The sequence below is a fragment of the Xenopus laevis genome, chromosome 7S (genome assembly GCF_017654675.1).
Source record: "Xenopus laevis strain J_2021 chromosome 7S, Xenopus_laevis_v10.1, whole genome shotgun sequence".
Classification (NCBI taxonomy): Eukaryota; Metazoa; Chordata; class Amphibia; order Anura; family Pipidae; genus Xenopus; species Xenopus laevis.
In genome coordinates, this window is record NC_054384.1 from 109,265,251 (window position 1) to 109,330,097 (window position 64,847).

At 39.2% G+C, this 64,847-nt stretch overlaps 1 protein-coding gene across 1 annotated transcript; it reads left to right on the top strand.

Moving 5' to 3' along the window:
* The first annotated feature begins 25,351 nt into the window (after positions 1-25,351).
* On the top strand, positions 25,352-59,735 carry XB5897453.S (provisional ortholog of Fc fragment of IgG binding protein S homeolog). Its single transcript, XM_018228368.2, has 21 exons — positions 25,352-25,404; positions 26,181-26,515; positions 31,563-32,451; positions 35,958-36,298; positions 38,214-38,787; positions 40,692-41,290; positions 41,836-42,400; positions 43,192-43,790; positions 43,912-44,467; positions 44,578-44,777; positions 45,401-45,542; positions 47,145-47,473; positions 48,569-49,142; positions 50,089-50,687; positions 52,422-52,983; positions 53,607-54,202; positions 54,900-55,470; positions 56,002-56,201; positions 57,958-58,338; positions 58,913-59,199; positions 59,526-59,735. Exons 1-21 carry the CDS (start codon positions 25,353-25,355, stop codon positions 59,533-59,535), a joined length of 8,961 nt encoding a protein of 2,986 aa, XP_018083857.1. The 5' UTR covers position 25,352; the 3' UTR covers positions 59,536-59,735.
* The last annotated feature ends 5,112 nt before the right edge of the window (positions 59,736-64,847 follow it).

Below are 64,847 nucleotides of genomic sequence, written 5' to 3' on the forward strand. Positions count from 1 at the left end.
TCTAGGTTACCGTGCCTGTATATACAGCTGCTAAATATTTTTTGGGTATTTTTAAAATATTTTAAGCATTTTGTGGGTGTCATTTGTCTAATGGCTTCAGTCCTGGAGTTTTCCATGAAGGTCTGGTTACCACCCAAGACTAGATGATAGTGTTGACATCCGGGAACAACAGTTTAATCTCGGCCAAGTCTGCTTTAAGGTCTAATTAATGGCAATAAGTACAGGGATTGATGATAATCTAGGATATCCTTCTACTTGTAAAACATCATATAATATCATCCAGTGTTGGTCTTAAATCTTTCAGATTCACCTACAATCTCTTTTGTAAATAGGTCTCTGATAAACCACAGAAAGTTTATAGACTTGTAGAGATGCCCAGTTTAGCCAAGTAGAATGTCAGCACCTCTTAATGAACCATCAATTCTTTATGAAACAAAGCTATTATACCGTTTACAATTTTAATGTTGCACCACTTTATAACTGAAGTTATAACCTGATATGCCATACTGATTATGGTCAATCCCTTTAACTTTGAGATAGCTCCTTGGACCTCATATGGTGATAGAAACAGACAGTTAAGGAAAGCCATGGTGTTGGCTGGGGTGTATGACAGTGGGGCAGCAGGGGGTTGGTGGTGGGATCCCTAGAGATCATGTTCTCCAGTGGGCTCCAAGTACCCCACACCTTCTGTTCTAACTGATGCATACACTGAAAATGAAAACAATATGAACATTGCAAAAGTGCTCAGAAGAGCAATTTGTCAAATTTAAGTTGTATGGGTTGAAATTAGTGATGGGCAAATTTATTTGCGCGATTTGCCACCAGCGAATAAACTTGCGAAACACCCATGAAAATTCGCCCGAAAAATTCGCCATCAAAAACGAGACGCCAGTGCCGTTTCGCAAATTTTTCGCCGTTTCGCGAAATTCGCAAATTTTTCGGCAAAACATCGCAAATTCGCCCATCACTAGTTGAAATATGTTTCTTTTAATTTCGGGAGCCAAGGCACCAACAGCTACTTAGGCATAAAATGCACTGATGATTCATTCCAGTGCTCAAAAAATTTCGGCATGATCTTGAAGTTCAAATTAGGGATTAAAGATTCAGTGGGGGGTGCCACGCTGAGCTCTAACACCCCATGAACAGAATCCACACTGTTTGGGGAAATTACCTAGTAACAAGGGAGGACTTTTGCAATGACGATGAACAAAGATAAAAAGTACAGGACCTGAATAGAAAGAATAGTAAAACAAATCCAATATATCCATATGCCAGACAGTGAACTGGGTGCAAGGAAGGGGCTTGAGCTGCAAGGCATGTAACTTTAAGCAGTGAGGATTTTCCGTAACTGGAACTCCATATTACATTTTAATATTAAAAAGTGAGATAATTTGGACATGCCCCAGATTCAACTGGCCACCCCTTACTCTGACTTCAGACCTACAAATTAGGGAGCTAATACTACTGCCAGGTAGTAAGAACCAGCCTGCTTTTTCAAAAGTCACTAAGGGCCATGTTTTTGGTCACTTTGCCACTCTTGCTGGGGTCTCAGTAATTAGCCCTCTAAAGTTACACACACATACACCTACTGTATATATATACAGTATATCTATTTATATACCCATGAGTAGTGATGGACTAATAAATTCGTGACTCTACCGTGAAAAGTCGAAACATTTTGGACGCATGCCCAAAAAGGTGCTACCGTCAAAATCACAGCGCATCAACACTATTTGGACGCCCATTGACTTTAATGCATGCGTCTAAATTTCGGACGCATCTCACGGGTTTCGTGAATTTCGCAGGGAATTTGCAAATTTGTCAGCGAAGCGGGAGAAACAAACGGGAGAAATTCACCCATCACTACCCATGAGCCACATTCTGTAAAAAAGTTGGAGAAAAACACAAGCATGAAGAATAGTTCATAAGGGTGCCCAGTAAAGACTGTAATTGGTTATTTGATGGCCTCTTTATGGACTGGCATAGTACATGTGGGTCTGTTTGGCAGTTTACATGGTCTTTATGGCTCCAAAACTGGCCACCAAGAAATCCAAAAATAAGCACCTGCATTAAGGCCACTGGGAGCAACAGCAAAGGGGTTGTGAACAACATGTTACTCGTGAGCCACTGGTTGGGGATCACGCAGCTTCTCACTCCCCTTCGCCATATCTGTAAAGCTCGGTGTATACTGATGAGTGCACAGGGATGTCAAAAACGAAAGGAAATTCTATTTTTGTTTCTGATAAACCAATTATTCAGCATTTTTTCCATGTTTCCATGTTGCTAAGCTGTTATTAAAATGTTTTAGAGTCAGATTCTTGAGCTGAAGGGTTGATTTACCTGTTTTTCTGAAGAACCCAATTGGTAATTAGCAGCAAGATGAATAAGGAACACGCACGAAATAAGTGATAGTTGGGTCACTAGTTCTCTGTTCCACGTGTGCTTGACCAGAATTGCAAGTGAAAAAGTTGAGCATTTGGCATTGAATATTTTATTGTCTTGGCTCTCGTTTGGGCATTTGGCATTGAGGATTTTATTGGTTTGGCTCTTAGTTGGGCATTTGGCATTGATGATTTTATTTGCTTGGTTCACAGTTGGGCATTTGGCATTGATGATCTTAATGGCTTGGCTCTTAGTTGGGCATTTGGCACTGAAGATTTTATTGGCTTGGATCTTAGTTGGGCATTTGGCATTGATGATTTTATTTGCTTGACTCTCAGTTGGGCATTTGGCACTGAAGATTTTGTTGGCTTGGCTCTTAGTTGGGCATTTGGCACTGATGATTTTATTTGCTTGACTCTCAGTTGAGCATTTGGCACTGAAGATTTTGTTGGCTTGGCTCTTAGTTGGGCATTTGACATTGATGATATTATTGTCTTGGCTCTTAGTTGGGCATTTGGTATTGATGATTTTATTTGCTTGACTCTCAGTTGGGCATTTGGCACTGAAGATTTTGTTGGCTTGGCTCTTAGTTGGGCATTTGGCACTTATGATTTTATTTGCTTGACTCTCAGTTGAGCATTTGGCACTGAAGATTTTGTTGGCTTGGCTCTTAGTTGGGCATTTGGCATTGATGATATTATTGTCTTGGCTCTTAGTTGGGCATTTGGCATTGATGATTTTATTTGCTTGACTCTCAGTTGGGCATTTGGCACTGAAGATTTTGTTGTCTTGGCTCTTAGTTGGGCATTTGGCACTGATGATTTTATTTGCTTGACTCTCAGTTGGGCATTTGGCACTGAAGATTTTGTTGGCTTGGCTCTTAGTTGGGCATTTGGCATTGATGATATTATTGTCTTGGCTCTTGGTTCTTCATGGTATTTTTTGCAGCAATTATCATTTCTGGACATATGCAATAGAGATCCTGAAATATTCCCTTTGTATGCTGAATATTACAGCTCCCATTGGTTGATGGGATAACAAGCTCAACAACCCTGATACAAAAGTATCACCATGTGCCAATTTGCATTTAGGTGTTTTTGAATATTCAGCATAAATAAGCTCAAGGAAACTGGCAGCTATAGGGAAGCAAGATGGACTTGTGTGAGTTATAGTATTCCAATTTGTAGTGGTTTCAATGCAGGTGTCCCACTTGGGGGAATGGCAGGTCAAAAGGCTAATGCCAATATTCTCACAGCCCTCAAAGGAAAAAGTGGGTTCCATTAACCAAGAGCTATTTAAGTGAAGCTCTAATGACTCCCACTGAAAGTCATTGACCTTCTCAGTCACATATTGTTTTTTACTCATGAACAATGAGGGGCCTTAAAGTGTCCAGTAAACTTACATATTTTGGCCAAAGTGTAATACAAACACCTCATGTTTTGTAGTAATTATTATTGATGGGCGAATTTATTCGGCAGGTGAGAATTTGCGCTGAATTTCCGGCGTTTAGCCGCCGGCAAATAAATTTGCAAATTGCCAGTGACAATAACAGTGACAGTGACTTTAATGGGCATCAGAATTATCATCAGCGTCAGAATTGTCGCAAAACGCGAATTTTGGCGCCGGGGTCAAAATATTTTTTACAGCGAAGCGAATTTGCCCATTCACCGGAAAATTATCGAATTTCCCACGAAATTCACAAAATGCTGAAAAATTTGCAAAATGGCGCCGGCGTCTAGTTTTTTTTGCCAGTGAACAGCCGAATTTTCGCCAGTGAATTTTTGCTGCTGTTTTGCAAATTTATTCGCTGGCGGCGAATCGTGCAAATTCACCACAAATTTGCGACTGGTGAATAAATTTGCCCATCACTAGTGATAATATTTTTGAGTTTTGGCTTAATAAGCGAATCCTAGATAAAAGTTAAGATTTTTTTAGTATCTTATATCAATCTTGGTGTCAATCTTCTGTCAGTAGAATGCTCTAAGCTCAGTGGGGTTGCTGGAGATCTGTATAAAATTAAAATTGTATGTTTTGGTAGATGGGAACAGTTATAAGGCCGATTTATTATACATATAGTATTTTACTCCAAAAATCTGAAAAAGTTGTGGGAAACAAAACTTGTTTATTATGCTACAAATCCGATTCTCAAAATACTCCAGCTAAAACCTCTAGAAGTCAGTGGGAGATGTTTGGAAGATGTTTCTTGCCTTCATGATTCTCTAAGTTTTTGACATTTTGGGGCTGATATTTATGCAACAATTAGGGATGGGCGAATTTGACCCGTTTCGCTTCGCAAATATCGCCGACACCCATAAAAGTCTATGAGCGACAAAATTACGTCTTTTTTTTGACGCACGGACGCCATACAAGTCTATGGGCATCATTTCCGCTGCAAAAAAAATTCGCCCATCCCTAGCAGCAATCTCAAAAAGTGTGATTTTCGAGCGGCAATGCCAAAAAGTTACAGAATTCAATTTGATGAACACTTTTTGTGACTTTTTCGCACACCGACTTTTTCAAGCAGATTTATTTGTGTTACCCTCAGTGAGAAAAGAGAACAAAACTAGTATTCAAGTAGTTCAAACCAGGAACATCATAGAGGAATAACAATTAAAAGAAGTAAATCTTTACTGTAGAAACATTCATGAAATTCGGGTCCCCCAGTCGTTGTCTCTAGACAAGTTGCAAATTCCAAATCATGTGGTGAGATGGTGTTTTGTGATCCCAATTGGAGGAAGGGCATCCTATAGAATTAAGTTCATAGTGATCTCAATCTGTTCCTGGGGTGTAGTGGTTTTTGGAGTGCTGGGGGTACTTTTGAGTGTATGTTCTTGTCTCTGCTCTCCTTAGAAGTCAGAGTTCAAGTGAGGGTTTTTAAGATTTTTCAAAAAGGATCCCAGAAGATCAACTTCTTGGTCTTTTGTGATAAAATTGTTATTATACTATGAAGGTTGAATAACTTCTTGTTTTACATCTTTATTTGTGTAACTCCTTACACCGGATCGACTAATCTCCCCGAATCTGCCTATGTGCACTTACCCTAAGAGGCCACAGTGGATCAGAAGATTAGTGCAGGTCAGGGTCGCCATCAGAAATCGCAGGGCCCCATACGACAAAATTTCCTGGGCTGCGCCCACCGCAAGCCCCACCTACAGGTCCGCCTCACCCCACAGGTCCACCACACAGTAAAAAAAAAACATTGGTGGTTAGGGTTCCCACATGTTAATAAAAAATAAATAAAATATTGGTGGTCAGGGTCCCAATAAAAAAACATTTGTGATCAGGGCCCCCCATAAAAACATTTGTGGCCAGGGCCCCCCATTTAAAAATATTGGTTGCAAGGACCCCATATGGTAAAAATAAAATTGGTTTCCACTGCCCCCTCCCACATTATAAGAACATTGGTGGCCAGGGCCCCCATGTAAAAAAACTTGCCCCCCCCACAAAAGTTTAAAAAAAAATTGGTGCCCAAGGCCCCACCACACAACAGGGACCACAAAGGGTTACCTTTAGGGGGGCCCTGCCATGTTACACTTACTTCATTAGTGGGGCCCACCTGCTGTCAGTGAGCTGCCAACTACAGAAGGGAGGAGGGGAGCACAGGTGGCTGCATCTTCTTCCAGTGACAACATTTTCTTCCCTTATTGATCACAGAATTTCAAGTCCCGGTAAAGCTGCATTGTGATTGGATGAGCTAGAGGAGAAGTTCAAACCTCAGCTATCCAATACCCTGAGCAGCTCAAGCGGGACTTAAACTCTGTGACCAATAAGGGAAAGTAATGGATACCTCACCCTGTGCTCCTGTCCTGCCTTTCCGAAGTCGGCAGCTCTCAGAAAGAAGGGGGGCCCGGCTAATCAAGTAAGTGCGGCGTGGCCAGGCCCCCCTCACCCTCATGGCCCCCTACAACTCTCCCCCCTGTCCCCCCTTGATAGCGGCCCTGGTACAGGTACAGGTTAACAAGCAGATGAGGCTTTGATTCTGGTCTTTTTTTTTTGACATTCACTTTATGTGTCCGAGTTATCTCTCTCTATTCTAGTGTGGGGCGCCATCTTGGATTGTCAGCGATCCATCTATTTCCTAACAAATAGCAGAGTTAACTTAGCCTGGGCTAGTGGTTGGCTACCTGGAGTTCCAAAGTCACACAGCCATTTACCTCTCAGACAAGCCACACACACCCCCTCCATATTCATATCTATTAACTGGGTTTCGATTAATGAGATACTGCCCATTGTATAAATACTGAGAGATGAGTGAAAGTGAAGTTCAGCAATACTTTTTTCTTTTTCAGAAACTACACGTTATTGTTCAGTTCTCCGTTAAATTGCCCTTTTTGTGTGTACAGTTAAGAGTTCTTTTGTAGTCAACGATAAATACCGTCCATTATTTCGGTTCTTTCCTGCATTCCTTTCATTGTGCTTCTTTATAAAGACGATTTCGAACTAAATGCATAATTGTTTCCTGGTGGAACCAGATCATTGGCAAGATAGATTGTTTTCTTAGTGGGCCAGCCACAGGTACAAACCTTGAACAGGTCTTAGAAAAATTAAAAATATTCTCTGCTTTTTTATATTATTTATCCTATTTTTGTCAGATTTCAGTGGATCTGATAAGTAAATACTCAATAATTCTCTGTACTTTACATGAATCGTTTCAGTCTGTTGCTCCACTCAAAGAGTCTTGAGGGTTTTCATTGGTTCTTCAGGGTTAGCATGTTTGATAGATGATGAAATGCTCACTAGCTCACTGCTATGCTTTGGGTTAGTATAATGGGGGCAAATTTTGCACTTGTAACCCCCACCACCATGTCATAACCAAAACAAAGCACTATAACCTGTAGGGAAGCATTTACTTACAGCTTCCATTCTTTGGAGGCTCCTAGTGGTAAGCACCATCAAGACAAGGTTTTTTTTTTACTATACATACATGTGCTATAATTCTCTGTAAGGGTACCCGGTGGTCTAGTGGGGCTGAGGGGACGCCCACAGCTGTTGTCTTCTTCCTCTGTTTGACGCACGAGTCCTTTTTTTTAACTTGGTGCTGCACGTGACCTCATTGCGTGCAGAGCAATATTCAAATATTTAAATGTGGCCTAAACCAAGCACTCGTTGACCAACGTTGGTCTATTTCATAATAGTTCCTGGGTGTTTTTATTGTTATTTATCTCTGTTCCTTGACCTTAGCCTGTCCCTGACATCTGCTACTTCGCTACCTGTTCCGACCTCTGCCCGTTTACTGACCATTCTTTGGATCCTGATTTTTGTACTGTGCTACTATTGGTTCTAACCCCAACTAGGTCTCTTTTTCCTGATTTTGTACTGCACTACCTGAATGGTATCAACCTGGCGTGACCCTCAACTACATTCCTTGTTCCCTGTCCTTCTTGTACCTGTTCGGTTCCCTTGCTGTCCAGAACCCTCTCCTTGGTCCTCTCACTTTAAGACCTGGCTGCATCCAACTAGTGGAGGTCTCCTCCCGAAGCAAAAGGCATCTGTTATAAGTAGTGATGGGTGGATTTATTTGCAAGACGCAAATTCGCAGTGAATTTCTGTCTTTTGCCACCGTTGAATTATTTTTAAAAATTTCTTGACACCGGCGACAATTCCGACGCCGGTGACAATTCCGATGCCGGAATTGTGCGTTACTATTGTTGCCGGCGTCAACAAAAATTTTGATTTGTGCATTTTTCGGTGAAGCGGGAGGAATTTGCCCATCACTAGTTATAAGCTGAAGCATGAGCCGTGACCGGGACCTTGGAGTTTGGAATTTGAGATACCATAAATTACATTCCCATTGTAACAGTCTATCATTATTACTGGCCACCAACACAGTTACTTGTTGCAAAATATGTATTGCTGTTTTCTTTCCTCCAGGTCAATTTCAGAATTCCGTTGGAGTGTGCTTATAGATGGACGATAGGAAGAGACATGGTCAGAAAGACCTGCAGTCCCTTCTTAGTCAGTTGAATGTGAAATGCTATGGTGGGAGATAATGACATTATTAACCAGGATTAGGAAAGACAAATGGGACCATAAGAATGGCTTTAATGTTGGTTTTATTTTAGGTTATTTTCTCCAACTACTGAGCCAACTACTGACCCAACACCCACAAAGGCTTTTTCTGACTTTTACCCTGTCCAATAGATCCAAAGACTTGTCTCCTGGTCCATGGCATGTCTGATAACCTCAAACTCATTTGAGAAATTCAGGCAGATAGACCGGACCATATTGACCATGTAGGATACTGTTGGCTGGTGACCATGGCAGAGATATCAGAGAGATAAAACCAGCGTATACTCTCCTCTTCTTACTGCTGGAGACTTAAAGAGCTGGGGGCATTGTAACTAGTGTTGTGCGGGTTGACCCGAAACCCATGACATGCAGGTTGTCTATCAATTGAGTGGGTTCGGGTTGAGATATGGCCAACCATTGAGGGTTATGGTTGGGTGCAGGTCAGACTGGGGAAGTACACTCTTCCACTGCTCCCAAAAATTCCCTGTGTTGGAACAAAGGTGCACACAGAGGTATCATACAGAGAAAGAAGCCGGTTCTGGTCGGATTTAGTTTAAGGTCTTTCGGATTAGGGTCAGGTTGCAGGTTGATTTTTTACTGACCTGCATATCACCAGTTGTAACAACTCTCCTACAGGCTTGGCACATGCACCAGTCAACTAACTAGTAGTGAAAAGGTCTCATGCCAAGGGTGGTACCACATTCCTGCAAATATATCTGTATCCACACACAAAATACCAGAAGCAGTTCTACCAGCTGGATTTCATTGCAAAGGATTATCCTTAGACATCATTAAACATAACAGATGATGAATGCACTCTAGCCACAAATCTTCATTCTTCAAAGTTTACATATCTCAAAACTCAGCTACACCCAACCCAACACACAATAGTCATAAGTAACATATTACATATGAACCCTAACCCAAATTACATGTGATCACAGGTGCATTGCTGATTCATTTATTATCAGGCAGATCACTCAATCCAAACTACAGGTATTGGATATATCAGTGCTTGGCACCCTAGGCAACCTGGCCGACTACGCGGCCCCCGCTGCTTGCGCAAAAGTGTACAAGCAGCAAGGAAGCGCGAGTGTGCGCCGAAGTGTGACAAGTGGCGAGTGCGCAGAAAAACGCAAATTAGTAAGAATTGCTGCAGCTTCTGAACATAGTGGTCAGAACTAGGGGAAGGCGTCAGAAGAGGTACAAGCCTGGCGCCCCTCTGCCTTAACACCCTAGGCACGTGCCTCTTCTACCTACCCCTAGTTCTGGCCCTGGGATATATTATCCACAATGCTTAGAACAGATCTCCATACAATAAGGCTGCTAAAAGTAGCTTAGTTACCAACAAGTACAAAGTACAGGTATGGGACCTATTATCCTAAGTTTGCTCATAGTCTGTACAGAGAGATCCCATAAAACTATGGCAGCATAGGTATTCCCTGTACTAAGCACAATTCAGCAGGAACAGTCCCCTAAATTTGCTCATAGTCTGTACAGAGAGATCCCATAAAACTATGGCAGTATAGGTATTCCCTGTACTAAGCACAATTCAGCAGGAACAGTCCCTAAATTTGCTCATAGTCTGTACAGAGAGATCCCATAAAACTATGGCAGCATAGGTATTCCCTGTACTAAGCACAATTCAGCAGAAACAGTCCCTAAATTTGCTCATAGTCTGTACAGAGAGATCCCATAAAACTATGGCAGCATAGGTATTCCCTGTACTAAGCACAATTCAGCAGGAACAGCCCCCTAAGTTTGCTCATAGTCTGTACAGAGAGATCCCATAAAACTATGGCAGCATAGGTATTCCCTGTACTAAGCACAATTCAGCAGGAACAGTCCCCTAAGTTTGCTCATAGTCTGTACAGAGGGATCCCATAAAACTATGGCAGCATAGGTATTCCCTGTACTAAGCACAATTCAGCAGGAACAGTCCCTAAGTTTGCTCATAGTCTGTACAGAGAGATCCCATAAAACTATGGCAGCATAGGTATTCCCTGTACTAAACACAATTCAGCAGGAACAGTCCCCTAAGTTTGCTCATAGTCTGTACAGAGAGATCCCATAAAACTATGGCAGCATAGGTATTCCCTGTACTAAGCACAATTCAGCAGGAACAGCCCCCTAAGTTTGCTCATAGTCTGTACAGAGAGATCCCATAAAACTATGGCAGCATAGGTATTCCCTGTACTAAGCACAATTCAGCAGGAACAGACCCCTAAGTTTGCTCATAGTCTGTACAGAGAGATCCCATAAAACAATGGCAGCATAGGTTTCTCAACTTAAAACTTTTGGCCATAATAGTAAACACTTGAGGTGGCTGGTATTACAGGTTGTGAATTTCCCGAGGCGTAGGGGGAATAGGGACAGATTACTCTTACAACAAATAGTCCTGTGGATAGAGAAATTGAACACCCCAGCGCCTATGGGACTTAATGAGGAATTGAGTTACTCTTTTTTTTATTAATGCGTGTCAAACCTTACCTTGTAAATGTGGGTTTGTGATTTTGTGCTTATATATATATATATATATATATATGTAAATATTTCTTCACAGTTACATATCTGGATACAGTGGATATCATATATGGATTCTTGCACCAAGGAAGTGGACTATGGACTATTATGTTTCATGGACGAATAAGGCACTGAGGTACTTGGTACCCTTTTGGATTTAATTACTATGAGGATAAGGTTGTGACTAACTGTCAATTATGATTGTGATGTCATTGCTTAATCACAGGAGGTGGGGTTACACATTAACCCTCCCTTTAAATGTTTGTTTGCACACGTTTTGTAAGTAGCACTTGAAGAAGGGGCTTGCCCCGAAACTTTTGCTGGGATCTCACTTAAAATAAAAATGAAAAGGATTTGATTTTTGCAGATGCATTGTAGTGAGTGTGCCTCAGTTGTTTCTATTTTTCCAGCATAGGTATTCCCTGTACTAAGCACAATTCAGCAGGAACAGTCCCCTAAGTTTGCTCATAGTCTGTACAGAGAGATCCCATAAAACTATGGCAGTATAGGTATTCCCTGTACTAAGCACAATTCAGCAGGAACAGTCCCTAAATTTGCTCATAGTCTGTACAGAGAGATCCCATAAAACTATGGCAGCATAGGTATTCCCTGTACTAAGCACAATTCAGCAGGAACAGTCCCTAAATTTGCTCATAGTCTGTACAGAGAGATCCCATAAAACTATGGCAGCATAGGTATTCCCTGTACTAAGCACAATTCAGCAGGAACAGTCCCCTAAGTTTGCTCATAGTCTGTACAGAGAGATCCCATAAAACTATGGCAGCATAGGTATTCCCTGTACTAAGCACAATTCAGCAGGAACAGTCCCTAAGTTTGCTCATAGTCTGTACAGAGAGATCCCATAAAACTATGGCAGCATAGGTATTCCCTGTACTAAGCACAATTCAGCAGGAACAGTCCCCTAAGTTTGCTCATAGTCTGTACAGAGAGATCCCATAAAACTATGGCAGCATAGGTATTCCCTGTACTAAGCACAATTCAGCAGGAACAGTCCCTAAGTTTGCTCATAGTCTGTACAGAGAGATCCCATAAAACTATGGCAGCATAGGTATTCCCTGTACTAAGCACAATTCAGCAGGAACAGACCCCTAAGTTTGCTCATAGTCTGTACAGAGAGATCCCATAAAACAATGGCAGCATAGGTTTCTCAACTTAAAACTTTTGGCCATAATAGTAAACACTTGAGGTGGCTGGTATTACAGGTTGTGAATTTCCCGAGGCGTAGGGGGAATAGGGACAGATTACTCTTACAACAAATAGTCCTGTGGATAGAGAAATTGAACACCCCAGCGCCTATGGGACTTAATGAGGAATTGAGTTACTCTTTTTTTTATTAATGCGTGTCAAACCTTACCTTGTAAATGTGGGTTTGTGATTTTGTGCTTATATATATATATATATATATATGTAAATATTTCTTCACAGTTACATATCTGGATACAGTGGATATCATATATGGATTCTTGCACCAAGGAAGTGGACTATGGACTATTATGTTTCATGGACGAATAAGGCACTGAGGTACTTGGTACCCTTTTGGATTTAATTACTATGAGGATAAGGTTGTGACTAACTGTCAATTATGATTGTGATGTCATTGCTTAATCACAGGAGGTGGGGTTACACATTAACCCTCCCTTTAAATGTTTGTTTGCACACGTTTTGTAAGTAGCACTTGAAGAAGGGGCTTGCCCCGAAACTTTTGCTGGGATCTCACTTAAAATAAAAATGAAAAGGATTTGATTTTTGCAGATGCATTGTAGTGAGTGTGCCTCAGTTGTTTCTATTTTTCCAGCATAGGTATTCCCTGTACTAAGCACAATTCAGCAGGAACAGTCCCCTAAGTTTGCTCATAGTCTGTACAGAGAGATCCCATAAAACTATGGCAGCATAGGTATTCCCTGTACTAAGCACAATTCAGCAGGAACATCCCTAAGTTTGCTCATAGTCTGTACAGAGAGATCCCATAAAACTATGGCAGTATAGGTATCCCCTGTACTAAGCACAATTCAGCAGGAACAGTCCCTAAGTTTGCTCATAGTCTGTACAGAGAGATCCCATAAAACTATGGCAGCATAGATATTCCCTGTACTAAGCACAATTCAGCAGGAACAGTCCCCTAAATTTGCTCATAGTCTGTACAGAGAGATAACATAAAACTATGGCAGCATAGGTATTCCCTGTACTAAGCACAATTCAGCAGGAACAGTCCCCTAAATTTGCTCATAGTCTGTACAGAGAGATCCCATAAAACTATGGCAGCATAGGTATTCCCTGTACTAAGCACAATTCAGCAGGAACAGCCCCTAAGTTTGCTCATAGTCTGTACAGAGAGATCCCATAAAACTATGGCAGCATAGGTATTCCCTGTACTAAGCACAATTCAGCAGGAACAGTCCCTTAAGTTTGCTCATAGTCTGTACAGAGAGATCCCATAAAACTATGGTAGCATAGGCAGCGCCAATTCTGCCCCCTCCTCCCCCTCTCCATGCTTAAAAATTAGCGTTGGAGCGTGTCTAAGGGAGCAGTATCGCTAGTGCATTGAGTGCAATGGTTCTCTCTGCACTAGCGAAGCCTAATATCCGGGTTAAAACACGGAAGTTCGGCTCTTAAAGTTACAAGAGAAGGCGTTTTGCCGGCCCTTGTAACTGGCCGCTCCCTGCCGTCTGAGGCAAGGGTCTCACCTTGCCTCATAGCAGAAGTGGACCTGAGCATAGGTATTCCCCTGTACTAAGCACAATTCAGCAGGAACAGCCCCTAAGTTTGCTCATAGTCTGTACAGAGAGATCCCATAAAACTATGGCAGCATAGGTATTCCCCTGTACTAAGCACAATTCAGCAGGAACAGCCCCTAAGTTTGCTCATAGTCTGTACAGAGAGATCCCATAAAACTATGGCAGCATAGGTATTCCCCTGTACTAAGCACAATTCAGCAGGAACAGTCCCTAAGTTTGCTCATAGTCTGTACAGAGAGATCCCATAAAACAATGGCAGCATAGGTATTCCCCTGTACTAAGCACAATTCAGCAGGAACAGTCCCTAAGTTTGCTCATAGTCTGTACAGAGAGATCCCATAAAACTATGGCAGCATAGGTATTCCCTGTACTAAGCACAATTCAGCAGGAACAGTCCCTAAGTTTGCTCATAGTCTGTACAGAGAGATCCTCCAATATATACTGTATATGCGTGTGTGTAAGATAAATTCATCTTAAAGAAATAATAATGTAAATATCCCATAAGATTTATTGTTTTCTCCTTCTGTGCAAATCAATAGCCAGGAGACGTGGGTTTCAGAGAGACGCCTCTGAGAGCCGGTTGGGTGAGGATTAGAGTTTCTTCAGAACTACACAAGCAGAAGTGTGGAATGTGGCCTTTCAGGATTACAGAATTTCACGCTGAGATTGTTGTGTGTTTGGGTTGTGTACTAAGCCTCCCAGAATAATAGTAATGGTGAATGATACAGTGTTATTGGCCTCAGGTTTTGCTGCCCCTTCCCATGTTCATGTGCAATTATTCTCTGTACAGTGAGAAGCGACATTTCTCTTGATTTACATTATAAACGTAAACTCTCCATCAAGTGCAACCGTTAAAGTACTACTGACCCACTTACTGAATCTGTAAATTCTTATACACACTCTTTTTTTGCGGGCGTTTCACAAATTTATTTGCTGGCGGCGAATTGCACAAATTCGCCGCAAATTCCTGCCGGGCGAATAAATTCGCCCATCACTACTTATAGTCATTAACTGAATCAGCATCACAACATCACCCGGCAGTGCATTCCCCAACCTCACTGTCCTCACTGTGATGAACCCCCTACTCTGTTCCTTTAAATGAAAGTTCTTTTCTTCTAGTCTGAAGGGGAGGCCTCTGGTACGTGATTCTCTTTATGGGTAAAAAGGTCCCCTGCTATTTGTCTATAATGTCCTCTAATGTACTTGTAAAGTCTAATCATGTCCCCTCACAAGCGCCTTTTTTCCCCCAGAGAAAACAACCCCAACCTTGTCAGTCTCCCCTCATAATTTAACTCTTCCCTCCCTCTAACCAGTTTAGTTGCACTTAGTCTCTGCACTCTCTCCAGCTCATTTATAAAGGATCGGAGCCCAAATATGTAAGACAGTACTTCATTGCTTTTGTGACCACTGACTGACCCCCAATTAAAGAGATCTCCAATACACTTCAGTTTAGTGTATAACCAGCATTCAGTTTGTTTCCCCAAACACATAGACTTGAATTTATCAACACTGGACATTTGCCAATTGTTGCCCCGTGCATGTTCCATTTACCCCCTGTCCATCCTGCAACCAGTTATTAATTCAAGAACAAATTAAATGTCTGAGACCAATATTGACCGGAGTTCTGCTGCCCTAGCTGACGGTCTAGCTGGATCACAAGCACTAGCCCCAGACCATCAGCTTTTTGGGCATTATAGGAGTCCACAAAGGCCACCTCATAAAGTAATGGTAAAAATTGCATCTTTAAGCCTTGCGCGTTTCATGCGCAATTATGCATTGCAACGAGGCAGAAAATACACAACGGTACTAAAGTACTTGATTGCTTTCTTTTACACCATTCCCTACATCCATCATTAATACATTGGCAAAAAAAAAAATATTGAAGTGTTTTCCACTCTTGTGCTTAATACTCAGATGTCAGGCTAACAGGCCACTGATTGTCAGGCTGAGAGCGGGATCTGATTTTTGTACTAGGGCAGTGACAGACATCAAAACTAAGTGCTTTTTAATGTCCTGGGGTGAATTCAAGCAGATCATGGGTTCTTTGTTTGCTAAATAATTCGGGTGTCTATTGAATCTACAAAAATGATTGATTCAACTATGATCTAATTACATTTTCTTAGGAAATACCATGAATAGTCTACAAGGTAAACAAATGTATACGCTCAAAATAATGTGACACCTACAGATTTGCCTTCTCCTTGATTTCATATAAGAAAAATGGGGCTCTGTTAGTAGATTAGCAACAACATCGGTCTTCTGAGGGCGCAGATTCATTAGACCTGTATTGTCTGACCCATGTGAAAATGGCTGCTGATAAATAGGATACACAATGGCAATGCCATCGAGTCAATAGTTACAAAGGGACCACATGAAAATGAACCCTAATTATATTATTTTGCCCTTGTTATTACTATCATCATTAGAAATGTTGGTGTCCAACTGTATAATTTTTTTTGTTTTTCCTATGTGGTTTTTTTTTTTTTTCTGTTTTCTTATGTTTCCTATTTTGTCCTACTTATTATTTGTGTAAAATTCATAAAACTACTTAAATAAAGAGTTATAAAAAAAAAAAAAGAAATGTTGGTGTCAGTGCTAACGTTATCAGGATTCATGTCCCAAGTAAAGAGAGTTGCAGTTTAATATCACGCTGGGTTTTAGCCTTTTCTGTTCCTCAACGTAAATATAGAATTATATATTTATCCATCAAGTATGTATCCCCAAATACTATTAATCACCACTTATAATCTTACTACAGTGACTTCTGCTAATATCACCACTACTATTAATATAACTACTACAGCTATCATATTAGTACTATCTCTCACTCATATTTTGAACCAAGAGTCTCTTTAACATGGGCCTATATTACTATTTCTGTAATGACTATTGTTACCATTTCTACCACTTGTAGTGCTACTTACTATTACTTCTATTAACATCTATCACTACCTTTACTACGACTGCTTCTATTACCACTAGTACTTTCATTATTACTATTCACTATTCACATAATTACTATTCACTATTACCATTACTAGCATTTCCACAATTACTATTACCATTATTACTACATCTGCTACTACAGGTATGGGATTTGTTATCCATAATGCTTGGGACCTGGGTTTTTCCAGATAACTGATCTTTCCATGATTCATACCTTAAAGGAAAACTATACCCCCCAAACAATGTAGGTCTCTATTAAAAGATACTGAGTAAAACAGCTCATGTGTAAAACCCTGCTTCATGTAAATGAACCATTATCATAATAATATACTTTTTTAGTAGTATGTGCCATTGGGTAATCATAAATAGAAAATTGCCATTTTAAAAAATAAGGGCCGCCCCCTGAGATCGTAAGATTCACTGTGCACACATACAAACCACATGTAAGGTCACATGAGCCAATTAACATACAGAGTTCTGCCTTTTGCTTCAACACTTCTTCCTGTTACAGTTAGTGTTGTAGTGTTTCTGGTCAGGTGATCTCTGAGGCAGCACAGAGACCATCACGAAATGGTGGCTCAAGGCAAGAGATGTAAAAGGGCAATATATATGTAAATATATATTCGTTTGGTAAGATTCTTTAATATGTCATTCAATTTGATATAAACTATCTGTTGCTTAAGTATTCATTTTGGGGGTATAGTTTTCCTTTAAGTCTACTAGAGTCTACTTAAATCATGGACACATTAAATAAACCCAATAGAATGTTTTTTGGATAAAATGAAGTCTATAGGAGACGACCTTTCCCTTATTTAGAACTTTCTGGATAATGGGTTTCTGGATAACAGGTCCCATACCTGTACTACTACAGTTAGTTGTTCTTTTTACTATTTCCATAAATACTATTAATATTACTACAATAATTAAATGGGAAATAAAAAGAAAATCCATGGAGACCTTTGCTAACGACTTCTTCAGCTACCACTACTTGCACTATTACTTACTATTGCTTCCACTATGACTTTTACTCTTACTATTACTTCTGCTGCTGCTATTTTTATTATGATTTCTATTACTATTACTTCTGCTATTACCACTATTACTACATATGTAGCTGCTACTACTGCTAGTACTATTACTATTATTATATCCATCAGTACTATTACCATTACCAAAATAAATACATAATAATAATAATAATAATAATACTAAACGGAGGTAGACCTCTGCTAATGACATATGCAGCAATAATATATTATGATCTCCCAGAACTGATGTGTCCTTAGTAGTAGTTATATGACAGTAGTGAGGTGTAGACCCCCCTAAAACAATGTTTTTTTCAAGTAATAGTTGAATAAAATGTCTCTTTGCAGGATCCAGAGGTGCTTAGATTTTGTTCCAACACTACTTTTCTACCAAAACTGACCTTTTCCTTATCTTAGTCAAGGAATGTCCAATGTTAATACAGCTTGCAACCACGAACCAAGAGTTTCCCTTGCAAACTTACTCTGCTATAAAATTGCTTTTAACATTCCCCTGGATTTGCTGCTAAATAAAACTACAATTTATGAGCTGAACCCGATTCATTTGGTTTAGCATTAACTTTTAATAGTTTTGCATCGGAAATGCAAGATGTGCCTGATGTAACCACTTTATTGTTATTTACAAGAGGGAGATACCCCTACCCCTTATACAGGTATGGGATCTGTTATCCAGAAAGTCATTATTCAGAAAGCTCTGACTTACGGAATGGTTGTCTCCCACAAGAGCTGGGGGCCCACCAGTTTTTTTCCCGGTGTCCTGCTGGCCCAGTCCGACCCTGTCACTGGGTGACTGTCACTTCTATTTGTCGGACATAACTGTCATACGATTGCCAGAACATTGTCTGATTTGTTCTCTTACTACTTTATTTCATCTGAATGGTTGGTGGCAGGTCGGAAGATTGAGAGTGATCGTTCGTCGGATATAAGGGTAATATCTGCAAATCTATGGCTGGCTTTAGAGAAAAATAGAGATAGTTAGATACATAGATGATAGATATACGTATATATAAAGAGAGTAACAGTGATTGATCGAAACAGAGAGAACAAGATATAGATAAAAGATAGATACAGTAGATGGAAAGATAGATAGATAGATAGATAAATAGATAGATAGAAAACTAGATAGATAGAGATAAATAGATAAATGATGGTTGGATGGATGGATGAATAGAGAGACAGACGGATAGATAGATTACATAGATAGATAGATAGATAGATAGATAGATAGATAGATAGATAGATAGATAGATAGATAGATAGATACACAAATATATAGAAAACTAGATAGATATAGATAAAGATAAATAGATAAATGTTGGGTGGATGGATGAATAGAGAGACAGACGGATTAGATAGATAGATTGATAGATAGATAGATAGATAGATAGATAGATAGATAGATAGATAGATAGATAGATTAATAGATACATAGACAAATATATAGAAAACTAGATAGATATAGATAGAGATAAATAGATAAATGATGGTTGGATGGATGGATGAATAGAGAGACAGACGGATTAGATAGATAGATAGATAGATAGATAGATAGATAGATAGATAGATAGATAGATTAATAGATACATAGACAAATATATAGAAAACTAGATAGATATAGATAGAGATAAATAGATAAATGATGGTTGGATGGATGGATGAATAGAGAGACAGACGGATAGATAGATAGATAGATAGATGATAGATAGATAGATAGATAGATAGATAGATAGATAGATAGATAGATAATAGATAGATAGAGGATAGATAAATAGAAAGATGATAGATGATAGATAGATAGATGATAGATAGAAAGATAGAGGATGGATAGATAAATAGATAGATAGATAGATAATAGATATATAGATATATAGATAATAGATAGATAGATAGAGGATAGATAGACAGATATATAGTAATGGCAATATATACATCACTGGGCTCACAATGATTTCCATTCTTAAATTCATTAAACTAATACTGGGGCTTTGCACCTTTTTCTTGACTTCGGCTGAAATACAAAAAGGTGCCAATGTTGCGCCCCTAGAAACATTCATTATTAACCCCCGCTCCCCCTCCTGTAGCAGTGAGCGGAGGGCAGTCATTAGATACTTGCATAGCTGGATATTATATGGCCCATACATTCCCAGGAAGGCCCTTGTTTTGCTCATCTTACTTATTTTTCAGTGGAAAGACCAGTGGTGCAGGTTTCACGTGTTGTGCAACCAAGCTTAGTGCTTACAGAAACAAAATCTTATGGCACACAGGTGAGAGACGCAGAACAGGTGAAGTCACTGACAGGTAAGGAGTCTCCTACTGTTCTCCTGATACATTCACTGCTTGCACTTATGTCACCTGCATCAATTGTAATAACTGTGCGGTACAACTGCTTCTTTATTCCAGTTGGTCAGTGGATTTGGAGGATGATTCCTCTTATTCAGAGATTTTCCATGGGTTGTATATTGTTTTGCTTCTATATGAATTTTTCAGAAATATTCATAGGTTACAACAAAAGGTGACAGAGATTACCAGTAGTATAGGTTCCTGTTATCCAGAAACCCGTTATGCAGAAAGCTCCAAAATACAGAAACACCATCTCCCATAGACTCCATTTTATCCAAATAATCCACATTTTTAGGAAAGAATTCCTTTTTCCTTTAGCAAAGGTTTTTTTTTACAGTACAGATATGGGATCCAGAAATCCATTTTCCAGAAAGCTCCTAATTACGGAAAGGCCATCTCCCATAGACTCCATTTTATCCAAATAATCCAAATGTTTAAAAACGATTTCCTTTTTCTGTGTAATAATAAAACAGTCGCTTGTACTTGATCCCAACTAAGATATAATTAATCCTTATTGGAAGCAAAACCAGCCAATTGGGTTTATTTCATGTTTATATGATTTTCTAGGAGACTTAGGGGCAGATTTACTAAGGTTCGAGTGAATTTTCGAAGTTAAAAAAGTTCGAATTTCAAGTAATTTTTTGTATACTTCGACCATCGAATAGGCTACTACGACTTCGACCTTGACTTCAATTCGAAGTAAAATCGTTCGAATATTCGACCATTTGATAATCGAAGTAATGTCTCTTTAAAAAAACTTTGACTTCAATACTTCACCAAATTAATGTTAGCCTATGTTAGTGCTATGTTAGCCTATGGGGACCTTCTAGACCATTTTTCTAAGTCTTTACACATCGAAGTAAAATTGTTCGATTGTACGCTAAAATCGTTCGGTCGAACAAATTTACTTCGATCGTACGATGGCCAAATTCGGTGGAAAATACTTTGACTTCGATATTCGCAGTCACATAGTTACATAGTTAAATTGGGTTGAAAAAAGACAAAGTCCACTTTTTTCCAGAGAAAACAACCCCAACCTTGTCAGTCTCCCCTCATAATTTAACTCTTCCCTCCCTCTAACCAGTTTAGTTGCACTTAGTCTCTGCACTCTCTCCAGCTCATTTATATCCCTCTTAAGGACTGGAGTCCAAAACTGCCCAAAACAGTACTTTCAATGGCCACCTCCAGGTCATTAATAAACAAGTTGAAAAGCAAGGGACCTAGTACAGAGCCCTGCGGTACTCCACTAACAACACTGGTCCAATTAGAAAATGTTCCATTTACCACCACTCTTTGTAGTCTATCTTTTAGCCAGTTCTCTATCCAGGTACAAATACTATGTTCCAGGCCAACATTCCTTCATTTAACCAGTAACCTTCTGTGTGGCACTGTATCAAATGCTTTAGCAAAGTCTAAGTAAATCACATCCACTGCCATCCCAGAATCAAGGTCCCTGCTCACCTTCTCATAAAAAGAAATTAAGTTAGTCTGGCAAGATCTATTACGCATAAAACCATGCTGGCACACACTTATAGTATTATGATTTGCTATGAAGTCCAGTATCATCCTTTAATAACCCTTAGAAAAGCTTTCCTACCACTGATGTCAGACTAACTGGCCTATAGTTTTGAGGCTGAGAACGGGATCCTTTTTTTGAATAGAGGCACCACATTAGCAATTAGATCTCAATGAATCCTGAAAAATTAAGTAAAGAGGTTTGGCAATCACAGAGCTAAGCTCGCTAATTACCCTGGGATGAATACCATCTGGCCCCGGACCTTTGTTAATCTTAACATGTTCTAGTCTCTTTTGAATTTCATCATTTGTGAACCATGCATCATTAGTTGTATTACTAGAATTGGGACTATTAAGAAGGAAACCTTCACTTACTGGTTCCTCCTCAGATGAAAAATATGAGTTCAGTCGAAGTATTTCAATTCGAGGGTCGAATTTATTATTATGTATTTATCTCTTCGAAATTCGACCCTTGATAAATCTGCTCCTTAAGGTATGAAGATCCAAATTACAGAAATATCCATTGTCCAGAAAACCCCAGATCCTAAGCATTCTGGTTAACAGGTCCCATACCTGTACTTAGGTGTATTTGGTGTTATTGGTTTTATTATTATTAAAGCAAGTAAAACATTTTCATAACATAAAAAAAATATTTTTAGACCAATACAAATAGAGCAATAATATGTAGATTTAACAAAGGTTTTTTTACAGTACAGTATGGGATCCAGAAACCCGTTATCCAGAAAGCTCTGAATTACGGAAAAATCGTCTCCCATAGACTCCATTTTATCCAAATAATCTAAATGTTTAAAAATGATTTCCTTTTTCTGTGTAATAATAAAACAGTCGCTTGTACTTGATCCCAACTAAGATATAATTAATCCTTATTGGAGACAAAACCAGCCTATTGGGTTTATTTAATGTTTATATGATTTTCTAGTACACTTAAGGTATGAAGATCCAAATTATGGAAAGATCCGTTATCCGGAAAACCCAAGGTGCCCACCATTCTGGATAACAGTTTCCATAACTGTACCAACAAGTATTTTGGGTGAACATTTAATTGTATTTTTAAACTGATGAAAGTAACAAAGTACATTATATTCTCAGTTACTAATGAAAATCTTGAAACTGCCTATATCATAGTGATATCTAAAGTACGTAATATAATTATATATATGTCTTGCCTTTTTCTACTGACTCTTTACAGCTTTCTAATGGGAGTCACTAATCCCATCTAAAACCGCTCCTATTCATAATATTGTCTCTTATTCAAATCAATGTATGGTTGCTAGGGTATTTCAGACCCTAACAACCAGATGGCCGAAATTGCAAATTTCAAGGCTGCTGAATAAACTTAAAAAAACATAAAAAAAAAATGAAACGCATTTTCAAATTGTCTCAGAATATCCCTCTCTACGTCATACTAAAAATTCATTTAAAGGGGAACAACTCCCAACCATTTGCTAAATATAAAAATTAAACTGGTCATTGTTGCCCCAGAAAGAATTGCCCTCGAAGAATATTCCTTTATTTACTATAAATACTACTCCCAGTGTTAAACATTGTTAGAATGATTCATCAAAGGACAATTTGATTGTTAGCTTTTGGTGTCAGTGTTATTTTTTTTCATACAAAGTCAATTGTCCTTTGAAGGTGGAGTTTATTTGCTTTACTTGTGATCTATGAGACGTCAGTTTGATGGATCTCTATGGGTGTTATAGTAACAATCTGATTCCTTTACTTGTGTTTACGAGAGCCCTTGGTATGAATAGAGCTCCCACCTCTCCTTCCTTTGAAAGAAAGTTGCTGATAAGAAGGGCCGGTAATGGGGGGGGGGTGGTGTTAGGGCAGGGTTTTCTGGCTGAAATAATAAATATGATAAAAAAAAGGAATAAGGAATTTAGCCCAAATATGTGCCTTTGGGCCGTTCTCTGTGCCTCTGTATTTGTAATAGATACACACATCTGATAAAAAGACACAGTGTAGCAGCAACAATTAGATAGTTCAGACGATATAACTTAACGAATACAAGCAAGTATATTGCCTTTTCAATCCATGGCTAATGGTAGAGAGAAGATAATTTAATTATAGTATGTCAGTGATTATTTTTTTTACCACGACCAACTATTATATCCTTATAATAATATCCTTATAATTTACAGAAGTTTCAAAATACATGAGTGATACTCAGAGTTCCCTGTATAACTCAGCCTGCAGCCTTGTGCCTTTATATGGTCACAGAACAGCCCCTCAGTGACTTCTAATATCCTTATCATTTACAGTAGGGGGTACATTATCCCTTATAATACATGAGTGATACTCAGAGTTCCCTGTATAACTCAGCCTGCAGCCTTGTGCCTTTATATGGTCACAGAACAACCCCTCAGTGACTTCTAATATCCTTATCATTTACAGTAGGGGGTACATTATCCCTTATAATACATGAGTGATACTCAGAGTTCCCTGTATAACTCAGCCTGCAGCCTTGTGCCTTTATATGGTCACAGAACAACCCCTCAGTGACTTCTAATATCCTTATCATTTACAGTAGGGGGTACATTATCCCTTATAATACATGAGTGATACTCAGAGTTCCCTGTATAACTCAGCCTGCAGCCTTGTGCCTTTATATGGTCACAGAACAACCCCTCAGTGACTTCTAATATCCTTATCATTTACAGTAGGGGGTACATTATCCCTTATAATACATGAGTAATACTCAGAGTTCTCTGTATAACTCAGCCTGCAGCCTTGTGCCTTTATATTGTCACAGAACAACCCCTCAGTGAATTCTAATATCCTTATCATTTACAGTAGGGGGTATGTTATCCCTTATAATACATGAGTGATACTCAGAGTTCCCTGTATAACTCAGCCTGCAGCCTTGTGCCTTTATATGGTCACAGAACAACCCCTCAGTGACTTCTAATATCCTTATCATTTACAGTAGGGGGTATGTTATCCCTTATAATACATGAGTGATACTCAGAGTTCCCTGTATAACTCAGCCTGCAGCCTTTTGCCTTTATATGGTCACAGAACAACCCCTCAGTGACTTCTAATATCCTTATCATTTACAGTAGGGGGTACATTATCCCTTATGATACATGAGTGATACTCAGAGTTCCCTGTATAACTCAGCCTGCAGCCTTGTGCCTTTATATGGTCACAGAACAACCCCTCAGTGACTTCTAATATCCTTATCATTTACAGTAGGGGGTACATTATCCCTTATAATACATGAGTGATACTCAGAGTTCCCTGTATAACTCAGCCTGCAGCCTTGTGTCTTTATATGGTCACAGAACAACCCCTCAGTGACTTCTAATATCCTTATCATTTACAGTAGGGGGTACATTATCCCTTATAATACAAGAGTGATACTCAGAGTTCCCTGTATAACTCAGCCTGCAGCCTTGTGTCTTTATATGGTCAAAGAACAACCCCTCAGTGACTTCTAATATCCTTATCATTTACAGTAGGGGGTACATTATCCCTTATAATACATGAGTGATACTCAGAGTTCCCTGTATAACTCAGCCTGCAGCCTTGTGTCTTTATATGGTCACAGAACAACCCCTCAGTGACTTCTAATATCCTTATCATTTACAGTAGGGGTACATTATCCCTTATAATACATGAGTGATACTCAGAGTTCCCTGTATAACTCAGCCTGCAGCCTTGTGCCTTTATATGGTCACAGAACAACCCCTCAGTGACTTCTAATATCCTTATCATTTACAGTAGGGGGTACATTATCCCTTATAATACATGAGTGATACTCTTGGAACAAGAGCCCCTTTAACATATTTGTTGTTTTGTGTTTATTTCAGAAATGGGGGTGAAGTCCAGTCTGCGCTTCTTCTTCCTGCTGAGTCTGGGATTCAGTAAGTATCAGATATGGTCTGTATAAACCTACCTCGTTAGTAAAGTAAAATCTTACACAACAATAATGGTCGGAGCAGATTGCAGTATGGGAGGAGCTATGGGTCTTCATGAAGGAAGACAGAGTCTTTCTTCTCCATTGTTACATCACTAATTGCAAGACCATTTCAAACTCATACCTTACTTCATTTCAGAGCAAATAATACTTCCAAATTGTATTTTCTCTCTTCAACCGTAAAAAATGTTTTTTTTATAAATTGCTTTAATAATGGCAGGAACTACGGAGCATGTCAAGGATAGTGAAGGGTGAATTTATTCGTCAGGCACAAATTCACGGTGAATAAATTTCTGACGCCGGCGACAATTCTAGGCGCCCATTGACCTTAATGGGCATCAGAATTGTCGCTGGGGGAAAAAATTATTTTGATGCCTGCGTCAAAATTCACGCTTCACAAATTTTTTGCCATTTCGCGAATTTTGCGGGAAATTCGCAAATTTCTCGTCGAAGCGAAATGGGAGAAATTCGCTCATCACTAGTCAAGGACAACAAAAACTTCTCAACATGTCTCTGAATTGAAGCAAACCTTGCCTGTTAGATGTTAATGATCACTCATTTAATTAACAATCTGGTTTCATGATGGTGATTGATGTAATCAAGGCAACAGTTGATCTCACAAATACCAGTACCAGTGTATGGCTGATATTGGTGGCATCACATACATTGGTCGCAAGTCTTTGGACCTTATGTTTCTTGAATGGCTACTGTTCTCTATTACAGGCCTTTGCATGGCTGGTGTCCCAGGAAAAGAATTTGTCACCGTCTTTATCCAGAACACCAACTACCAGACTGGCTACCCAGACCTCCAGCTGATTATCACTGCCCATTCCCCCTCTACCACCGTTACTGTTAGAGTCAATAAATACAACTTTAAAAAAGTTGTTCCACTGGATAAAGGAGAAGAGACCACAGTTGCATTGCCAAATAAAATACAGGCACAACCAGGCATCTCTTTTCACTATTCGGTAATTGTGATATCGGACAATCCCGTGTCCGTCATCTCTCGGAACATCAAGAGAGGAACCTCCGACACGGCATCACTCTATCCAGTTGAGGTAACTATAGTCTTCTTCTGTCGTTCTCTGAAAATGTCCAGGTTCTTCACTTTTTTTCAATCTTTCCAAAAAGCCGTTGGTTCCTCTATATATATATATATATATATATATATATATATATATTCTGGATTATTTTGTTGGCAACCAGGTCAAGAACCAATCAATTGCAACATTTATTCCAAGGGCAAAAGACAGTAGGAAAGACATTTGGAACTCTGATCTTTCTTAGGCAGTTAGAACATGGGCTTCCAGATGAGCCAGCAAACATATATATATATAAAAAACAGAAAAAAGGTCCTGCATTAGGCACAGTGCTCCCCGAACACTATGTAATACAGGTATGGGACCTGTTATCCAGAATGCTCGGGACCTGGGGTTTTCCGGATAACGGATCTTTCCGTAATTTGGGTCTTCATGCCTTAAGTCTACTAGAAATTAATTTAAACATTAAATAAAGCCAATAGGCTGATTTTGATTCCAATAAGGATTAATTATATCTTAGTTGGGCTCGGGTACAAGCTACTGTTTTATTATTAAACAAAAAAAAATTTGGATTATTTGGATAAAATGGAGTCTATGGGAGACAGCCATTCCATAATTCGGAGCTTTCTGGATATCAGGTTTCCGGATAAGGGATCCTATGCCTGTATTGAAAATAACATGGGATATTTATCAGTCGATTAGCTAATGGACTCCTGAGTTGGGGCAGTAACCATTGAAATACATAGGTAATTGTGAAATGCTTTATAAAATTTTCACCAGGTCTAGTAACCCATAGCAACCAATCACCAAGCAATGTTTGCTGCCCACCCATCAAAAGCAAATGTCTAATGGATTGTTACAGATTCTTAGACCTAGTTTAAACATTACAACTCTTATTAAATCAGAGATGTGGAGTCAGAGTCTAAAGCAATTTTGGGTATCTGGAGTCGGAGTTGCCAAAAATGTTCCGACACCAAGGGGCAGATTTATCAACGGGCGAGGTGAATTTTAGAATTAAAAAAATTAGAATTTCGAACTGTTTATTGTGTACATTCGACTAGGGAATAGTCCAAATTCGATTTGAATTTGATAAAAATTCGAAAATTTGAATATCTAAATTTTTCACGTACTGTCTCTTTAAAAATTCAACTTCGACCAGTCGCCATCTAAAACCTGCCGAATTGCTGTTTTAGCCTATAGGGGACCTTCTAGAACCTATTTGGAGTCAATTGGTGGACTTTGAGAAATCGAAGGTTTTTTTTTAAGGAAAGACTTTGAATCAAATTCGATCGAATGCGATAAACCTTTGATTCGTACGATTTTAATTAGGCCAAATACAGACCTATTCGATCCAAAACGGACCTATTAAGCAAAAAAAAAAAACTTAGACTTCATTTCGGTTGATCTTTTTGAATTCGAATTTCAACGTTTCTTCAAATTCGAAATGCGACCCTTGATAAATATGCCCCCTAATAACTTTAAATACAAGCACTGAAAATAATGAAATCAGATTTAAGAGCTTCTATGCAGGAGGATATGGCAGAAGCAACGCTGTTTCTAAGAACAATACTTTAATTAATTATGGATGGTGTTTGACAGCTACTCTACAGCTATATGTCAGGTTCAATTAATATAGAAGGTGTTTTAGGTTTTCCAATTGTTTTTGGTTTGTGTCGTTTAACTTCTTTGAATTTGGTTTAGAATTACGAAAAGGATGTCGTTTATATTTTGAGCTTTGGCAGTGATAAATGTCTCGTATGTTGTGGACTTTACTTCTTTCAATCAACTTAAGGGCAGATTTATCAAAGGTCGAGGTGAATTTTTGAATGAAAAAAATTCGAATTTCGAGCCATTTTTTGTGTACTTCGACTAGGGAATAGTCCAAATTCAATTCGAATTTGACAAAAATTCGGCAATTCGAATAACGAAATCTATCATGTAGGGGCAGATTTATCCAAGGTCGAGGTGAATTTCCAAATGAGAAAAATTCGAATTTCAAGCTATTTTTTGTGTACTTCGACTAGGGAATAGTCCAAATTCTATTCGAATAATGAAATTTATCATGTACTGTCTCTTTAAAAATTCAACGTCGCCCATTCGCCATCTAAAACCTGCCGAATTGCTGTTTTAGCCTACAGGGGACCTCCTATGACCTATTTGGAGTCAATTGGTGACCTTTAAAAAGTTTTTTTTGGGAAATGCGCTATTCCTTCAATTTGTACGATTCGAATTAGTCCGAATTCGGGCCTACTTGATCAAAAATGGACCTATTTCACCAAAAAAAAATTATTTCGGTTGGCCTTTTTGAATTCGAATTTCGAAGTTTTTTTAATTTGAAATTTGACCCTTGATACATATGCCCCTTAGTATCTTTCAATCAAAACTAGTATATTTAAGGAACAGTTACACCAAAAAAATAAACATACTGTTAGTATAATAGCAGGGTACAGACTCACCCAAAAATCCCCTGCAAAAGTGCTCCGGAGAGTTTAATGAGGACCAAGTGAGCTCACAATCATGCAGAGCTCCTCGACTGCAACATAGAAAACTTGAAAACCTAGACTGGCGCAGAATACTATTTATTAAATTTATAAATTGCATGGGACGTCTAACGCATTTCGGGAACACCCTGTAATCATAGGCTAAACGAGATGGATGTGAGTTGCTCTTTTATACAGACAATAACAGCGCCACCTATAGGACAAATTACAAAATGCAATTAAAAGCCGGTGTCATAAAACCGAATCAGAAAAATGAGTGACAGAAATTAGCCCATAAAAGTCATTAATCGTTTTGTTTCAAACCCTGTTATATTTGGCCAAGACAAAGATAATCAAAAGAAGCAGTAATAAATATGAAATAGCGAATAGCAAATCTGTAGACATGGGTTAAAGGTCTAATATAAGGAACAAATAAATAAATATATATATATAAACAAATAGAAGGTGGATTAAGAGACCAGAATGTTTAAAAAATATATACAATTTATTGCATACATCTAATTCTATAAAAAACTGGCCGCCAGGAAACACAATGAATAAATTATTAATAAATGTGCATAAAAACAATTGCTGATAGAATCCAGATGGGTAACCGATCTTTCTATAATTAATATAGTAACTGTTCCTTGGTTGTGGTGTATGCTTGTAGACAAAAAGAGCTGTGAGTTACAGTTCAGCAAGATAGAAAAGTCATTTCAAATTAGGGATATAGATCAGAACTTTCCCATATGGTGAAGCAGTGAAATACACAGGGTGCTTTTCTTAGTGGATTAACAGGCAGATTCCAAGATTGCCAATTTCCAAAGAGAGGTATTGGGGCGTCCCCCACTCCCTCCTCTTTGCCAGCTGTAAGAGCCCCCCAAAAGTAATTGGATTGATCTCACCAGATTCTCTGTTCCGGTTTTTCCTCGAGGGCACAGCCGGGTTTGAACTCTCAATAATCTCAAGCCAGTTTTACGATTTCACCGCTCGGTAGGTGTCCGTTTCACGAAGATTCAGGATGGCGCTCAGTCCGTTTCAGTGCGTGTGTTCCATAGCGGAACGCAACCTCCGGATCTTTTTCACGATTTTACACTGCTTTTACTTCAAACAACGAAATCGTGAAAACCTGCACCTTGCCGGTACTTCATGATCCGCTAGATCGCGAAGATCGTGAAATCGATGAAACAGTGTAAAATCGTGAAAAAGATCCGGAGGTTGCGTTCCGGTGTGGTTTATATCGTTTATATAAACAATCTACTGTGTAGCCATGGGGGCAGCCATTCAAGCACAGGATACACAGTAGATAACAGATAAGTACTACTATAGTTTATATAAACAAGCTGTTGTGTAGCCATGGGGGCAGCCATTCAAGCACAGGATACACAGTAGATAACAGATAAGTACTACTATAGTTTATATAAACAAGCTGCTGTGTAGCCATGGGGGCAGCCATTCAAGCACAGGATACACAGTAGATAACAGATAAGTACTACTATAGTTTATATAAACAATCCACTGTGTAGCCATGGGGGCAGGCATTCAAGCACAGGATACACAGTAGATAACAGATAAGTACTACTATAGTTTATATAAACAAGCTGCTGTGTAGCCATGGGGGCAGCCATTCAAGCACAGGATACACAGTAGATAACAGATAAGTACTACTATAGTTTATATAAACAAGCTGCTGTGTAGCCATGGGGGCAGCCATTAAAGCACAGGATACACAGTAGATAACAGATAAGTACTACTATAGTTTATATAAACAAGCTGCTGTGTAGCCATGGGGGCAGCCATTCAAGCACAGGATACACAGTAGATAATAGATAAGTACTACTATAGTTTATATAAACAAGCTGCTGTGTAGCCATGGGGGCAGCCATTCAAGCACAGGATACACAGTAGATAACAGATAAGTACTACTATAGTTTATATAAACAAGCTGCTGTGTAGCCATGGGGGCAGGCATTCAAGCACAGGATACACAGTAGATAACAGATAAGTACTATTATAGTTTATATAAACAAGCTGCTGTGTAGCCATGGGGGCAGCCATTCAAGCACAGGATACAGAGTAGATAACAGATAAGTACTACTATAGTTTATATCAACAAGCTGCTCTGTAGCCATGGGGGCAGCCATTCAAGTCCGACTTGCACCTAACTCTATCCCACAATGGCTGCCCGAATTTCAACCTGAATCCACCCAACTGGTAATAAACATGCAATTCACCACAAGTTTTGGGTCAACCCACACATCACTAATCCCAAGCAGTTAGTGAATAGGTACAACAATTGGGATAGTAACCATAGAAACCTAGGAACCAGTGAGGGAAGAAAGACGGAGTATTAATAGCCTGAGCTTTCTCATGCCTTAATGTGAATTAAGGTGAGAAATTTAAATGTATAAGAAACAGGGAGCCCAATTAGGATATTGACTGTACATCGTAGAAACCTAAAATAGGTCCAGAGACCCCCATCACTGGAATGTTTAAAAAACAATGCAGAATAATGTACATGTCATTCCTAAACCTTTCTCTTCATTTTCTTATTTTACGGTATCTTTCTCTTTTTCTAATCCTAGGAACTAGGTACTGAGTATTATATATTCACACCACCAAGAGGTCCAACGGGTTCCTACAAAGAGTTTGCTGTAGTTACTAAAGAACCAACGGCAGTAACGATATCCCTTACTGGGTCGGTTACCTACCAAAATCGACAGTATAGGAAAGGGAGCAAACTTTCCCTGACCCTTGAATCTTTTGAATCGGTGTTACTTCAGAGTGAAGATGACCTATCTGGCACCAAAGTTGTCTCAGTTAAGCCAGTGGCCGTCCTGAGTGGCCATTCATGTGCGACTCTGCAGACCAAGTGCAGCCACGTCTACGAGCAACTCCAGCCTGTGCCGGTATGGGGAAGCACTTACCTAATTGCACCTATTGCTTATAAGACATCTTATGACCTGGTTTATGTGACGGCTTCACAAAAAACCCTTTTGACATATCAGATTGAGGACGAGAAGGAAACCCATAAACTGCTTGAAGGAGAGGTCCTTGAAATTGAGCTCAAGTCAGATGCACCAATTTATATAAGCTCAACAGAAGGCATCCAGGTCTTTTTATTCTCAGCAGGGGGTAGAAAAGACACAAGAGTATTTGACACCTTCCTACTGGGTGTACCCGATGTAACATCATTCTGTACTTCCTACCAAGCTGTAGGCAAAGACACACCCAACAATCTCGCCTACGCCGTAGCAAAGACATCATCAATGCAATTAATTACCACGGATAAACAACCTCTGAAGAGCCCCAATTGGCAAAAAATCGAGGGAACCGAGTACTCATGGGGAAGTCTCCAGCTGGATTCTAATGATGAAAATTATATGGTTGAAAGTAAAAATAACACTTTTGGGCTCATCGTGGTTGGAGTTTCTCCAACAAATGTCTATGGAGAGGTTGCTACATGTGTTGGGGGTAAGTGTAGGGCAATTTGCAATGAATAGTAACACAATTCCACCAGTAGATTTTGCATCACTTTGTGCCTTGGTTACCCAGGGTATTGGCTTCACAGTGATAGATGAAGTTGAGCCAAGGGCTTGTTTGGATTGTTGGATTTCTTATTTATGGCCAACATTTTTTTTTAAAAAAGGAGACATTGGCAATGCAGGAATAATGGGACCCCCCTTTTAAATTTTGGAATTTGAACATAAATGATAGATGAGCAACCTGCCAGTCTCTTGATGTTGTTGATTTCACTGACAGCCTCCTTATGACACATTATTATTTGCTATACTTATATCAATGTTTAACACTTTACAAACTGGATAGCAGAGCTGGGCCAAATAATATTGACACCCATTTCTTTTGATGCCCCCTGTACCTTCCAATCGATTAGTCCCTTCAGATCCCACCTCCCAACCTTCGTAATATAGGATCTAACAAATGTATGCATCTTTAATAGGGATGTAGCGAACGTCGGAAAAAAAGTTCGCGAACATATTCGCGAACTTGCGCAAAAATGCGAGCGGTTCGCGAACGGTTCGCGAACGGTTCGCGAACCCCATAGACTTCAATGGGAAGGCGAACTTTAACATCTAGAAAAGACATTTCTGGCCAGAAAAATGATTTTAAAGTTGTTTAAAGGGTGCAACGACCTGGACAGTGGCATGCCAGAGGGGGATCAAGGGCAAAAATGTATCTGAAAAATCTGCCTGTGTGTGCTTGGAAGAGATAGTGTAGGGGGAGAGCTGTTAGTGATTTCAGGGACAGTTGAAAGTTTGCTGGCTAGTAATCTGCTTGATACTGCTCTGTATTGGAGGGACAGAAGTCTGCAGGGATTTGAGGGACATTTTAGCTTAGGTAGCTTTGCTGGCTAGTAATCTACTGTTCTCTTTAAACAACTGCCATACGTTGACCTTGTAGGCATTGTTTGCCCAGTTTTTTTGGACGCAGCCACTGAAGCACAGTTGCCATAAAAAATATGCCATATAAATGCTGAAAATAGTAATTTTTCGCCATACGTTGACCTTGTAGACATTGTTTGCCCAGTTTTTTTGGTTGCAGCCACTGAAGCACAGTTGCCAGAAAAAATATGCCATATAAATGCTGAAAATAGTCATTTTTTGCCATACGTTGACCTTGTAGGCATTGTTTGCCCAGTTTTTTTGGTCGCAGCCACTGAAGCACAGTTGCCAGAAAAAATATGCCATATAAATGCTGAAAATAGTAATTTTTTGCCATATACGTTGAGTCAACGTATGGCAAAAAATGACTATTTTCAGCATTTATATGGCATATTTTTTCTGGCCTCTGTGCTTCAGTGGCTGCGGCCAAAAAAACTGGGCAAACAATGCCTACAAGGTCAACGTCGTTGACCTTGTAGGCATTGTTTGCCCAGTTTTTTTGGCCGCACTGAAAAGTCACTCCGGTGTTTTTTCTGGAGACGGTAATATTATGGATATTTAGACAGAATGTGAACAAGGTCACACCAGCTAGATGGCGGGTTGAAGAAAACAGTGTGCAAATAATGCCTGCAAGGTCAACGTATACACTACTACAGCGGTGGATACGGATTACGTAAAATATATTATGGCTGCTTGAAAAAAGTGACTCCGGTGTTTTTTCTGGAGACGGTAATATTATGGATATTTAGACAGAATGTGAACAAGGTCACACAGCTCGATGGCGGGTTGAAGAAAACAGTGGTGCAAATAATGCCTACAGGGCAAATAATGCCTAAAAGGTCAACTTATACACTACTACAGCGGTAGTAAAATAAAAAAAGTAAAATAAAAAAAAATGAATATTAAAAAAAAAAAATTAAAGTTGGTGCTGCTGAACTACTAGGAGCAGCAGATTAGCACACCAGTCCCACTCCCCAACACTGCTAGACTAATAGCACTGGGCTCTTATAGTAGTAGTAGTAGTAGTAGTAAAACAACAAAAAAATAAATAAAAGCAGTCCTTACAAGGACTACTGTTATTGCAGCAGTCAGCAGATGAGATCAGAAAGCAGGACAGCTGCCCACTGCAGCTACATACAGAGCACTGCAGTAGAAGGTAGATTACTAGCCAGCAAAGCTACCTAAGCTTAAATGTCCCTCAAACCCCTGCAGACTTCTGTCCCTCCAATAACAGAGCAGTATCAAAACGATTACTAGCCAGCAAACTTTCAACTGTCCCTGAAATCACTAACAGGCAGCAGCTCTCTCCCTACACTATCTCTTCAGCACACACAGGCAGAGTGAAAAAACGCTGCAGGGCTTCGGTTTTTATAGGGAAGGGGAGTGGTCCAGGGGAGAGCTTCCTGATTGGCTGCCATGTACCTGCTGGTCTGGGGTGAGAGGGCAAAAAAAAGCGCCAACAATGGCGAACCCAAAATGGCGAACGTCGCGCGACGTTCGCGAACTTCCGGCGAGCGCGAACACCCGATGTTCGCGCGAACAAGTTCGCCGGCGAACAGTTCGCGACATCTCTAATCTTTAATTGGAGATTTAACTGGTAACTGTAATAGGCATCAATATGGCTCCCATTTATATCAATGAATAGTGGGTATTGCAACGTGAGCTGACATGGCACTAGTAGCACCTTGTACTAAATCAACTGTAGATTTCATGAAGGACCAACATGCAACTTGAATGATGTACATTCAAAAGAGCCTACAACATTGTAAGCATTGTTACTTCCAAATTATGCTCTTAAAGGGATACTGTAATGGGAAAAAACATTTTTTTTCAAAATGAATCAGTTAATAGTGCTGCTCCAGCAGAATTCTGCACTGAAATCCATTTCTCAAAAGAGCAAACAGATTTTTTTTATATTCAATTTTGAAATCTGACATGGGGCTAGACATATTGTCAATTTCCCAGCTGCCCCAAGTCATGTGACTTGTGCTCTGATAAACTTCAATCACTCTTTACTGCTGTACTGCAAGTTAGAGTGATATCACCCCCCTCCCTTTCCCCCCCCCCAGCAGCCTAACAACAGAACAATGGGAAGGTAACCAGATAGCAGCTCCCTAACACAAGATAACAGCTGCCTGGTAGATCTAAGAACAACACTCAATAGTAAAATCCATGTCTCACTGAGACACATTCAGTTACATTGAGAAGGAAAAACAGCAGCCTGCCAGAAAGCATTTCTCTCCTAAAGTGCAGGCACAAGTCACATGACCAGGGGCAGCTGGGAAATTGACAAAATGTCTAGCCCCATGTCAGATTTCAAAATTGAATATAAAGCAAATCTGTTTGCTCTTTTGAGAAATGGATTTCAGTGCAGAATTTTGCTGGAGCAGCTCTATTAACTAATTAATTTTGAAAAAAATTTTTTTCCCATGACAGTATCCCTTTAAATATTTCACTTGCACATTGGTTCAGGCTTCTATACACAAAAACGCTCACAAAAAAATAATTTCCTCCTCTGAATATATAGGGTGCTCTCCCCATTTTAGTGAATTTGTTTTGCCTTCATATTTATTTTAGGGTCAACCAGGCAATCATGCAGTCGCCTTAAATGTAGAAAATCTGAGACCTGCAAAATCGTACATGGGCAAGCATTGTGTATTGCAAACAGTGAAGCCGTGTGCTGGGCGTGGGGCGACCCGCATTACCACACTTTCGATTCAAAAAACTACGATTTTCAAGGAACATGTTCATACACAATGGCCAAGACCTGCGGAACAGATCCAGACTTACCGCCTTTCAACATAGAGACGACCAATGAGAACAGAGGCTCTTCTCTTGTGTCCTACATTAGCAACGCTCTCATCCAGGTCTACGGATACAATATTTCCAGCTATAGGGCAGAAATTGGCGTAGTTAGGGTGAGTATGATCAAGGGACCAAATATACCATTACAGAACACTATCAGAAATACTGGAAAGATGTGATGAAATCCGTATGAGGGAACTCATGCATGTTGTTGGTTAAAGGAATACTGTCATGGGAAAAAACATTTTTTTCAAAATGCATCAGTTAATAGTGCTGCTCCAGCAGAATTCTGCACTGAAATCCATTTCTCAAAAGAGCAAACAGATTTTTTTATATTCAATTTTGAAATCTGACATGGGGCTAGACATTTTGTCAATTTCCCAGCTGCCCCTGGTCATGTGACTTGTGCTCTGATGAACTTCAATCACTCTTTACTGCTGTACTGCAAGTTGGAGTGATATCACCCCTCCATTTCCCCCCCAGCAGCCAAACAACAGAACAATGGGAAGGTAACCAGATAGCAGCTCCCTAACACAAGATACCAGCTGCTTCGTAGATCTAAGAACAACACTCAATAGTAAAATCCAGGTCCCACTGAGACACATTCAGTGACATTGAGAAGGAAAAACAGCAGCCTGCCAGAAAGTATTTCTCTCCTAAAGTGCAGGCACAAGTCACATGACCAGGGGCAGCTGGGAAATTGACAAAATGTCTAGCCCCATGTCAGATTTCAAAATTGAATATAAAAAAATCTGTTTGCTCTTTTGAGAAATGGATTTCAGTGCAGAATTCTGCTGGAGCAGCACTATTAACTGATTCATTTTGAAAAAAAAATTTTTTCCCATGACAGTATCCCTTTAAGTAGAAAAGCTGAAAATATGCTTGAGAAACGTGCACACATGTTACATTGTCTACTTTTGTCATTATGCTAATGCCGTACATCATGGCGCAACTGAAAAGGCGAATTTCGGCTTAGTACATCGAAGCATGTTTGAGATATGTATCTATATGGCAATCCATTCAATTAAGAGGGAAATGCAGGATAACGACAAATTGTCAGTAATGTGGTATTTTGGGAAATGCAAACATGAAGGCCAAAGTAGTTTCAGGACCCATGAGAGGTTTGCGCTTATGTAGTATTTTCAAAACTGGTCAATTTAAGTACAGAAATGGGGCATTAGGAGACTAGGGACATTCCACTGAGTGACAGCATTGCTAATAAAGACAATCACATTTACTTTACAGTGCTACGCAATATGTTAGCGCTATATAAATACATGTTAATAATAATAATAATAAAGACCATGGGAGATTCCAGTAAAGCTTGAGCTATGGTTATTTGGAGTGGGTGCCAAATAAGGAGATGTTTACTTGATCTGCCATGATTGGCAAATGAGGATAATGGGATCATATGACCCCTAACGTTTATAGAAGGTCTTGGCTAAGCTGATAGGTAAAGATCGGCTCATTGATTGCCAAAAAAGGCCACCAAAGGAGTGGATCTATGTCTATTTCATCCCAGGCTGTTCCTCAGACAGGACTGCTCTCTTGATGGATGTCCCAGTTCTTACCAATATATTATTCATGCAGGCCCCTATATATGTCTGTACTTTATTTCACCATGTGCATGGTCAGCTTTAGGCTGGCTAGTTTGGCAATGTTTACACCAGAGAAAAGGTGATATGGGAGGGGTTTAATCACCATGAGATACATGGAACCTTACAGTAAACCATCTGGTTCCTTATACACGAGCACATCTCAAAAGTCAGTAGCATCTCAAGGTTAGTAGAAAGGTGGTTTAATCTGAGGAATATAGAGTTATGGAATTCTATCCTAGAAGTAGCTGTACAGGTAAATATAATGGATCATTTTGAAAAATGCCTTTTAGCAATAGAGCAAAACAAAGTTTAGTAATAGAACAGGACAGCATTGGGAGTCATAAAATGTTTTCCCATTGTGAGGCAATTATGTTACGCTAAATTCCAATACAGGGACATTAAACAGTCTGATGCACCTCATTTATTGTAGGTGAATAACCAGAGGGTCCAGCTTCCAATCACACTGCAGGATGGAAATCTGAAGCTGTACCAGAGCGGATCCTTACTTGTTCTTGATACTGATTTTGGACTAAGAACATTCTATGACTGGAACATGCTCTTCAAAATTTACCTCCCAAGTAGCTACTCTGAGAATGTTTGTGGCTTGTGTGGCAATTTCAATGATATCCCTGGAGATGACCTCCTCTCCGAAGACCGTGTCTCTCTAGATCCTATTGAGTATGCAAAACTGTGGAAGGTGCAAAGCAGCAGTTCCAGTACATGCTGGGATGATTGTCATGGGCCATGCAAAAAATGTTCTCCATCAGATAAGCAGAAATATGGTGACGTGTCCTTGTGTGGTTTAATTGCTTTAAGGGAAGATGGGCCCTTTAGATTGTGCCATGCAACAATCGAGCCAAGAATTTACTTGGACAACTGCATCTATGACCTCTGCCTAAATGACGGCTTCCAGCAGATCTTGTGTCAAACCCTAAAGACTTACAGCGATACCTGCCGAAGGGAGAATATCGAAGTGTTTGAATGGAGAAATGCTACAGGATGCAGTAAGTGAATAAACAAACCTTATTATTATATTCTTGGACATGACATTGTTAGGGATGTTAGTTTGTCCCAAAACATGTCAATGTGTAATTACAATAAATCATTTATATTAGTCTCTGGTCCTAACCCTAAACCTTGCCCTTTACTTGGTTCCTTCTGTCCTCTCAGGATATTAACCAGGAGAGCTTTATTTAAGGTATTGCATAATAGCTGAACACGCTGAGGCTTTTCTCTTTCCCTTACGTATTTTACATGTGAATTCAATTCATGTGAATGAAAAGGTATTTTTGGGCACTTTGTTGCCGACAGAATAGACAATTTCACTGGAGTGTCCCCACCATTACACACGTGAGCACATGTAGCATTTTTGTCTTCAGTATTGGCAACATGGAATCCCTTAATTATCTTTCCCTCTAGTAATGGCTTTTGCTACCTTTCCAAAAAGTTTGGTTCCTTGAAGCTTGCAGATTCATTTGTAATCCTTAAGCTAAAAAATGTCCCAGACCTACTGCAAGGGTACCTGGTGGTCCAGTGGTGCAGTAGTGGCACTACACGCTCCCTGCAGGGACGCCCACAACAGCCGCCACTTCCTCCAGTTTGCCGTATGCGTCCTTTTTATTTTCAGCATGCATCATCATCACACATGGGGCGAAATTCAAATATTTAAAGGGTCCTTGACCTACCACTCATTGCCCAACGTTTTATTGCTAAATTGCCCAATTTTAGCCTGTCTTATTTGTTCTTGACCTAGCCTGTTCCTGACCATTCCTAGTTTGATCACTCTTGAAAACTAGTGATGGGCGAATTTATTTGCCAGGCGCAAATTTGCGGCGAATTTGCGCGATTCGCCGCCAGCGAATAAATTCGCGAAACGCCCGCGAAAATTCGCGTAAAAAATTCGCCGGTGTCAAAAATTATTTTCTCGAAAAAATGGACGCTGGCGTCAAAAACGGGCGACGCCATCGAAAAAACGGGCACCGGCGTCAAAAACGGGCGCCGGCGTCAAAAACAAGAATTTTTCGACGTTTCGTGAATTTCGCACTAAATTTGCGAATTTTTCGGCGAAACAGCGCAAATTCGCCCATCACTATTGAAAACTGTTACTGTACCACGATACTGTTGGTTTTGACCCGGCCTGTGTCCCAGACTATGTTCTTGACTCCTGATTCTGTACTGCTCTGACTGATTGGTATCGACTCGGTCTTTCGACCACGTTCCTTGTTCCCTGTTTCTCTAGTTCAAGTTTGGTTCCCTTGCCTGCCCAGAACTTCCCCCTTGGTCCTCTCACTACAAGACCAGGCAGAATCCAAGTAGCAGAGGGTTCTTCTCAAAGTGAAATTTGGCTGGGACTTTCGGGTTTGTTCTGTTTTTGGGATACATCTCATAACAAACAAGGAAAAGTTGTGCTCACCACTCATTTTTAAAACCATTAGGCGGGAGTGCAAGGAGGCTGTGACCAAAATACATTGACAAATACCCAATGTCCTCTGCACTCAACCCATTATCAATATATTTAAGACAGAGACATTTTGTGCTACTGCTACTGAAAATATATTGATAATGGGTTGAGTGCAGAGGACCTCTTGTAATTGTCTATACCGCTCGTAACACCTACATTCAGAACATGGCATTGGGGTATAACCCATAACAACCAATCAAAAAACAAACATGAATATATATAGGATATTAGCTGTGGATCATTCTTTATTCCCTTTTATGGCATTACCCCCTATAACACTTTATTAACCTATTCACCCATATAAAGGATTAGCAATATATTCATCCTGAGCACATATATACTAATTGAATGTTTATATGTTGAGTGTGTAGGCACTAGTCTAGCAGGAAGTCATCCCTGAAAATCTCTATTGATTTCAATTAACTATATCCATTTTTACGTTTTTAGATTTGGAATGCCCGGCCAACAGTGCTTACAAGTTCTGTGGGAGCGCTTGCCCTGCCACCTGTGAGGATCCAGACGCCCCATCGAAATGTTCTGAGCCCTGTGTTGAAACTTGTGAGTGTGATGCAGGGTTTGTTATGATTGAAGGAAAGTGCATGCCGAAAGAAAATTGTGGCTGCTTTTATCAAGGAAATTTTGTTGCCCCCAACCAGACGTTTTGGGCAGATAATGGATGCAAGCAGCGTTGTACCTGTAATGCAAAGAGCCGCACTGTGACCTGTAAAAAGACCGGATGTAGAAGTGGAGAGGAGTGCATAGTGAAAAATGGCATTCAAGACTGCTACGCAATCACTTACGGCCAGTGCTCTGCATCCGGTGACCCTCACTATATCACATATGATGGCCTTCACTACAACTTCCAGGGAACCTGCCAGTACAAGCTTTCGGGACTTTGTAACAAGAACAAGGGGCTGACTGATTTCCAGGTTAATGTGCGCAACCAGAATCGCGGAAGCCGGGCTGTCTCCTACATCACAGCCGTTAATCTGACCATTTATTCCATGGAAATCCAAATGCGCAGGGACTTTCCTGATCAAGTACTGGTAAGGTCAAAGCCAATTAGTGTCACCAGCTACAAAATTTACCACACTCCCAACCCATCATGCCATCATTATTTACTAGCACCTGACCTGCCCATCTCTGCTTTCACCAGAAAGGAATAGGTGGGACAGGTGCAAGTACATAAATAAATAATGACCTCCTGCTTGCAACCTACTTAAAAAAGCGTTTTAGTGTCCCAAACATGTTTTTACCTTTTTCGGCAGCAAAGATCAATTTTGTAGGGTGTAAATGAGCAACCATCCACCGAAATCTGCTGCTCTGCCAATGGAGATCTGATTAAATAAGGAAATCTCATTAAATATCTTCTCCACCTTCCACCATTACTGCAGAACCACAATGATGTTCTAATGCCATGGTCTACAGTATTTGGTGCAACCCATATTGAATCTGTTAGTGATCCTGTTCCATGAGCATTACTATCCTGTTCTCAATTGATTACCAAAAGTTGATCTTTCAGTCTACTCTTGGCTTAGAAGAAGTTACAAACCACCGATTGACCAGGCTAAACTCTTTACTCTCCTTACAGGTTGATGGTATATTGTCAAATCTACCTCTGACTCTGAGCTCTGGTCGTATCACAGTGTTCCGTTCTGGACAACACTGCATCATTCAATCACAGCTTGGTCTTCGTGTTGCTTTTGACTGGGATGCACGTGTTGCTGTCACTGTTCCATCATCTTATGCTGGGTCTGTTTGTGGCCTTTGTGGAAATTACAACAATCAACCTGATGATGACTTGATGATCCAGGGTGGATCGATTACATCTGACAGAATTGAATTTGGAAATAGCTGGAAAGTTGCTGACTTACCAGGCTGTTCTGGAGGTGTCCCTGAAAACTGTAACCTGACTGCTCTGGAAAAAGAACAAAGGAAAAGCAAAAAAGATTGTGGAATGATTTTGGATAAGAACGGTCCTTTCAGAAATTGTCATGCCGTCGTCCCACCTGAAGATTATTTCCTGGACTGTGTCTTTGATATGTGTGCTTATGGAAAACGAGAAGATGTCAGCTGCCGTCTTATTACTGGATACACCTCTGTATGTCAAGATGCAGGAGCCAAAGTCTATCCATGGAGATCGGAAGAGTTCTGTAGTGAGTATCAATTATAAACCCTGAGATTTGTTATTCATTAGGTGGACAAGGGAACTGCATATTTGCCTTATAAGTACTGGTACCACTGAACCTACAGGGCTAGTTTTAGCTTAGGGCAAGGAGCATAGATATAAGTATAAAGGGCATATATTCATCAGGGATGTCCAACTTGCAGACCTCTAGCAGCAGTTTATATATAATTCTACCTATGACCCTCAGGCAGTAGTTTGAGGACAGACTGGAACATGGACAGGAAAGGACGTTCATGGAATGGTTTGCAAGAAAAGAAATCCTGAAGAGATAATATTATTATTACCATCATCATCATTGTAGCAATAAAGATCATCAACTCAATCATTTACAGTTTAATTAGTTCAATGTTCCCGGTAACATAATATAAAATTCCATTCAGGAATGCATCGGAACTTCAGCTTTCAGCATATTTAATTCATTTGTAGTCAAACTTGAATTATCTATCTTGTATGAACATATATTGGTAAGTGGTTTCTGATTTGTTAGATGTATGTGCCAACATTATAAGAAGGTTACAGTTGACTTATTGACTGCAGTTGTAAGAAAAGCAGTCATTGTCCCAAAATCCCAAATGATGTACACGCTAAGCACCTACCAGCAACTGTTGGGTAACCCAACTCTATAGTTTGGGAACTACAACTTTAGGGTGTCAGAAATGGAAGAGCTAATTAGTAATTAGTTTGCCCTACCCAATTTCTTCTTTTGTGGGTTTTAACATTGATGCATGTCATGACATTTGTTATGTGTTTGTATTGCAGAACTTCCATGTAATGATGACAGTCACTACAACATATGCACAAGTGGATGCCCATCCACCTGTCTTTCTCTGACGTCGTCCACAAACTGCGACATTAAGTGCCAGGAAGGCTGCGCCTGTAATGATGGTTATGTGTTGAGCGGTGGCCATTGTGTTCCCTTGTCTGACTGTGGCTGTACTTTTAGTGGAAAGTACTATAAACCTGATGAAGTCTTCTTCCCAGAAGACAATTGTGACAAAAAGTGCACTTGCGCATTTGGTGGTATAGTGACTTGTTCATCCTTTTCTTGTGATCCATATGAAGAGTGCCGTGTAGAAAAAGGACTTCAAAGCTGTCAACCAATTGGATCATCCACATGCTCTGTCGTAGGAGATGGCAGCTACTGGACTTTTGATAATCAGAAATATGAGTTCTATGGAAATTGTTCCTATATTTTATCAAAGTCCTGTCTACCTGATGGATCTAAGCTTACTCCATATGTCCTCCATTTGCAAAATCAAGAACTGGTTACCGGTGGTGTGACCAAGAGAAAGGTCCTAACGTTAGAAGCCTATGGATATAATGTCACTATTTACATTGAGTCTGAAGTTAAAATGCTGGTGAGTACATAAATCAACATTTCATAAACTGCAGTTAATTAAAAGGGTGGTCCACATTCAAATTAACTTTTAGTATATTATAGAATGAGCAGTTCTTTTTAATTGGTCTTCATTTTTTTAGGTAAACGGCATTCTTCAAAATCTTCCTTTCGATCTTGACTCTGGGAAGCTGAGAGGAGACCATCAAGGCTTAGGGGTAGTCCTTCGTGCTGACTTTGGCTTGGTGATAACTTCTGACTTCTCCCTTCACGTCACAGTTCCTGGAAACTATCATAACTATTCTTGTGGTCTATGTGGCGATTACAACGAGAACCCTCAAGATGACATCAACCCAGCTGATGATGTTGTCACTTTTGCTGATTCTTGGAAGGACTCAGATTCCGACATGTTCTGCGGTACCAGCGAATTATGTGCTGGAGAGAATCAAACCTGCCCCATTTGCCCCTCAAAAAAAGCAAAGGTTTTGAAAGGAGATAACTACTGTGGCATTCTTGTAAAATCTGATGGGCCATTTTCAGCCTGCCATGGAACAATCGATCCTAAGATGTATCGTGCCGGTTGTGTGAATTCCCTTTGTGACGGAACTGGGGACCTTTGCTTGATCCTTCAGAACTATGTGGCATTGTGTCAGGCTTCTGGGGTACAAATCAATTCATGGAGAACTCCAAGTTTTTGTCGTAAGTATTTTTTTGAAAAAACATGCATCTCCACTTACCATTTTGAATTTTGAGGAAACATTTGCTTTCCAAAATACTTCACTAATACCTTTCCCCTTATTTTGCTGTAGCACTCAACTGCCCAGAGAACAGCCATTTTGAATCCTGCGTTGATCTCTGTACAACCAGTTGCTCATCCCTCTATGACACCTCAATTTGCCCAACATCCTGCTCAGAGGGTTGTGAATGTGATGAGGGATATTTATTCCAGGGTGGACAGTGTGTACCCCCAAAACAATGTGGCTGCTACATGAGTAATTCTTACTATAAGGTAAAAAAATGTTTTTGTTCTAAAGACGCAGCCATGAATCAGGTTCTGAACTTTCATTTCATCTTTACATTTTATAACTGGAGCAGAAACAAATGGTGTTTCACTGAATGGGGATCTTGAGCAATACTCTGTTGTCCCAAATTTTGCACAATATGACCAGTTTTGCATTTACAGGTGGAGCAGCTAAGAGTAGTACATCTAGTAGACATGCCCCTACTAGAAAATGCATGTTTAACTCAAATACATAAATTACAGATGTTTCAATATTTCACTCCTGGCTATTTTATAAAGAATTGGAAAATGGAGTTTGGAATGATCATCCTATAGTTGTGATTGGATCTTATAAAGTGAGTCTTGGAGAGTTCTTCCAGCTGACACATCTGCACTCCTAATTTGTAAAGAAAGAAATAGTAAAAATTATAATAAAAAAAATGCAAAAATTTTAATAAAATACAATGTAAATCCCCCATTACTAAGATTACTCTAATTAACATCCTCATCTTCTACAACATGCATGGCAATGTTTGATGATAAAGTAAAATATGTGACTTTCTATTTGACGAATGGTTTTCTTGCCAAAAGAAAAAATATTTCAAAATAATAAGAGTTTGTTTGGGTTTCAGGCCAATCAAACTATTGTTTCCCAAGACTGCACTCAGACGTGCACTTGTTATTCCAACCGAGGGATGATCTGTGAGCCCTACAGCTGTGGCCCCAAGGAAGTGTGCACCATCATAGATGGAGTTGTTGGGTGTATTAATGTGGGTAAGTGTGCTAGGGAAGCTTTGCTCTGGGGACAACTCATTTTGAGGAATGTTCTTTGGATACACTGAACTCTCTACATAGAGGGTCAGATTTGTTCATTTTCATTTTCTTTTAAATTGTATTGTGAAAAATAAACATATTTAAACTTGACATGGATCTAATTTTTAAAGAAAAATTAGAAAAGCTCAGTTGCATTAATTCATGGGACCAAATGCACTGGAAATCCCATTATTCCATTAAAACTTTACAAATCAACCAAAAAGCAGAAAAAATAGCATACATTTTGACCTATATAGACGTTCTCCTGGTTGGCGCTGCCAAATTTTTCGTTTATATTTTTGAGATTTGTTCTGAATGATGAACAAAATCAAGACAAACACAAGTGTGGAAAGCTTGTATCGGAAAAAATTGCAGATAAAATAAAATCTCAAATTTCAATAAATCTGCCCAATAATTTGTTATTAAAATGTTAATTTGTGTTCTAAGTATTTCATATTTTATTCACTGGCATCCGGATTGACAGTGTGATTCTATTGGGTGTATTAGAATTATGAGAAATTGGCCGTTGGGGGAGGGGTTTGCCCGATTTAACTTTGTCTGTATACAATACAGTGGTGCACTAAGGGGCAAATTCACTAAGCGCCGAAGCGCCGAACGCTAGCGTTAATTCGCTAGCGTTTGGCATTTTCGTTACTGCGAAAATTCACTAACGAACGCTGGCGTAGTTTCGCTAGTGTTACTTCGCACCCTTACGCCAGGCGAATTTTCGCTAGCGACGTAACTACGCAAATTCACTAACTTGCGCAGTGTACTGAACGCTACCTTTTACGCTAGACTTCCTTCGCCACCTCAGACCTGGCAAAGCGCAATAGAGTAGATAGGGATTGTTTCAAAAAAAGTCAAAATTTTTTCTAAGTCCCAAAAAACGCTGGCGTGTTTTCTACATGATGGGTGATAGGCTGAAAAAGATCTAAAAATTTTTTGAGGCTCCCCTCCTTCCCCCTACATTTCCTGACTCGTGGCAACTTACCTAGACAGTGGGCACATGTGTAGGGCAAAATAAAATTTTTAAATGATGATTTGAAGGTTTTCTTGGCATTTGTAGTGCTGATACGTATTCCTCCATTGAAATTTGAATTTGGCGCCATATGCAAATTAGCCTTCGCTAGCCTAACTTTGCTTTACATAGCGAATCAACGCTAGCGCAACTTCGCAATCTTATGCTACCCCTTAGCGCAACTTTGGATTTTAGTGAATTTGCGGAGCACTGGTGAAACTACGCCTGGCGCAACTACGAATCTTAGTGAATTTGCCCCTAAGTGGTATCTAATCTCTTGGGTATAGTTGGGGACCCACATCAAGCATGAATGTTTATTACATAACCATTACCATTTTTCAAAAATAAAAAGTTGAAATAGGTTGCAGCTGCACAGAGACCCCATAATTAATGAGCCACATTATATCCAAATAATGGAATTCACTGTAAAACTCAAAAATTCAATATACTAATATACATATAAAATAAAATACATTCTTTTCAACCTAAAACTCATTCAGTTCATTTATTTTCATTGTATAACCTGATTGTATCTCTAATTCTAGATCCATGCAAGTCTGTTACATGCAGGAATAAAGAAACATGCAAAGTTCAAGATGGAAACCCAGTGTGTGTCCCTGATTATACAGGCGTGTGTTTGGCTTGGGGTGCACTACACTATCAAACCTATGACAACTTCAACTTTCAGTTTGAGGGAACCTGCACATATGTCCTGACTGAGTACATTGGTGAAGATACAACCTTGGTGCCTTTCCGGATTGAGGAACAGAAAGAGAACCGGGGAAGTCCAATCATCTCCTTTATTAGGCAGATCGATGTCTTTGTTTATGACTACAAGATTTCTGTTGTGAAAGGCGAATTCGGCAAAGTCAGGGTAAGTCAATGGGGAACTTGCTAAGTGTGGTATGTCTGTTTCAGGTTGTCTTAATTACTTGTGGATTGTTGGTTATTCTTGGATACATTTGGCCAATGCCCTCATAGTTCATTCTCTTTGCAGATGATTCAACATATTGATTCTCTTGGTTGTTAGCATGGTACATTAGATAAACCCCATGCATGTTAGATATTTAGTAATGAAAACATTAATTGGAATATAATAAAAAGTTGCTCAAAGGTGACCCAACATGACACCAACTTGTTGTAGAATCAGACCCATTTAACATAGGACCATAACTGGGCTTTGGTTTCATTGAGTAGGAAATAATTATGAGTAAGAAAAAAATGCTGGGCCATCAGAAAAAGGCCTAATCTCTACTCATTGTACTTTCTTAATGAATTTCAATTGATCATGCCAAAATTTCAATCACATTTAAAAATATAGATCTTGCCAGCTTGTAGGCATCAGCATTTTTATTGAATGAAAAAAAACCTGATCGCGAATGAAAAACAAAATCAAGATTTTGCAGAGATTTGTCACGGCAAAGTTACAACTCAAAAATGAGTATGAAATAATTATGAGTAAGAAAAAATGCTGGTCCATCAGAAAAAGGCCTAATCTCCTCTCATTGTACTTTGTTACTGAATTTCAATTTCTGATTGGTTGTGCCAATCGATTGAAAAAAACCTGATCGTGAATGAAAAACACTATCAAGATTTTTCAGAGATTTGTGCGAGTCACAGCAAAATTACAACTCAAAAATGTTTTCATTGAGTATGAAATAATTATGAGTAAGAAAAAATTCTGGGCCATCAGGAAAAGGCCTATTTATTCAGGTCATGATATAAAGGATCTAGTAGTCAAGGGCTACTGGACATTTAGAGAAAAACTCTGAGGCACAATTATTCAGCAAGGTTGGTATTATGGTACAACACGGAGGACATCTGCTTTGGGCACACAGTGTCCTCTTATGGGGAGAAGATCATAGACAAAGGTACAAAGGACATGCCGTATTGTGTCGCAACTGTAGTTTAACTGCTGCTCTCAGCAACTGATAACAACATTCTATATTTTTCTTATCTCTAACTCTAGATAAATGATGAAATTGCCAACACCCCAGTGACTTTGCTGAATGGGAAGATATCAGTAATATTCAGTGGATCTGAAGCGATATTGAACACAGACTTTAGCCTTCAGGTGACCTATGATTATAACACCAAAGTGGTGGTCTCAATCCCCAGCAGTTACTATGCAAGCACTGGAGGTCTCTGTGGAAACTTTAACCAAGATCCTGATGATGAAAAAGTCACCTCAGATAATAAACCACTAGAATCTGTAACAGAGTGGGCCAAGAGCTGGAAAGTGAATACAAATGATTCATTCTGTTGGGACACTTGTGAAGGGAAGTGCTCAGATTGTGATGACAATATGATCAGTCTGTATTCAAAGGATGACTCATGTGGTCTCCTCAACAACACTATCAATGGACCATTCAGAGAGTGCCACTCCATAATCAACCCAGAAAAGTTATTCAGTAACTGCTTATATGATCTTTGCAATAACGGTCAAGCTCTGAGCCTTCACTGTACCACCCTTCAGTCCTATGCTGACATCTGTAGATGGCAAGGAGTCACAATTTATGATTGGAGAACTTCCTCAGGATGCCGTAAGTGATGGTTTGGGGTTTTTAGATCTGGGAATGGCAACATGTTAGATAAGGAAACATAGGATTGAGAGATTACGATTGATATATAATTCAAGTATGTGAAGCAGGAGAAGAGATATTGTGTAGTATTATTTGTAGTAGAAGATACAAACTGAAGGAACCAGCTCTTCCTATGAACCTTGTCTCTGTTAGTAGCCACTTTTGAGCTGTACAATGCTCGGCAATGGGAGATTCCAATTAAAAAAGAATCAGAAATGTAGAATCTATTCTTCAACTTTCCTGCTAGTAACATCTCTTTTTTCTTAATGGATAGTGATGGGCAAATTCATTCGCCAGCCATGGATTTGCAGTGAATTTCCAGACTTCCGGAATGTTTTCACAAAATTGCGTGGAAAAATTTGCTGCGATAAAAAGTGTTGCTCGTCAAAATTATTCAGACACCCATTGACTTTAATGCATTTTGACAAAAGAGTCACGTGTAAAAATTGTCGCGTTGGCTTCAATGCGTTTCATAAATTTTCCGCAGTTTCACGTATTTTTCAGAAAAGCGAAATTGGACAGATTCGCCCATCACTATTAATGGATCAATGTTTAATTCTTGGCCTTACTCGCTCCGAGAATCAGCAGTGATAGCATAAAGTCTATGTAGATGGAGCCTCTCTACTCTTTCTCTGCAGACAATTGCTGATCTCCATAAGGTGTAATAAAAGTGACTTAGATCATTACAATAACATGGATTTTTTTCACTGGGTGCATCTACATATAAATAAGAAATTTATAAATATTGCCTTTTCCCTAATTTGTTTTTTTATAATACTTTTTATACATTTTTCCTAATTTTATTACATAGTTGGAAGTGTAATTGAAACTAAATAATTTTATTTATTAACACTGTATTATTGTAAAGCATTATAGCTTGTATTTATTTTTTATTTCATGTTTTCAGCCTTCCCGTGTCCTGAGAACAGTCACTATGAAGTCTGCGGCACGGCTTGTCCAGCCAGTTGCTTTGACAGAAATGCTCCAGACAGATGTACAGCAGCTTGCGGGGAGACCTGCCAGTGCAATGATGGATTTATCCTCAGTGCTGGCAAATGTGTGCCCATAGCAAGCTGTGGTTGCAGCCAAAATGGATTTTATTATCAACCCAACCAGGAGTTTTGGAATGATGACAAATGTAGTGTTCACTGTAAATGTAACGCTCTTCTGGGATTGGTGGAGTGCAAAGAGTCCAGCTGCAAATCCGGTGAAAGATGTATGCTGGTCGATGGTGTCCAAGGATGTCATCCTGAAAACTACACAACCTGTGTATCGTCTGGTGACCCCCATTACACAACGTTTGATGGAAGGAAATTTGACTTCATGGGAACCTGCATATACCAGCTTGCCGGAGTCTGCTCCAATGACCCGACTCTCACACCGTTCCAGGTTAATGTTCAGAATGAGGCAAGAGGCAAGAAAAGTGTGTCTTTCACTAAAGCCCTGACTCTGCAGGTCTACGGCCAGAACTTCACTTTAACTAGAAATTATCCTCTTCAGATCCAGGTACGTATTCCATTTATATCACTGCCAACAAAAAAATATAGGTCCAAATATCCACAAATTGCCGTATTTATAAAGCACTGAAATAGAATTAAATTACTTTTAGTGATGAGCTAAATTTTTCACCAAGTTTCGCCCATGGACTCTAATGGTTGAATATTTGTAGAGCATCATAAATTTGACGGACGATTTGTCCCGCTTAAAAACAAATTTGTCATTCAATGCATTTTGGCGAAACGAGTCTGATTCGTAGATCACTTCTTTTTTTTTTTAAACATTTTTGGAGAAGCAGAACATTTGGAGCATCAAAATGTATTAATATCAGTAGAAATATCAACAGAAATGTTGAATATGTAGAGTTATTCATAGAATATAAAATAAAAACTGCATTAATAATTTAGTTAAATCCCATTACTTACTATAACTTTTCATTACTCATTTTTACCAAAACAAGTTGTTTAAAGTCCCATGGAAAATTAGAGAAAAAAATCCTTAAATTTATACAGTATTTTTGAATTTTGCTAAAATTTCTTTTAAATTCAGTAATTTAAAAACTATGGATTTCAGCCTAATTAATATTTATTAATCGTCATCGAACAGCCGTAGGATCCATTAGGCAAAAAGCTATCGAGCCAGATTAAAAACACTGGAAGGCCGTTTTCCATACGTTTTTATTGAGCGAACGGTACTTAATTTTTAGACAAATATTTTGTTTTCTATAACAAGAAGAAAGTACCTTTTATGTGATGGTAAATAACACCCTACCTGTATTTTAATAAACTCTAGACCAGTGATCCCCAACCAGTAGCTCGTGAGCAACATGTTGCTCTCCAACCCCTTGGATGTTGCTCTCAGTGTCCTCAAAGCAGGGGCTTATTTTTGAATTCCAGGCTTGGAAGCAAGTTTTAATTGCATAAAAACTAAGTATAGTGCCAAGTAGAGCCTCTGGTAGGCTGCCAGTCCACATAGGGCCTACCAAATAGCCAATCACAGCCCTTATTTGGCACCCTAAGGGACATTTTCCTGCTTGTGTTGCTCCCCAACTCTTTTTACATTTGAATGTGGCTCACGGGTAAAAAAAGGTTGGGGATCCCTGCTCTAGACCATCTAGACCAGGGGTTCCCAACCTTTTTTACCCATGAGCCACATTCAGATGTAAAAAGAGTTGGGGAGCAACACAAGCATGAAAAAGTTTCTGGAGGTGCCAAATAAGAGCTGTGATTATTTGGTAGCCCCTATGGGGACTGGCAGCTACTGAAGGATCTGTCAATACACCTGGTTTTTATGCAACCAAAACTTGCCTCCAAGTCTGGAATTCAAAAATAAAAGCACCTGCTTTGAGGCCACTTTGAGCAACATCCATGGGGTTGGGGAGCAACATGTTATCATGAGCCACGGCTTGGGGATCCCTGATCTATACCCTGACTTTATATTAATTCATTGGAGGAAAGATTAATTCAAAGCATGTCATGGTAGAAAATTGTATTATCATTCTGATATAATATGGTAAATTTAAGGAAATTATGGTGAAGAATATCTCCTAGCATTTCTTAGATTTTTTTTTTTTTTACTTGAACTCTATGAGCTGTAAATTTTAATTTGCTACAGGGAAGCACTTTTTCTTTTAAAAGAAAGTATTTTTTGTTAAAGGAACATGCAGTTCTGAACATAGTTCTTTGTTTAAGATTACCCATGCAAGTCTCATTATCTTTATTTTTTTCATTTATGTCATTTTAGGTGAACGGTGTCCTCAAGTCTTTGCCCTTTGCCTACAAAACAAACAAAATTAAGGCATTTATGAGGGGTGAGCATTGCTTTATCAGGACTGATTTTGATGTCACTGTCAATTTCAACTGGGATAATTACGCTCGGGTCATGCTGCCCAGTCGCTATATTGGTGCTGTCTGTGGTTTGTGTGGGAACAACAACAACGATCCAAAGGATGATATCCCTGTGACTGATGACGATCAGATACCTGACAATTTTGGAGATATGTGGAAAGTGGGTGATGTTCCAGAATGCACCTCTGGGTGCCATGGGAAGTGCCCTGAGTGTAGTGAAAAAGAAACCGCTAAGTATCAGGATGAAAAGTACTGTGGGATCCTTAACAAAGTTGATGGACCTTTGAAGGAATGCTATGAGGTCATTGACCCAACACCCTATCTAACGGAATGTGTGTATGACAGCTGTCAGTACAAAGGTTATTATTCAGCTGTGTGTGATGCCATTGCTCTCTATGCCTCTCACTGTCAAGAAAAAGGAGTCAAGATTGAACAATGGAGAACACCTACATTTTGTAGTAAGTAACAATTATGGTTAACTTTTCTCTCCCAAATGTAATAATTATATTTAGTAGTATCAAAATGTAGAAGTTTTGTTGATTGTTACACCAAGGGGAAACAAGTATATAGAAGAATATGAAGATATTGGGAAGTCCACGTTGTGTTACATATATATATATATATATATATATATATATATATATATATATATATATATATGCAGATGAGTTCATCATTATTCTATCCTTTAAATATTTCTTGAGTGAAATAGTTTACAGTAGAGTCCTGCATCGGTTCGGGGACCCAAGGAATACCCAAAATGTGATCGGGTCTCGGACGGATTATATTTTTGTGCCTACTGTGCGACCATTCCTGGGGTAAAGTAAGAAAACGTATGCTTCATGATGTAAAAAGTGACGTGTGATGTCACTTCCGGTTAGCGCGGCAATTGCTGCGGGGAGCGGGTCGGGTGCAAATAGTTGGGCATTAGAAGGCAGGTAAGCAGGACCAGGTATGGCTTAGGCTAGGAGGGTCTGGTTTAGGGGGCGGGTCATTAAAACAGACCCGTGCAGGTCTCTAGTCTACAGAATGATTTCCAAATATTCCAGGATGCTTAAAATCCTTTCCACCTTTGCCCTAGGTCCCACCTGTCCTCCAAACAGTCACTATGAGACTTGTGGCAGTGGATGCCAGGCTACCTGCTCTAGTCTTATTACTCCTGATGACTGTGAAAAATCCTGTACAGAAGGATGTTATTGTGACAGCGGTTTTCTTATGAGCGGAGGTCAATGTGTCCCCTTTGGCGAATGCGGCTGCGTTTTCAGAGATGTTTATTATAAGAAAGGGGAAGAGTTTTACCCTGATGGAGATTGTAAAAAGTTCTGCCAGTGTTTGGAGAATGGAGAAGTCCAATGCCAGGTGAAAACGTGTGGAGCTAATGAAGAATGCACAGTGGTCAATGGAGTCCAAGCTTGCTATTCCACCCACAAAGGAACCTGTGTGGTATCAGGCAGCACTCACTACAGCTCTTTTGATGGTCTTTCTTACAACTTCCAAGGGTCATGTTCCTACACCCTTACTGAGGTCTGCAGAGGCGACTTGTCCCTAGCAAACTTTTCCGTCACAGTAGAGAATGAAAACAACAAGCAAAGTAATCAAGCTGTTATAAAGTCCATCAGTGTCAATGTTTATGGAAATGAGATTGTCTTAATGAAGGATACACAGTGGACAGTACAGGTAAGTCATGTTACTGACACAAAATTCAATGAAATAAAATATCTAAAAATGGTCACATTTGGAAGAAGTCTTTCTTCTCCCTATATAATAGCACTGCACTGAGATTTGGAATATAATAAGGAGAGGAAACATAATTATATTGCTTACTTCTAAATATGCTGCCCATTGTCTTGTTACTGCTCTAAAATAATGGAGTGGCAGAACAGAGAAGGAGATCAAAGTTGTAACAAGGCTTATGATTGGTTGAGCCTACATGAATGTCTAATAGGAAAATCCTTTAAACTATAAGGGTCATTGACATCGTTAATGGAATTATGGTACAAATTTGAATAGGCTGCATTATATTCAGGTCAATTCGTCTGTACAAACTAGGGATGCACCAAATCCACTATTTTGGATTTCAGCCGAACCCCCGAATCCTTCACGAAAGATTCGCCCAATTACTGAACTGAAGCCGAATCCTAATTTGCATACAGAAATTATTTTTTACTTCCTTGTTTTGTGACAAAGGCCGAATCCTGGCTGAATTTCCGAATTGCATCACTACAGGGGACCTCTTCATTTTGCCTGCCCTAACCTTCCACCAAAATTTCTACTGCTTGTGTACATAAAACTTCTGAATGTGTTTATAGAACCATCATAAAAATACTTACAGTAGCATGCTGATTTATACTAAAGTCTGTTTATTCCTCTACAGATCAATGATGAAACTAATGTCTTGCCTCTTAGCCTTGAGAATGAAAAGATACATATCACTCCTGAGGGCTCCAATATACTGCTCCAGACTGACTTTGACCTAACTGTTTTATTCAATACCCTGGGTTCTGTACAAGTAACTCTTCCAGGTGATTTCCAGGATACCTTGTGTGGACTTTGTGGTGATTTTAATGGCCAGTCAAATGATGATTTCCGTTTGCCTTCTGGGCAGCTCACTGACAGTTTAGAGGAATTCGGAGAATCCTGGAAAACAAATCTGGAAAAATCAGATTGTGGTTTTGTCTGCAAAGAAAAGTGCAATGATTGCGACCCACTGAGGGCTGCCATATTTGGAAGGGATGAGGCATGTGGTCAGATACTGCTTGAAAATGGGCCATTTGCGGATTGCACGGGACTAGTGAATGTAACGGAATATTTCAACCATTGTCTGTTTGATATGTGTGCTAATGATGGACAAAACCAGATCCTATGTGACAGCCTCCAGGCTTTTGCCACAGCTTGCCAGGCAACTGGAGCCAAGATTCAACCTTGGAGAACATCTACTTTCTGTCGTAAGTTGCTCTTTCCTTATCTCATAACAAGCCCCTAAAAATTGTATGTGTGAATAAAATATGGAACAACTTTGTACACAATACAGGTATGGGATTCTTTATCCAGAAACGGTTCTACAGAAAGCTCTGAATTACGGAAAGGCTGTCATAGACTTCATTTTATCCAAATAATCCAGATTTTTAAAACTGATTTAATTTTTCCTCTTTAAAAATAAAACAATAAAACAGAGCCCTCTACTTGATCCCAACTAAGATATACATAATCCTTTTTGGAGGCAAAACCAGCCTATTGGGTTATTTAATGTTTACTTGATTTTCTGGTAGACTTAAAGTGTGAAGATCCAAATTATGGAAAGATCCATTATCTGTAAAACCCCAGGTCCCAAGCATTCTGGATATAAGGTCCCATACCTGTATTAATAATTTCTAAATTGGCCCCATAGTCCTTAATAACTATAGTTAGCAATTGTCACCTCTAATCTCATGATGTTTACAACTTTAACACAAGGAACTATTTTGTTTTTGTTGTAGCTCTTTCCTGTCCAAACCATAGTCACTATGAGGTTTGCACCCACACTTGTGATAGCTCTTGCGCTGCAATCGCTGTATCGGGATCATGTTCAGAGAGATGCTTTGAGGGATGTGAATGTGACAACGGATACATGTTTGATGGCCAAAAATGTGTCCCCATGGAAAAATGTGGCTGTGTTTACAATGGAAGATACTTAAGTGTGAGTTGTGTTTTACTTTTGAATTGCATGTATAATAATATGTTAATTGTTACATATTATATTACTGTATATGTTTCAAACGGTCTAATGGTATTGACCATATTTGTCGACAATATGGGGCACAATTACTAAGCTCGAGTGAAGGATTCGAATATATTCGAATTTTATGGGTACTTCGACCATCGAATAGGCTACTACGAGCTTCGACTTCGATTTGAATAAAAAATCGTTCGACTATTCGACCATTCGATAGTCGAATACTGCCTCTTTAAAAAAAACTTTGACTACATACTTCGGTAGTTTAAACCTACCGAGGTACAATGTTAGCCTATGGGGACCTTCCCCATCACTTTCCTAAGCTTTTTTTGATCGAAGAAAAATCCTTCGATCGATTGATTAAAATCCTTTGAATCAAACGATTTTATTGTTTGATCGAACTATTTTTACTTCGATAGATCGATCAAAGTATTTGCACTAAATCCTTCTAATTCGATATTCGAATTCGAAGGATTTAACTTCGAGGGTTGAAAAATGTGAAAATGTGGCTGGTCAGAAAGTGGTCAGTATTTGTCAATGCTTCAGATTAAGTAATAGAGACTTAATAACTTGCCACTTGAGGTTCCAATTATGTAGGTTAATCATGTGCTGAATTTGAAATGGAGCCTTTAAAGATTGCCATACACATAACAATTACAATATTTAATGCAACCAACGTTAGACATGCAGGTAACAACATTACACTTCTACCTCAATCTGATGATCCAGCATGAATGTTTTACCCTGATATTGATTGCAAATGGTACTGCCAGTGTTTGGAGAATGGAGAAGTCCAATGCCAGGATAAAACGTGTGGAGCCAATGAAGAATGAACAGTGGTCAATGGAGTCCAAGTTTTCCATTCCACCCATAAAGGAACCTCTGTGGTATCAGGCAGCACTTACTAAAGTCTTTCTTACAACTTCTAAGGGTCTTTTCCTACACACTTCATATGATAATATTGGTGTGTGTATGTTCCCTCAGTGCATGATTTAGAAGTTCTATGACCATGCCATTCCAAGGGGAGGAAATGTAGCTGAACTGCAAGACGGGAAAGAAGACCAACTGCTATAGAAAAAAAATCACTTTGTTTAAGGTCCTGGTCCGTGTTTAATCTTTTTCATCTGTGATTCGACATTAAGGGGGTTCTCACTATTTTCTGCTACCAAATCGGCACAGACTTCCCCCTTCTTTATCTATACATTTTTTTTGTCTCTGAAAACTGCCTTTTTTGGATTTATTGCTGAGAACTGCAACTTTTTTGGAATTGATGCCCGAAAACCACAAAACATTATATGTTATTGCATGAAACCCAGAGCAGATCAGGATATCACTGGGACATCTGCCATTGACTTCTACATGAATTTGGCAGATCTGAGTTAGAGTAGAGTTTTATTCAGACTTTTAACACCATCGGACTTTAATAAATCCCAAAAAATTCAAGGCTTTTTTCTACGAAAAATCGGTAGTTTTCTCCTTTAAAAGTCCGGCCATAAAAAATCTGACTTTGAAAAATAACCCCCAAAGACTTATGGAACATTTCTACCATATAGATTGTGGCCTCCTTAATGCCAATATCAGTTTAGATTATAGGTATTTACTCTTGACTAAAATATAACTTTGGAATATTCCAAGGTCCCCTCCACATACACAGTTTTCAGCAATGAGAGATGAAGTACTTTATTTTAATCCGTTTTATTCCTTTTATGATTATCTTTAGGCTGGAGATTCTCTACTTTCCCCTGACTGCCTCCAAAAATGCACTTGTGAAAAAGGTGGTGTTGTCGTGTGCACAAGCGTCTCCTGCTCCAGCACACAGTACTGTGATCTACAGAATGGAGAGCGAGCCTGCTATGAAAAACATGGCACTTGTTCCATTGATGTCGAGGGAGGCATGATCACGTTTGACAAGCTGTCCGGCCAAGTTCCTCCTAACAATATCTATGACTTTGCGTCAGTGTGTAATGATGATCTTGATGCCTGGTTCAGACTGGTGGTGATTACCCAGAGCTGCAGCAGAAACGGAGGCTTTGATATGTCAGCAGTTCACGCTTATTTCAAAAGTGTATCAATTGCAATAACGCCTAATGGAGAAGCCTGGGTAAGAATTATAAAAAGTACTGTATGTACCTATAATACACAAAAGCCATGAATATCTTGTAAATTTTATCCTTATAACGGTGAGTTCTGATAATAAATAAAGTACCCCCAGTTGCAAAATATGAGGATATTAGAAGTTACCTTGGAGTTCCATGGCCTCGTGTTTTTATATGGTCATGAAACTCCTTGGTAACTTATAATATCCTTATATTTTACAAGAGGGGGTACTTTATTAACTATATATCCATTGTGATGTTTTTATATAACAACCTACAGATAGGCTCTATGCTGATTCCTTTGGAGAAAATGTTTACATGCAGTGGCGTAACTACCAGGGGTGCAGGGGGTGCGATTGGGCCAGGGTCCGCACCCCCTCTAGTTATGTTACTGTTTACATGGCTCTGTTCTAATTCTCAAGTATAATAACAACATTCAGTTACTAGTCATTAGAAGTTAAGTTAGTCCAGACACTGGAACTTGATCATCATCATTGATAGTATTATTGACACTAACAGGGTTCATGTATATGAAATGGCATAAACCCAAGAGACTATGAAGCCATTCTTGTTTTACAGGTCAGTGGACAGAAAGTTGCCCTACCCACTCATTTATCTGGATCTCTGTCAGTTTCCTTGGTGGAGGAATCTATCGTGATAAAGAATGGTGAAGACATGAAACTTGTTCTGGATAAAAATGGAGCGATGACCTTGAATGTGAGCCCTGACCTTTCTGGTTCAATGTGTGGAGCTTGTGGAAACTTCAACAGAAAAATATCTGATGATCTCCAGGGACCAGACACTAAGCTTACTGTTAACTTTGTGGAGCTTATTCAATCTTGGAGATCTTATGACTTCTACAAATGGTGAGTGATATATCTTCTTGGCTTATTCTAACTGTATGGGAAAGGGGTTAACCATTTTTCCTTTTCACAAAAATCTTGTTAATATTAAATTAATTTATCAAATTACTGGTATCAGCCTATACAGTGCTGTTGCCTATTCTTACTCCTGCTCTAAATATCCAGTTCTGAGTTCCCTACTGATATGGGCTTCACGAGGAACTTGCATATCTCCATATCTATCAGAGAGACAAATGAAAATGGCTGCTGAATAAAGTAGATGAGTAATTCACAAATCTAAACAATTTATTTTACAGCCTTTTCTAATGACGTTCTTGTTATCTCCCCAGTGGGCTGTGAAATTCGCATCTCATCTATACTCATGAAGAAAGAACCGATGACAAAGCTTGATCGCGATGAAATAGCATTGAATTTATTTACCATTTTTCATGTTTTTACTTTAATGGCTAGCACAGTCAACATACTTTTTGAGAGTTGTTTACTAAAAATCAAAATGTTATCATTATTTTAATAAAAACAAATTCCAGCAAACTCCCAAACACAATTTTACTTTATCAATAAAATAACTCGAAAAATTTGTGTTATGTTTTGGGTAGCCAAGGATGAGTAGAGGATAACAGTGCTTTATTAGCAGAGACATGCAGGCATTACATAACAGTAAGCTTTCACTTTCAAGTTGTACAGTAAGTTCTTTTTATGCACAGTAGAAGTCCTGTGCACAGTGACACCCGCAGGCCATTTGTATAAACACCACATATTCCCCCTAAAGTAGGAAAGCATTTGGGCAAATGTAATAAACAACAACAATGCATCTTAGATCAATAATATACATTATTCACATCATAGTCCTGGGTCCATGCAGGTAGTTTTCTGATTCTCTCAGTACGCCTTATAGGTTCACTTTCTTCAGGCCTATTGCAGTTGACATCAGGAGTAGGAAAATGTCCTTCATCAAATGGAGCTTCTCCAAAGTCATATCTAACAGGAGCAAGACAACTTGCATTCCATATGCGTCCATCAGACAGTTCATATGTGTATGGTCCTCGCTGGTGTCTCACTTCAAGTGGTGTAGTAAATTTAGTTTGTCCTTGTTTCGGTATTCCTGGTTTCTTAATTCTGACTAAAGATCCAGACTGAAAGTGCACTTCTCTTGCACCACGTTTTCTGTCAGTATAAGCCTTACATTTGGCTTGTTGACGTTTCACAATGTCAGTAGTAGATGATTTTGTAGGCACAGTATTTTGAGGAAGTTTGATGTCTGCAACATGTAACTTAGTGCGCATCTGTCTGCCATGTAATAATTCAGCTGGAGATGATTGAGTTGTTGCAGGGCACGTTGCTCTGTAGTTATGTAGGAACTCTTTTGTAGAGTTCCAAGATTTCCCAGTAAGATTTGCTGTCTGTAGTGCTTCTTTCAGACTTCTGTTAAATCACTCGATTTCTCCATTTGCTTGTGGGTAATACACTGAAGATTTCCTATGCACAATATTCCTCTCGCTCAGCAACCAAACACAGGTATTGGATCCTTTAAGTAACTGACCAGTTTCAGGGCAGGTGCAACAAGCAGATCTTTTGCAAAGTATTTCAAGAAAATATCCTTTGGTAGTATAGAAAGAGCTGAACCTGTATCAAGCATCAGGTTAATGGAGTGTCCCTTGTCAGCAGAAGCAGTATTGACACTGACAGTGCATATAAACTTGTCTGGAATAAATGTACCAGCTTTATCCACACTTAATACTGTGACATTTGTAGTAGTGACTTCATGAACAACTTTAGCAGAACTACGGCAGATCTTAGCAAAATGTCCTACCTTTGTGCAGTTGTGGCACCGTTTAGCTTTTGCAGGACATGTAACATGATTTGCAGTGTGTTGTGTTGAACCACAGCAAAAGGAGTATTTTCTATTTGTCTTTGTTGCACGGTTTTACAGTGTAGGTGAATCCCTTTCCTTAGCACTAGTGATGGGCGAATTTGCGTAGTTTTGCTTCGTGTAAAAATTTGCGAATTTCGCGAGAAATTCGCGAAACGGCGAAAAATTCGCAAAATGGCGCTGGCGTCTCGTTTTTGACGCCGGCGCCCGTTTTTGACGCCGGCGCCCGTTTTTGGCGAATTTTTGCTGCGAATTTTTGCTGCGAATTTTTGCTGCGAATTTTTGCTGCGAATTTTCGCGGGCGTTTTGCGAATTTATTCGCTGGCGGTGAAACGCGCAAATTCACCGCGAATTCGCGCCTGGCGAATAAATTCACCCATCACTACTTAGCACTGTATTTTGCCTGTGGCATTATTAGGCTACAGTGCTGAATTCACAGTCTGTACATTCCCAGCAGTTCCCTGACTGAGAGTTTTAGCCTCTGCCACTGCTGTTTCAATTTGGCTAGCAACTGCAATGGCCTTTGCAAGGGTTAAATCCTGCTCTAGGAGCAGTCTCTCTCTAATGCAAGGTGAGTTTGTCTTTTCCACTATTTGGTCTCTTAGCATTTCTTCTTTTAGATTCCCAAACTCACAGGTAACAACCAGCTCTCTCAAAGCTGCTACAAATTGTTCTGTGGATTCGCCATTACGCTGTCCGTGTTGGCGGAATTTATATCTTTAAGCAACCACATTTACTCTTGGCATGAAAATGTTCTTTATAGCAGTAAGTAATGGTAATGTATAGAATGTCCCTCTGCTCCCAGACAGTGAATAAGTAAAGCACGCTATCTAGCAGCAGAAATCTCCCCTTGGTCAGCAGCAATAATGTCGTTTTCAAACATACGGATCCAAGCAGTAAAAGGTATGGTAGCCTCACCAGGGTTTGGAAGAAAAGGTGCAGGCTGCTGCAGAGGTTGAAGAGCCATCCTTGTCGCCATTTGTTATGTTTTGGGTAACCGAGGATGAGGAGAGTATAACAGTGCTTTATTAGCAGAGTCATGCAGGCATTACACAACAGTAACTTTCACTTTCAAGCTGTACAGAAAGTCCTATGTATGCACACCTGCGTTTGCGGCTTGCAGTATGTAGGTAAAACGATTAGACCAGTGAGGAAACGCATTTCTGAGCACTTGAATGGAATAACTAAGGGTGACAAGAGTTTGGCTATAGCCAAACATTTGATAGAACAACATGGAGGTAGGAGATGTGTATCGTTTCAGGTCATTGATAGAGTTATTCTGGGAACCAGAAAAGGAGATATAGAGAAAGGTCTTTTGAAGAAGGAAGCCTATTGGATTTTTTCTCTTGATACGGTGACACCTAGAGGTCTCAATAGGGAATGGGAACTTAACTGTTTTATAGATTAGAATGTTTATTATTATTTCCATATCCTTTATCATATACACATTTATATGCACGTTTATATGGATCTGGATATATATACATTTTCATTCATATATCTTTCAGGTTTCTTTCTTCTTTTTTATTATATGCTTCCTTTTTTGTATAATTTTCGTTTACATTAGCTCCATGTTTTGTCTTTTTTTTGCTATTTTTTTGCTATTTCTTCTCTCCTTTTTGTTTAGTTTGTTTATTTTGGCTTATTTTGGTTTATTTTCTCATTTTGATTTATTTCCTCACTCTTGTTCATTTTCTTGTCTTTTTTCTTTTCGTTCATTCATTCATATCGACATTGCATTGATATTATTCTCTCTGAGTGCTCTAGATTGCTTTGTCCTTTATAAGTAACCCTATTTTTGACAATTGATTATACATAATTTTACATAATTATACATATTTGATAATTTATTTATATGATATATTTCTATATATATGGGCAAATTTCATTACATATGTATAATCTGAGATTTATGCAATTTGTGACTATCATGCTTTTAACTAGATTGATACTCATCATCTGGTGTTTTTACTTATTTAATTAATGAATATGCATAAGTATGTCATCAGCAGGGGGCGCTGTTGGCTTCTGATGAAGTGACCTTGCAGTCACGAAACGCGTAGAGCCATGCACTCCCCTGCCTTGCACTTCTGGACTTTGTGATTTTAACGAGTTTCAATAAAGGATAATATTTTATACAGTCATTTTCATATGTCTATCCAAAGGAGTTCACCAACGTGTGCGCATTTACTCTTGATCCTGTGTATGCACAGTATAAGTCCTGTGCACAGTGACACCTGCAGGCCATTCATATAAACACCACAATTTGTTGCCGGAATAGACTCGATAAAACCGTAAAAAACATGAAACGTACGTTTTTCCCTGATTTTACACCCAAAAACTCCAGCGCAGATCATAATATCTTCCAATTGTAAAAGGGACATCTGCCATTGACTTCTACATCAATCACCTCAGCAGGTTTGAGATGGAGCTTTCAAATTCAGACTTTTATCAGCCTCATTTTTTTTCCCATTAAAAATTTGTGTTTTCCCCTTTAAAACCCTGACCAGAAAAATGTTAGTTTTAGTAAATAAACCTCTTTATGTCTTCAGTAAAAAGAAGCAGTAGCAATCTTTGCCATATTTAAGAAATGGCAGAATTAGCTAGTTTAACTGATTTTATTGCAAATTTGCAAAATAATTGGGTTTTAACCTTAACAATTCTACCAAGAAAAACAAAAGCAAGAAAAAGTAAGTTTTTAGTAGAATGCTAGCACAATCAACCGTTTGTATTATGTCTTCTTTTCATTTTATCACATACATTTTTTTAAATGTTTTGTTAAAGCAACGGGAAATTGCTTATCAGTTTCGGGTTAAACTCTCTTCAGTAAATGACAGCATTCCTGTATTTTCCTTGTGTTTCTATTGTTTCCTCATATTATGAAAATTGTTTGGACAGAGTCAAAGAGGAATTAACCTGGGACAATCGGGGACCTACAACTTTGTAAAGCTGTTTTGAATTTTGTATCGTTTGTTGATTTTTATGACTTGGGAGTTGGGGGAAAGAATTTGTTTTGAGAGGTAAATGTTTGTCAATAATTTGTGTGAAGTTTGGTAAAAATGAATTGCTTCATTATATTATTCATCATATTATGAATTTGAATAAAGGAGGTTCTGATCAGACAAATCCATTAAGCTGATGACTCCATTAATGTTGCTATACAGCCAGATGAATGGGCGGGGCTGATGACGTGGCCTTCAGCGATTGGTTGATCACCATGTTATTAACTTCAATGTTCTGTCCGGATCTCCTAATTTGGAAATCTGGACAGGCACTTTTCACTCGAACAATCCTTCCAAAAACCGGGCTGTTGGGATGGAATCCTGACAAATGGCAACCCTATCTACAATAAAAGTGCCCCTTAGATGTTGGATTGGTAGAGAGTGTGGTGTTTATACAAATGGCCTGTAGATGTTACTGTGCTCAGACTTATACTGTGCATACTTCCTGGTAGCTTAAAAGTGAAAGTTACTGTTGTGTAATGGCTGCATGAGTCCCTGCTAATAAAGCACTGTTATACTCTCCTTTTCCTCGGCTACCCAAAACATAACAGATTGATGACGAGATGACTCTTCTACCTCTGCAGCAGCCTGCACCTTTTCTTTCAAACCCCGGTGAGCCTACCATACCTTTTACTGCTTGGATCTGTATGTTTGAAAACGACATTATTGCTGCTGACCAAGGGGAGATTTCTGCTGCTAGACAGCGTACTTTACTTATTCACTGCCTGGGAGCAGAGGGATAGTGTATATTCTATAAATTACCATTACGTGATGATACT

Excerpts from the sequence above, each read along its gene's own strand:
- XB5897453.S (XM_018228368.2), top strand. The coding sequence starts at position 25,353 with ATGGGGGTGAAGTCCAGTCTGCGCTTCTTCTTCCTGCTGAGTCTGGGA. Across the intron at positions 44,778-45,400 it reads TGAGTAATTCTTACTATAAG|GCCAATCAAACTATTGTTTC; the intron begins GTAAAAAAATGT and ends TTTGGGTTTCAG. Across the intron at positions 54,203-54,899 it reads ATACACAGTGGACAGTACAG|ATCAATGATGAAACTAATGT; the intron begins GTAAGTCATGTT and ends ATTCCTCTACAG.